The sequence below is a fragment of the Lathyrus oleraceus genome, chromosome 2, assembly GCF_024323335.1.
Source record: "Lathyrus oleraceus cultivar Zhongwan6 chromosome 2, CAAS_Psat_ZW6_1.0, whole genome shotgun sequence".
Taxonomy (NCBI): domain Eukaryota; kingdom Viridiplantae; phylum Streptophyta; class Magnoliopsida; order Fabales; family Fabaceae; genus Lathyrus; species Lathyrus oleraceus.
Window position 1 is genome coordinate 481,153,370 of NC_066580.1, and position 72,089 is coordinate 481,225,458.

At 37.6% G+C, this 72,089-nt stretch overlaps 2 protein-coding genes, 1 non-coding gene and 1 pseudogene across 3 annotated transcripts; 1 reads left to right on the forward strand and 3 right to left on the reverse strand.

Moving 5' to 3' along the window:
* The first annotated feature begins 3,103 nt into the window (after window positions 1-3,103).
* Window positions 3,104-4,070, forward strand: LOC127121568 (non-specific lipid transfer protein GPI-anchored 8). The gene is made up of 3 exons (XM_051052034.1): window positions 3,104-3,499; window positions 3,584-3,625; window positions 3,715-4,070. Exons 1-3 carry the CDS (start codon window positions 3,196-3,198, stop codon window positions 3,807-3,809), a joined length of 441 nt encoding a protein of 146 aa, XP_050907991.1. The 5' UTR covers window positions 3,104-3,195; the 3' UTR covers window positions 3,810-4,070.
* Window positions 4,071-4,350: 280 nt separating this feature from the next.
* LOC127123857 (uncharacterized) lies at window positions 4,351-47,540 on the reverse strand (annotated as a pseudogene).
* LOC127124984 (small nucleolar RNA R71) lies at window positions 7,637-7,743 on the reverse strand. The gene has a single exon (XR_007804453.1). It is a non-coding gene; the product is annotated as a small nucleolar RNA R71 (small nucleolar RNA).
* A 2,244-nt stretch (window positions 47,541-49,784) lies between the features above and the next one.
* LOC127123858 (non-specific lipid transfer protein GPI-anchored 8) lies at window positions 49,785-50,414 on the reverse strand. Its single transcript, XM_051054037.1, has 3 exons — window positions 50,081-50,414; window positions 49,958-49,999; window positions 49,785-49,879 (listed from the first exon to the last, which is right to left on the reverse strand). The coding sequence occupies exons 1-3, from the start codon at window positions 50,412-50,414 to the stop codon at window positions 49,785-49,787; spliced, it is 471 nt and encodes a 156-aa protein (XP_050909994.1).
* Between the last annotated feature and the right edge of the window lie 21,675 nt (window positions 50,415-72,089).

The window sequence follows — 72,089 nt, forward strand, 5'->3', positions numbered from 1 at the left end:
AACGTGTGAAAAAACGTTTCTTAGGCAGAGAAAAGTCAAGGTGATCATGTCTCCCTAAGAAATAGGAATTCAATGGTCCATCATTGACTGAGTGGGTGATAAATCTTTCCAAGAAAACCTTAGGTCCAAGGTCTCTATAAATACATCTTCCCTAACAGGAGAAGAGCAGATCATAAGTTGGATGAAACATATCAATGTAAGATATCATTTTGTATGAGATATCGTAGAAGAATGTTATCTTTCTTCTACAAAGGTATACTTTGATGATAATTCAACTAGTTTTTTCACAAAGGTTCCTACAAGTGATAAGTTCCAGAACTCTTTCAACTTGCTTAACACTATCACATCATGAGTCATGTAAAAGGAAAATCAAATTACGAATGACTTGATCCTAGTTAAGGGATACATAGGCAACCATGGTCATTAAGGTAGAATCGATTCAAAAGAAACAATTTTAGTATATGTAGATGAATATTTTGTTTAAAGAGTAGAGCATAGCCAAATTAGCATCTTGCAAAATATGATATGTTATTTAGTGAAATGTTTATAGTTGCTTATGATGAGCGAGTGATGTAACTCCATTCATATTTGATGGTTTGACTAAATGAATGTGAGTTGTTAGTATATGATTCAACCCCAAACAACATCATCTTATAAATCATATTTTATGATATTAACACATATTATATCAAAGTTTATATTATTTAATATTCATATCTTTTTATAGAATTTTTTCTGATTATATTATTTTCTATTCAATTTTAATGAAGGTAATATTTAATATTATTTTATTAGAAGTTAAAATTCTATTGTAGCTGCAACAAAATAAGTATTATTAAATAAAATATTTTATTTTTAACTTCTGCACAATAAATTTTTTCTCTTTCTAAATTTTCAACCCAAATCTATTGAAATTCATCTTCTTATTTTTAAATTCACAATTTGTAAATTTTCATTCCTTATAGTTAGTGATTAGACTTATGTGTGAATGGACCGCTAAACTTCATCAATGATCGATGATACTCAATCAGTCAAGACAAGTAGCCAACCATGTTTTTCTTACATTCACCATTTCTACCTCTTCCTACCTACTTTCAGCTTTACTCTTCTCTCATTAACAATCAATGTTTCATCGTACAATTGTTGGGCCAGCTAAGAATAAATTAGACACATATGCTCGTGTAGAAGTTAATAATTGTATTTGTATACCAATTCATTTGTTTTTTTGTATTTATAAAAATTGTATAATTCATTTGACCAATTATATATTTTTCTATATCCTCAATTTGATTCCACCAAACTTAGCCTATAGAAATTAATTTAGAATATCATCCATCTCTATGATTTGTCCATTTAACAACTAGCCAATAAAAGATGATAAGGTTCATTACTAATTAACAAGTTGACTAATCCATGTTGGAATATTAACAACATAATGCTCTTATACAACTTTAGATGTTTGGTACGCACGTCAAAACTAGTCTCTTTATCATTTGGTTTGAACCAATCAATGCTTCAATATATCCAACCATGTCTTGAGTGAATCAAATGTCAACATCCATTTTTGTATCAAACTTCCTCATTAGTACAGTTATCTCCTTTTTTTTTAATTATATTTTTAATTTATAAATTTATGCTAATGGACAATTTTAAGAATGTTTTCAACATGGTAGATTTATTGATTTTTTTTTGTCCGAGGTGAGTAAAATCATTGACATTTTTTGGGACACGAGTCTAAGATTATGTCTCAAAGATCTTTTGGCCTTCACGTGATGGTATGAATTTAGTGGAAGTTGTTTCCTTAAAATATTGAGAGGTTGATGTTGGGGATGAAGTTTTTTGGAGGGATTATTAGTCAAGATGGAAGTTCTATCCAGGAATGTCCATGAAGAGAGCTATTAAGGTTGTTGAGTTAATGCATCTGCATGAGTATCACCAAACTGTTTTGAGCCTAAGAACGTGTCAAGCTAATTATATGGAGGAATCAACTATTTGATTTGATAAAAAATTGCGAATATCAGTTAAAAATATCAGGTTGGTGGAGACTCTTTCTTCGGGGACCTTCAGTGGAAAGTGACTTCTTTAACCATTATAGTTGGGGGATTGAGTTTATGACTTCTAGGACTCAATCTTTAGTGTTATAAACTTTTAGGATCATATATTGAGAAACAATGAGATATAGGGTATGAAATCTGATTTCAACAAAGATTTGAATGGTCTTTTTGACCCTAATAATTTTACTAGCAAGAAAATCATACTCCTAAAACATAATATATTTTGGTGAAAACCCTTTTTTAGTATAATTGTTTAGGATATGGACGTAAAGTTGGATATGACCACAAGAGAAAAAACATTTTTTGATTGTTTACTAGCAACAAATGCTCGGAAATTTCTCTTGCCATTTTTATTGATAGGTTATGCCAACACATGTTACCGGTAGAGTACCGTATTATCCTTAAATATCGTCTTATAATTTTTTTATTTCTTATTGATGATGTTTGTCTTGTTTGTTGTAAGACGTATTATGATACATTAGAGGAATATAAACTCCATTGTAAGGACCTTTCAAACTTCAAATATCGACACATCCTTATTAGAGATGTCTTATTTAATGTAGTTCGGTAGACCATAATATGCCTATAAAATTCTTGACCGATTCATAAGAGGAGAGATCGACACTTAGACCAACATATGTTCTTGTATACGGTTGAATAGGACGGAAACATGCATGTACGGATTTGATTAAGGTTTCACCGGTTGGATTGATGACCGAAAATTATACTATATTCAAGGGTGTTACGATTTGCTAATCTATATTATATTTAAGAGGTTAAATCACTATAAAAGAATTTCGACTCAAAAGTCCATGATTTCTACTAGGACAATGTAATGTTTTTATGAAGACATATAGAGACAAAGTAAGAATATTTTTCTGATGGTAGAGAATCTCTCCAAATAGCTTCATATACATTAATTCCTTTGCGGTGCTAATCTTACTTGAAAGACTCATCCTATTTATTATAATATATTCAAGTATAAAATAAACGTTTCCAGTGAGGCAATGGGAACTATATATATATATAACAACCCACTCTTCAAACCCAAACAACATATAGACATACGTATCAACATTGGAAAAATTAGAGTGGGAAAGAAATAATTAAGGTGTAATCGTGTCATTAGTTTCTTAACTAAATGGATAATTACACAATTATGTGGATTATGGTAGTGATTAGCATGATGGTGATTAGTTTAGTAGATGCACAAACGGCTCCACCTTGTGCTGATCAGATATTACCATGCATGGATTACCTAAACTCCACCAACCCACCAGACATTTGTTGCAACCCAGTCCAAGATATGTATCACACATCGCATGAAACATGTTTCTGTCAACTTGCAACTCCTGGACTACTTGAAGGTTTTGGTGTTCAACTTGATCAGGCTATCCAAGTTGTTCATGCTTGCGGTGTCGAGTTCGATGTCGCGTCCTGCAAAGGTATGTTCATCGCATTCTTGTCTTGTTTATAGAAAACTTTATATCGAATGTATCTGATCTATAATAATATTTGGAAAATTGCAGCTTCTTCTCCGGCTTTTTCTCCTTCATTGGTGACACCTCCAGGTAAAATGTCTCATAAGTTTATACTAATTACAGTATAAAACACCATGGGAGTGTTTTACTAATAATACTGAGTTTTTACGAATTTGCAGCAACACGTGGAAGTGATGAAGGAGGAGCAGATAAGATTACTTTAACTGGACTCAGTTTCATAATGTTCATTTGGGCATGTGTGCTGTTTCATTAAGAAGAAAGTGCCATGAGACAAAAAATATATATCTAATCCAAAATTGTATTTTGATATTTGATTTTCATTATTATTGAGTGTGTATCCATGAACGTGGTCTTTCATTATACAGATGTATTATTTTTAATGATGTGTGTCTCGTTAATGTCTTAAAATTAAATTCATTAATTTTAAAACATGTACAGCTTAAGATATTGGGAATCAATAATGTAGCAAAGTTATGGTTGACCATATATTTAGCTTCCTCTATATGTCAAGATACTTTGTAAACGCTGGCACTTTCTATCCTACTCTCTTTTTACATCCACTTTCGTAATGTTTTTTCTTTCAAATTTTAAATTAGACTTAAATTTTTTATTTTTTTTTATTTTTTAAAAACTAAACATTAACCCGTGGCACGGATATTTTAGAACATTATATATAAATTAATATAATGAATGAAAAATTGCAAACAAACTTATAGTACAATATAATTTAATATAAAATTTAGATTCGTATAATATTTTAAGTCACATTTGTTGATAAATAAGTAAACAAATAATTATTGAATATTACAAAAGATCTCTTTGTAAGCAACATTTTTAGTTTTAGTTGTATCTTGATCTTCATCATGAGTTAGTAATATTTTTAATCCTTTCTTTGAAGTAACCATTGACAGTGCCACATATAGTTGTTTATGAAAAAAAAATTGACGGAGGTACTCCAATAGATTTAAGTGATTGATCTTGACTCTTGTTGATAGTCATTGCAAATGAAACCACTAATGTAAATTATCGACGTTGAAATTTGAAAGAAATTCTTTTATCAGAAGGAGTCAACGATAACCTTGGAATAAAAATCTTTTGACCAATATTGTTACCGGATATAACCATTCCTTCAAGTATGTATCTTCCCATTTTTGTAATTATCAACTGAGTGTCATTGCACAACCCTAAAGGCTGATCAATATTTCTCAATAGCATTACCGGTACTCCAACCTTTAATCCTAACTTATGATTTGGAAGTCCAAAAGAAACAATTGTATTTAGAAATTCAGGAGTGTGCACATCATCTGACATATTAAGGCCAGACTTGGCATTACATGATGAATCATAACTCAAATAATTTTTTTCTTCTCCAGGTATTAAATCCAACATATAATCATTAATGACATCAATAATTGTATTATTAGGAGCTAAAATAACTCTATTATGAAAAAATAATGGATCATGCATGTTTTGCAATAAATTCGGATATGTCCTCTCAACAATAGATGAAAGAGGGTCGCCAAAGCTAGGAATCAACATATCATGTGGTATTTGAACTATGATATCAACATCGTTCACATCTCCAATGCTACCATAACCAATTCCCAATATCCAACCGACCATGATTATTTTGAAACAACTCTCAACTTGAAATAAAATGCCAATCTCCTCGATGCTCTTTGATAACATGAAATTATATCACATTTTAGGACTTAATTCAATTAAATTATATTATTATTTACTTTAATTTATTTCATTTTATCAGATATTACGCGGTATTTCCTTTCTATTTATCTCAGGTATCTATTTGAAGCAAAAGTAAAAAAAGGAAGAAAAGGAGGTGCAAAAAGAAGTTTTTGGAAACAAATAGCAAAAGCCAAGCCCAGTCCAAAGAAGGCACAGGCGTTGTGCCTGTGACGAGCGTCACAGAGGCTGTGACGAGCGGCACGCTGTATACATGCCTGTGACGAGCGTCACACATGGTGTGACGGACGTCACACCATTCCTCTACATTTTTGCCTTCAGAGACGTTGAGTCCTATTTGCACGCTGAATCCTATTTCCACGCCTATACCTCCGTTACGTGAAGACCCTTTGACGCGGACTACTTCTGAAGACCGTTACGGAAAGTGCCAATATAAATACCAGCTTTGCAAACCCTTCCTCGGTTCCACGCTCCCAGACAGTTTTCCAGTTTTAGTTTTTCTTTGCATTTTTTCTTTTTCCAGCAGCTTAAGCATATTCCTTATAGTACCTCTTTTATAATTGTTATATTGTTTCTTTAGCAATTCTATTTTCTTTTCTAGCATTTAATTAATTTTTTGCACAATAGTTTCTACACCGGGAACTATTGTGTACCTTTTAACGGATCTAACCTTACGTTAGAATCTAGTTTTTTTTATTCCTTCGTTTTATTTTTCTGCCTGATTGAAGAATTCAAGAACAAATCCAACCGGTCTGTGGTGGAGTGTTCAAGACTGCTATTTAATTATTCAGGTTCTATATTTATTTGTTGAATTTATATATGCTTGTTTTTACTATTAATTTATACTGTTTGCCTGCGATGAGTCTGTTTATGCATGATATTTATTTAAGTCTGTTTAGCATGTCTGGCTAATTTATTTAGGTATCGGTACGTAAAGTAAGCGGAATGAAGGAATCAAAACTAAGTCGGTTTATTTAAGTTTAAAATTAAAATCACTCTTTTTACGGTCTCAATTTACAGGTTTAATAACAAAGTTTTTGTACGAAAGTAAAAGACATAAAGAAGTTAAAATCAATAGAGCGAGAGTTTGAGGTTTTGACTGGACAGTGTAAATTGGACATTAATTCTAGATCAGGGCGAGAGCAATTTTTAGAGTTAATTAAATTCTAACCTTTTTCAAAAAGTATTTTTAAAGATTGAACGTGAGGGCGAGAGTTAAGCATTTGAATTTAATTATATAACCTAAGTCAACAGAGCGAGAGTTTGAGATAAGGGTGTTTAAACGATTAGTGTTTTCTTAAAAAGAGTTTCTACGATTCTATTGTTTTCAAAAAGTGGTTTTTGACTTAACTATAAGTGACAGCTACGTTAATATAAAATCATAGTTTATTCAACAGAGCGAGAGTTTGAGATAAAATTTTTAACCAATAGCGTTAACTGAAAAGATTTATTTTTAAAACCAAGAAACCAATAAAGAATTGATTCCCTAATTACGACGAATTACGTACCGATATCCGCTTATTAGATATTAACTTTAGATCCTATTTTAGTTTTAGTTTTTTCCCCCAAAAATCAAAGTATTACCTGCCTTAGCTTTACGAAGTAACCTTAGATAACGGTATATCGATTCATAAGTCCCTGTGGGATCGATATCTTTTAAAACTATGCGATAGAACTGTGCACTTGCAGTTTGTACCCCAATTCGACTCATAAAGTCGAGCGATCAAGTTTTTGGCGCCGTTGCCAGGGACTTTTATTTAGTCGATATCGTAACTCTCCTGTTACGCTGTAGAGACTAAGGCTTTTCTTTCTCTTTTCTTTCTTTCGTTGATTTGTATGCCACGCACTCGCTCACAAGGTGAGTCGCTCTACTTACGAATCAACGATATTGAACTATATCTCCGAGTCTTACGACGAATTCGGGAATATCGTGCTGCAAACAATCTACCTCCTGTAGAACTTCCTGATTTCAAAAATATTTTCCCTTCGATACCCGAGATGGCAGAACCAGCTCGTGCTCTTAGAGATTACGCCGCTCCATCGCAAGATGAACCGCATTCAAGTATTGCTCCTCCCGCAATCGAAGCAAACAACTTTGAACTCAAACCTTCACTGTTGCAGGCAGTGCAAAAGAACCAATTCTCTGGAAATCCTACCGAGGATCCTAACCTTCATTTATCCGTATTTGTCCAATACGTTGATACTGTTAAAGCTAATGGTGTCACTTCAGAGGCAATTCGACTTCGTCTTTTCCCTTTCTCACTAAGAGATAGCGCTAGAAGGTGGCTTCAATCTCTTCCTTCCAACTCAGTCACCACATGGAACGAGTTGAAGAAAGTTTTTCTTGCTCGATATTTTCCGCCAAGCAAAACAGCTATGTTAAGAGCCCAAATAAATGGATTTAAACAGAAAGATAACGAGTCTCTTTTCGAAGCATGGGAAAGATACAAAGACATGATGAGACTTTGTCCACATCATGGTTTAGAAGACTGGTTAGTAATTCATACATTCTATAATGGTCTCCTGTACAACACGAGGTTAACAATAGATGCCGCCGCAGGTGGTGCACTAATGAACAAACCTTATGCTGACGCTTACCAACTTATCGAAAGCATGGCTCAAAACCACTATCAGTGGGGAACCGAACGAACAGTGGTGGAAAAACCTCAAACGAAAACTGGCATGTACGAGATAAGTAACCTTGATCATGTTAATGCAAAAGTGGATGCTCTGGTCCAGAAAATTAAAAGTTTAAATGTATCACCTCCAGCCACCGTAGTTGCCATAACTCAGAATTACGAAGTCTGTGGAATCCAAGGTCACACTCCTGCAGATTGTCAACTCCTAACAGGAATCCAAGCGGAGCAAGTAAACTATGCTCAAGGAAGCCCCTACTCGCACACCTATAACTCAAATTGGAAGAATCATCCCAATTTTTCATATAAGAGTAATAATGCTCTATATGCACCTGGATAATCTCCAAATCAAGCCCCAGCTATACCTCTGGGATATCAGAAGCCGACCCCATCTACATCTAACAACAACGCCCCTAGGAAATCCAACTTGGAAATCATGATGGAAAACTTTATAGCTTCTCAACAGCAAACCAATAAAGATTTCTTAAACCAGAATGTACACACTGGCGAACAAATTAAACAACTAGCAAGTAAAGTAGATGCCCTGGCTACTCATAACAAAATGCTGGAAACGCAAATATCACAAGTAGCTCAACAACAAGCGCCTACTGCTGCCCCAACTGGTACATTTCCTGGCCAACCCCAACCTAACCCAAGAAGCCACGCTCATGCAATTATACTGAGAAGTGGAACGGAAGTGGAAGGACCGTCTGACCCAAGGATAGAAAACCAAAACTCTAAAAGGTCAATTGAGGAAAGTGAACCTAAGGAAAAGGCAGAGAGTAATAAGGAAACCGTAGAAAAGAAGGAACCTTATGTACCTCCACCACCTTATAAACCACCTATCCCTTACTCTCAAAGGCTTATTAAAACCAAAGATGCGGGCCAATTTAAAAAATTTGTCGACCTACTAAAACAATTAAACGTCACAATTCCGTTTACAGAAGCTATTACGCATATGCCCTCATATGCCAAGTTTTTAAAAGAAATTTTTTCTAATAAAAGAAAACTTGAAGATAGCGAAACCGTTACACTTACTGCTGAATGTAGCGCTATAATACAGAATATGCCTCCTAAACTTAAAGACCCAGGTAGTTTCTCTATACCCTGTCACATAGGAAAATTTGTCATTGACAAAGCCTTATGCGATTTAGGAGCCGGTATTAGTGTTATGCCTTTATCCATATGCAAGAGACTTGAAATGGGAGAATTAAGACCAACTAAAATGTCTGTGCAACTAGCAGATCGTTCCGTAAAATATCCTGTAGGAATTCTTGAAAACGTTCCAGTGCGCATAGGTCAATTCTACATTCCAACGGATTTTATAATTATGGATATTAGAGAAGATGAAGTTACACCCATTATACTGGGAAGACCGTTCTTAGCAACTGCCGGTGCAATCATAGACGTAAAACGAGGACGACTCACTTTCGAAGTAGGAGAAGAGAAAATTGAGTTCATTCTTTCCCAATTTTTGAAAGCACCTGCAATAGAAGATACATGTTACTTCATGGATATCATCGATGAATGCATAAAAGAAACGGAGTTAGAAAAAGACAAATCATCTGACTATCTTGTAGAAGACAAACTTAACCAATGTTTAGCAATAACACTGGACCCTACGCAATGCCTTAAGAAACCAACCTTAGACCTGAAAACACTTCCCAAGAATCTGAGATATGAATTCCTAGACTTAGAGCTTGAACGACCAGTGATAGTTAATGCTGACCTAGGAAAGCTCGAAACAGAAAAACTCCTGCATATCTTAAGAAAATATCCAACCGCACTAGGTTACAACATCACCGATCTTAAAGGAATAAGTCCTTCTATTTGTATGCACCGCATCATGTTAGAAGAAGACTGTAAAACTTCTAGGGAACACCAGAGAAGACTAAACCCGATCCTGAGTGAGGTAGTGAAGAAGGAAATAACCAAGTTATTAGAGGCAGGCATCATATATCCTATATCTGATAGCAAATGGATTAGTCATGTACACGTAGTACCAAAAAAAGGAGGTATAACAGTCATTGAAAATGAAAAAGGAGAAACTATAACCAAACGAATCGAATCGGGATGGAGAATGTGCATTGACTATAGGAAACTAAACAAAGCAACCCGAAAAGATCATTTCCCTTTACCATTCATTGACCAGATGTTAGAACAATTAGCAAAACATTCACATTTCTGCTATCTAGACGGTTACTCAGGTTTCTTTCAAATACCAATTCACCCTGATGACCAAGAAAAGACAACGTTCACGTGCCCTTTTGGTACCTTCGCTTATAGACGAATGTCGTTTGGCTTGTGTAATGCTCCTGCAACTTTCCAAAGATGCATGATGGCAATATTCGTCGATTTTCTAGAAAACATCATGGAAGTATTTATGGATGACTTTTCCGTATGCGGACAAAGCTTTGAAGAATGTCTTGAAAACCTAGAGAAAGTTCTAGAGCGATGTGTAAAAGTAAACCTAGTACTTAATTGGGAAAAATGCCACTTTATGGTACAAGAAGGAATTGTTTTAGGACACATCATCTCAAATAGAGGAATTGAAGTAGACAAGGCCAAAATAGAGGTAATCGAAAACCTTCAACCTCCGAAGACTGTGAGAGAAGTACGAAGCTTCTTAGGACATGCCGGTTTTTACCGACGATTCATTAAAGACTTCTCTAAAATAACTAAACCGTTGACCGGATTATTGATGAAAGATGCTGAATTCATATTCGACAATAAATGTTTAGAAGCATTTCAAACGCTTAAACAAGCACTGATCTCCGCACCCATAATGCAGACACCAGATTGGAATGAACCATTCGAAATAATGTGTGATGCCAGCGATTACGCTGTAGGTGCTGTTTTAGGACAACGAAAGGATAAAAAGCTTCATGTTATATATTACGCAAGTAGAACTCTAGATGAAGCACAAATGAATTACGCCACAACCGAGAAAGAACTTCTAGCAGTAGTGTTTGCGCTAGATAAATTTCGTTCTTACTTAGTCAGAGCCAAAATAATCATCTACACTGATCACGCTGCTATCAAATACCTCTTAACTAAAAAGGATGCAAAACCTAGACTCCTAAGGTGGATCCTGTTACTACAAGAGTTCAATTTGGAAATCAAAGACAAGAAAGGAACTGAAAACGTAGTAGCAGATCACCTCTCTAGACTTGAGAACCTTGAACCGCAAAGAACAGCAATTAACGATGCTTTCTCGTACGATAAGCTTATAGCTACTTTAGAAGAAAATAACGCTGATAAACAGGTAGAAGCTACCTTAGCAATATCTGTTACACCGTGGTACGCTGACCTCGTCAATTATTTAGCTGCCGGAATAGTTCCATCTACCTTATCCTACCAACAGAAGAAACGATTCTTCTACGACATAAAACATTATTACTGGGATGACCCCTTACATTTTAAAAAAGGTCCCGATGGTATTTTCCGTCGGTGTATACCCGAAGAAGAGGCAGAAAGTATAATCCAACACTATCACTCCGCTCCTTATGGTGGACACGCAAGTACATCCAAGACCTGCTCTAAAATCCTACAAGTCGGTTTTTACTGGCCAAGTATATGGAAGGATGTGCATGCAGCTATTAAGAAATGTGACAGATGTCAACGCACAGGAAACATATATAGACGTGACGAGATGCCACAAAAGAGCATTTTGGAAGTAGAGATTTTCGACGTGTGGGGAATAGACTTCATGGGACCTTTTCCATCCTCTTTCGGCAACAAATACATACTCGTGGCAGTTGACTACGTATCAAAATGGATTGAAGCTATAGCTTCCCCAACTAACGACACACGAGTAGTAACTAGACTCTTTAAGAATATAATATTTCCAAGGTTTGGTGTCCCAAGAATAGTAATCAGTGATGGTGGATCGCATTTCATATCCAAAGTACTCGAAAAACTACTGCTTAAGTATGGCGTAAGACATAGAGTAGCGACACCTTACCACCCTCAAACCAGTGGGCAAGTGGAAGTATCTAACAGAGAAATCAAACAGATACTAGAAAAAACAGTCGCCACTTCAAGGAAAGACTGGTCATTGAAATTACCAGAAGCTTTATGGGCATACCGAACTGCTTACAAAACACCCATAGGGACAACCCCATTTAAGCTAATTTATGGAAAATCCTGTCACCTCCCGGTAGAATTAGAACATAAAGCCTATTGGGCTATTAAAAATCTAAATTTAAACTATAAAGCCGCCGGTGAAAAGAGAATCCTTGATATAAGCGAATTAGAGGAACTCAGAAGAGACGCTTACGAAAATGCCAGAATTTACAAAGAAAGAACAAAACAATGGCATGACAAGCGAATATCGAGGAAAATCTTCAAACAAGGCGATACAGTCCTTTTATTTAACTCCAGACTAAAGTTATTTCCGGGAAAACTACGATCTAGATGGTCAGGTCCTTTTCAAATCACCAATGTTTTTCCCAGTGGAGCAGTAGAAATTAAAGGCAAATCTATGGAACCATTTACCGTAAACGGGCAACGTCTAAAACATTATCACTATGCAGAAAACAATGAAGATTCGCAAGTCTTGCACTTAGACGAAATGCCTCCAGAAATTATAGATTATAATTGATTGTTTTTATGTCGAGCTTGCGACATTAAACAAAGCGCTTAGTGGGAGACAACCCACAATTATTTTATTATTTCCTTATTCTATTATTATTATTTTTCTATTTCTTCCTTAATTATTCTTTTAATTTCTGTTTAGTATTCATTCTTAATTTATCTTAATTTATTAAAAACTTTTCTCTTCTTTCGGCATTTGGCCAAATCCTGACTAAAACTCTTGTTTTTCTTTTCTCTAGCTAACACTAACCTGATGGGACATATTGATCGTATGGGTATCAAATTCAGAGGAACTGCTCAGAAACAAAAGTTTGAGGAACTAGCCACGAGAGAGATGCTACCTAGCCTGTATGCTGATGACTGGGCAATGACTGCCCTTGGACTAAGACAAAGTGTCCTGTATTTGCTGAATCAGATAGGGTGGGAAACCGCTCCTATCCGTAGACAATCTGTCACTTACCGGAGACTGACTCTAGAATTCCTTAGTTCTCTGATCTATCTACCCAGCCATGGAAAAGGAATAAGCAGAGGTTTTATACAGTTCAGAATGTTTAACATGGAGTACCAATTTAATATTCAAGATTTTACCAACCTTTTAGGTTTCCCTACATCCTTTGACACATTCACAGTGAGCCAAGAGGAACTTTTCGAATATAGAGAACTCGAACACTTTTGGGGTAACTTGACTGGGAATGACGATCCCGAGGAACATGAGTTTCTCTCTGGAAACATACATAATCCGGCCTTTCGTTATTTCCATAAGATCCTGACCCACACCTTATTTGGGAAGAAGCCAAACAGTACCACAGTTTCGTGATGAACTCTTCATCATATTTTGCGCTTCTCAGAACCGTCCAGTAAACGGTGCCACTTTTATGTTAGCAAATTTGGACCACCTTATCCAAGATGAGCGAGCACCAATTCGAATAGGCGGTTTGATAACTATGATAGGTAATGCTATTGGATTACGTCAGCCTATGCTTGACTTAAGCCCTTTTTGTGGCATTACTACTATGAGTATACCCTTCCTTTTCAACACTTTGTTTATAGCAAACCTAAGGTATGATGAGTTTGAGCTTATTATTGATAACCAAGTTCTTTGCCTATTCACCATGCCCGATCCTAGGACTAGTGTTCATAACCGCAACAACTGGCTCTACAACCTGAACGAAACCCCCTCTCCTGCTAGATCCACTGAATCCATCCAGGACTATGAGATTTGTGATGACTATGAGATTTATGATGACCAGATTCCTTATGCTGAATCAGATCCTCAGACACCATCTGGATATTATGATATTGATCCTCCTCCTCAACCTGCTCAGACCGAAGAATCGGCAATACCCGACCTTAGACATCATATGCCCGGAACTGATTATAACACTGCCATGGAAGCTTTGATGTCAGAACAAGATGCCCTCAGAGAAGAATTCACTAGCTTGAGGCACGAATTTCTGGGATACATGAACAGTATGACAAACCAGTTTCACGAGTTGCTATACCGTGTTAACTCCTTTGCTCCTCCGGCCAGAGATCGTGCAGATGGATAGAATTTATTTATTTTTCTTAGTTATTTAGTCTTAAGTTAGATTAATTATTTAATGTTATTTCAAATTATGTTCGTATTTGTTTCTCTTTCGCACTTTTTGTTTTTCTCCATTGTTACATTATGATTATTTTATTGAAGCTATTTATTCATTTTATTATGTAATATCTATTATGCTCTCTACTGTTGCTGCCTACATGACTTATTAAAGAACAATATATTTATGCATCATTGTGCAAAGTAGAATGACGTGCAAGAAAATTAAATAGCAAAATAAAATAATCTGGAGCAAAACAAAAAAAATAAATAATAATAATAAAAATAAATTACCAAGTTATTCTGAAGAACGCTAGCTGAAGCCATGCCAAAAAGACTGTGTGACGAGCGTCACACAATCTATGACGGACGGCATGCCAAGTACCTGTTACGACCGTCACGCCCCTGTGACGAGCGTAACACCTGTCTGACTAGGTGAACGTTACAGTGCCGTTGGAGACGAACGTTACACCCTTTCACTTTTTACCTTCCCCATTTATTCCCATTAACCCACACTTATTTACTTTTCAACCACCTCCTTTCCAACTTCCAAATTCTTTTCCTATAAATACCCATCAAAACCCCCCTCCATTCACCACAATCCACTCTCTAATATCAAATACATTTCTTTCCTTTATTACTCCTTTAAATTCATTCATCAGTATGGCGGGAAATCAGAATTTCGGAAATATCATCTTCCGATCCGGAGACGAAAACTATCAAAGGGAGCAATTCGAGCGCTTCCAACAGCGAGGCGTCATCTCTACCAGGTATCCTGATTAAACTTGTTTACAACAATTAGGATTACTTCAAGGTATCGAGTGGATGCTCCGCCTTGCCGATCTAACCTTTCTATGTACGCATAATCAACCCACCTACCCATCCCTAACCTTAGAATTCTTAAGTTCATACGCGTACAACACTCCAGCCGGTGAGGACGAATTCTTAACCGGTACCGCAACCTTCCGTATGTTCAACACCGAGTACTCCTTAACCCAAAACCAATTGAGTACCATGCTACAATTTCCCACAGAAGGTCAAGTCTACCCCAGAATCCCTCCTAACCTAAACTGGAGCACAGTTGCTGCTTTCGACCTCTTTAGGAAAATATCCGGAGTAGATGCCAACAACTGAGAAGAGCTCCTTGTTTCCCATATACATAACCCAACTATACGGTACTTTATCTGTATCCTACAAAACACCGTTTTTGGAAGACCGAACAACAGCAAGGTCAACGCAAAGGAACTCTTCTTCCTCGAATGCGTCTTCGAACCGCAGGCTAAGGTAAACGCCGCCTCCTTCCTATTTCATCATATCCGCACCTTATGCGCTAGAGGCCGTCAACCTTTTGTAATTGGTGGATTAATAACCACCATAGCACTTGGCTTAAACCTAGGGGACCGACTCCAAACTTTAGAATCTTTACCTCCCCTATTTATGGATATAAGCTACTGTCGATCCAACCGCCTAATAAAGAACCGAATAGGCGGAAAATATTACCTTATGGTGAATAACCAGGCCGTCCCAAGCGTTGTTCTCCCCAACACTTCCCTAACCGATGTCACCAATCCCAACCGCCACCTCTATGATCTGAATGCTCCCGAAGCTACCGAGCCTTCGCATACAAACCCGTCTGCAGACGAGTTCGAAGAAATGGAGCAAGGTGATAACGCTCCTGAACAACAATCAGTCCCGCTCAACCCTTCCGATACTACAGCTGGCCCATCCTCCCGACGTCGTCGACGAAGAAGGCCTGCAACCAACGACGACATCATGGATGCTATTGATGGTATGCAAGCACAGAATCTCGAAATGATGCAAATGATGCGCCAAATGCAACAACAGCAGGCAGAGAGGAATACCATAACCGATCAGCGGTTCACTGAGTTGTTTAGCAGGTTCGACAACTTAGACTTACGTCAGCGATCACCAGGCCCAAGAACAAGAGGCGGAAGACAACCTTAACTTTTCTTTTTTCCTTTCTTTTTTGTATTTCATTTCTTTTCCTTCAAACATTGAGGACTATGTTTTATTCAAGTATGGGGGGGAAAACCATGTTCTTTCTATCCTCCATTTTCCTTTTCAAGTATGTACCTTTCTTTTCATTGTTATTTCTTTTCATTGTTATTTCCCTTATATAAAAAAATAAATATATATATATATATATATATATATATATATATATATATATATATAAATATAAATATATATATATATATATATATATATATATATATAAATATAAATATATATATATATATATATATATATATATAAATATAAATATATATATATATATATATATATATATATATATATATAATATATATATATATATATATATATATATATATATATATTATATATATATATATATATAAAAAAGAATAATTTATTTTAAGTCAAGTCCCGAGTGTGAAAATTTCGTATTATCTATTCCCCTCAATTTTCTTTAGCCATAACAGAAATTTAACACACCCAGTAAGTATAAGAGTTGCTTATTTTATAAAACTTGAGTGAAATCAAGACAAAAATTATTACCATAACAACGCTCTAAGAACCTCAACATGTTAGATCAGGATAAGTACCTATTATACCAATCCCTTGAACTTTTAGTTTTATAGTAACCCCGAGTAGTTTATACGAGAAGTCAGCACCATCTTAATAGCAAACTACGTGGAGAGCCGATGAATATAAGTGAACGATTCCCAAAGTAACATAAATATATATATATATATATATATATATATATATATATATATATATATATATATATATATATATATATATATATATATATATATATATATATATATATATATATATATATATATATATATATATATATATATATATATATATATATATATATATATATATATATATATATATATATATATATATATATATATATATATATACATATCAGGAAATGCACTAATTAAGTTAGGTGATCCTTACCAGATCATTTAATCTAAAAGTTGCAGATCATACAAAAGCATAATACGAGAGATCCATTATGAGTTGGTTCAGTAGGTATCTGGTACTGAACTTGGTAGGGCGGACTACGGTCCGATCCCCCGCAATTTGCAATGGACTGAATAACGAAGTTATCCGACTTATGTACCAGAACTTCTAGCTGAAAGGGGATCAGAATCACTAACCGGTTACTCCACTATGTGCGCGAAAAGATAAAGGGCTTAATGTGATTTCGCTAGAATGAAAACGGGTGAAATAAGAGTAAAGGAACTAGGACAGCTATAATGGCATTACTTGAACTGGTTTGCATAAGTTGAGATTATCTGAGGTTGTGACGGTGGTTGTCGATGTCAAGATTAAACTCAAGTCACTTCTAAACAAGGTTTACATGCAACCTAGTACGAATTGATGTGTGTTTTGAAATTTCATCTGGCTAAAATTTTTAAAACAAGTTTTATACCGTATTTTGCTTGAGGACACGCAAAGATCTAAGTATGGGGGAGTTTGATAACATGAAATTATATCACATTTTAGGACTTAATTCAATTAAATTATATTATTATTTACTTTAATTTATTTCATTTTATCAGATATTACGCGGTATTTCCTTTCTATTTATCTCAGGTATCTATTTGAAGCAAAAGTAAAAAAAGGAAGAAAAGGAGGTGCAAAAAGAAGTTTTTGGAAACAAATAGCAAAAGCCAAGCCCAGTCCAAAGAAGGCACAGGCGTTGTGCCTGTGACGAGCGTCACAGAGGCTGTGACGAGCGGCACGCTGTATACATGCCTGTGACGAGCGTCACACATGGTGTGACGGACGTCACACCATTCCTCTACATTTTTGCCTTCAGAGACGTTGAGTCCTATTTGCACGTTGAATCCTATTTCCACGCCTATACCTCCGTTACGTGAAGACCCTTTGACGCAGACTACTTCTGAAGACCGTTACGGAAAGTGCCAATATAAATACCAGCTTTGCAAACCCTTCCTCGGTTCCACGCTCCGAGACAGTTTTCCAGTTTTAGTTTTTCTTTGCATTTTTTCTTTTTCCAGCAGCTTAAGCATATTCCTTATAGTACCTCTTTTATAATTGTTATATTGTTTCTTTAGCAATTCTATTTTCTTTTCTAGCACTTAATTAATTTTTCGCACAATAGTTTCTACACCGGGAACTATTGTGTACCTTTTAACGGATCTAACCTTACGTTAGAATCTAGTTTTTTTTATTCCTTCGTTTTATTTTTCTGCCTGATTGAAGAATTCAAGAACAAATCCAACCGGTCTGTGGTGGAGTGTTCAAGACTGCTATTTAATTATTCAGGTTCTATATTTATTTGTTGAATTTATATATGCTTGTTTTTACTATTAATTTATACTGTTTGCTTGCGATGAGTCTGTTTATGCATGATATTTATTTAAGTCTGTTTAGCATGTCTGGCTAATTTATTTAGGTATCTGTAGCGGTGTATTCGCCGCTATATGATTTATTGATTAAACCATAAGCAAAGTATACAATGAATCGAGTCGCCACCGCACTTTTATTTATCCTAAGGACTGGTTAAAAAGCGAACAAAAACCTAAGAAGTTTTACACGTAGAAAACTAATGAAAAAGATCAGAGAATCTGGGTAAGGGGTAAATTACGCAATGGGAAGGTGTTAGGCACCCATCACGTCCTAGGTACTCCTAGGGAGCCCTTTTCACACTTGTTGTATAAAAATGTTTATTTGTTTTGACATATTGTGCAAACATGAATGGGATGATGAGAAAAGAATGTACAAGTTAATTATTTTTGTGTTTGAACGGATGAACCCGTTGCCTACGTACCTTCCATCAAAGGTAAGGATCAAAATGCCGTAGTTCGGCTAAAAGATTTCCAAAAATTAGTGAGTTCATTTTAAAACACAAGCACTAAGGCTTTTCATTACCAATGGGAGAAAACTCAACCCGAATCAACAATCCACCATGCGAGGACGGCTTCAACATACTAGTGAGGGGTTAACCCTATAATAAGTATGGAAGACTTACAATCAACTCACTAAGGATAAGGCAAGATTTACATCAACCACTATGGTAATTAAAACCTACGGCTAATGTATGAAAACATATTAACAATGGACAAAGCCAAAACAATTGAATGAGTGAAGTTAATTGATTATGAATATTCACAAAATATGGTCAAGGTATGATTAAGATTGATTCAAAAAAGTGTTATGAAAAGTGAAGTTTGAAAAGTCAAGGACTTATGGTTCAGGTTTCTAATTTGAAAAGACATGAAGATGTTTGCACAACAAGTCAAAGTCTTTGAAAGCTAAGTGTGAAAAGGGTTAGGATAAAGAGGGTATGGATGATGGAATGTAAAACTTCTTAGAAAGGTTCACCTCTTGAGATCATATAGAAGATGATTCAAGTGTGTCCTTAGGAATAAGCAACAATGCAAGTAAGCAAATAAAAGCGAGGTGATACCGGATGCCATCAATGGTCTTATACCAATCTCACAAACAAAAGCGGATATCGGATACCAATAAATGGGTTTACACCAATCTCCTAAAACAAAACAATGATACCGGATGCCATCAATGGTCTTATACCAATCTCACAAAGCAAAAGCGGATATCGGATACCAATAAATGGGTTTACACCAATCTCCTAAGGTAAAATAAAACTTGGATGTCAGATGCCAATCTATCTGGACTTATACCAACCTCCAAAGGATGATCATGGGAATACAAACGCCAACAACATGGTCTTACAATTGCATCCTCACATACAACAAACAAACAAAATCATTTAAGCAATGGACATGAGTGACCAATGAAATGGTCTTACACTCTATCCCTTCCAAATCATAGGAACAATGGCCAAAGAACATGGTCTTACAATTGTCCTCAATGGGTAAACTCAAATAAACCACAAGATATGCAATGATGATCATGCAATAATGAACAATCAATGATGCTAAGTGCACAAAGGCAAGCAAGTATGTACAAATGCAACAAGCAATCAATCAAACAAAGTCATTTAGCACTCACTATAACCAAACAATTAGGCTCAATCAAAGGGTTAGACTTAAAAAGTCAACTGGAATAGGGTAAATGGTGCTCTTAACCTTGACATTGAGAGCCAAGGTGAAGCAGATGAAAGGATATGAGGGGTGTGCCTCATCACTCTTATCCCTGGTCAGGGAGAGCATTGAATATTAGAAGGTGTGGGAGTTCAGAAAGATGGAACTCTCTCCACAAGTTAGACTCGATAGATCTTGGGTTTTTACTCACTATGCGTCAACACATGTGGTGTGAGCAAGGTGAGTGACTCACAGAATAGTAGGAGATAGGCTACATATCTCTTTTGTCTACCAATTGCCTCACATGAGGTCTTTACCTGCTTGGGGACAAATTTAAACAATCACAAACATCGCCTCTTAAGGAGGACTTCAGACAGGTGCCTGGCTAAATAACAAGCCAGGTCTTCCAGACTACATGGAGACAAGAGAGTCTACCTCAATGCTTAAGCAAAGCAAAGCAATAGCAAGTTCTCAAAGGAACTAAAGCAACTATGGTACCTGAAATCAATCAAATATAATCAGTATCCCAATCACAAAGTCAGAACAGACAAGTTATGAACCAACAGTCAACACAATCAATCACATGTGCAAAGCACAAACTCAAAGCAAATGAGTTAGCATCCTACAAAACAAACCAAGTTAGTTCATCACAATCAATTAAACCAAACTCAATCAACTTGAATTAAACTCCTTAAAGCAATTGCTTCTTTAACCTGAAAAAACAACTCAAATGTGAGAAGTAGGACCACTAGGACAAGCCTAGGGTCAAAAGGAGGTGAAAAATTCAAAACAGCAAGTGAAAATTGATTAAAATCAAGATTTATCAAACGAGAGTAGAATCCAATTGGTCTAACATCAAAACTATGCACCAAATCTAATTCATACACAAAACATGTCAAACTATGCATTTTGAAATCACATTGGAGCAAACAGAATGATCACAATCAAACCAATACCAAAATAGCTCAATAAATCCCCAGAAAATTCAAGCTTAAACAGAACACATTCAATGAGCTACATATCAAATTTCATGCTATTTGGACCAGAGGAAGTATGGAAATTAAATTCAACAAGTCATAGTGTACAAGAACAAACTCAAATAAGGCCACAAATCATGTATCAACTTTAGGCAAGTGTAAAACAGAAATGGCATAAGATAAATGAACCACACCAAAGCCAAAATGAATTTAAACATGTTAAAAATCAATCCACAAAGTTTCAGCTTCATATGATAAGGCATGAGAATTTCACAAAGCATGGAAGTTCCACACTCAAAAAGAATTCACAAATGACCAAACAACAAAGCAAAATCCCAATCAAATAGGGAATGAATCTAAAAATCTACCAAAAAATCGTGCTCAAACTAGACATACATAAGTAATCACATGCAAAAATTCAGAGCAATTGGCATAGCATAAGCATGGAAACAAAATTCAAGAAGTTGGACAAAACCTAGTGTGACATACATTGTCACACTCATGAAGATCACATCATATCTCTCAATCCAGAAATGCAAAATTAGCAAACCATATACCAAAATCACCAGGAATGAGTCTAGATCATGCATGTAAAATTTCAAGCATTTTGGAGCAAGCATCAAGATTTCATGAATGAAATGGCAAAACATATGCAAGAAACATACATGAACAAAGATATTAGGCCAAAATAAAAACCATTCGTGCACAACTTGTGTTATCATGCTCATAAAAAACTAGATGAAAAATGGAGATAGATGCAAAAATCCCCACACAATTTGGATCATCCAAGAATTATTTATGAATTTTTGAAGTTTATGATGAAAAATGAAATAAACATTTAAGGAAATAAAATGAATTAATGCTGCGAATGGCAAACTTGTAATTACGCTGCGTTACAATGAAACGCAGCGTTTCATTTAATCCACATGGCGCCGCGTGATTCGCTGCCGGGCGCGAGAAACACAATTTGAACGCAAGGCACAGGAAATGCAGATCAAACGCGAAAACTGAAGTGAAAATTTGAACACAACATCGTGTTCTTCATGTTCATACTGGTCAACAGCAAATCATCACAAAAATCATCATGCCATATACCAATCGAATCATCACATCATGTAGATCACTAATCTAACAAGCAATTAACCTAATTCTAATCATGCTTCACGGATCGATCAAATTAAGTTTCACATTCAAATGTTCAGATCCACATAACTTCATAAATACCTAATGAAAATTCATGATCTAAGTTGCAGTGTAACCTATGTTCCACGATCTACCTAAGCCACATGTTAATTTCAAGAATCGAAGGTTTTGAAATCTCACCTTATGAATGTGCAGTTCTTGATTCTGGTGATTTCGAGGCTTGGAAGTTGAAAACAGAAGTCCAATGATGATTAGGAAGATGAATGGAGTGTGTTCTTTAGCTCAGAAATGCTTGATGATGAAGAACTTTCAAACTGCCATGGAAGCTCAAGATGTTAACAGTTGCGATTCAGCCAAGTTCCTCGTGGTTTCTCCTTCAACAGATGAGCAATAGTACCTACAAATAATGATTAACACAAGAGAAACCAAAAAGAATCATGAAATTCGAAGGAAAAAGTGAGAAAAAGTTTGAAGAATTTTGAGAGAATTTTGAGATTTGGATCTGAGAAAATGAATGTGGATGTGGATTTTCTGTTATGATTAGGCTCTTATACCTTCTGTTAATCCAGCTACTAAACATGATTAAGCCAAATTGGAAGTGATTAGCAAGAAGCTCATGTTATGTCAATTGGCAAAATTGCCCTTTCTCACCTTGAACCAATGGAACAGTAAACTTTTGCTTGCAGCAAGTCATAAATCATGTTTAGAAGCTATTCAAATTGGTTTGGCATGAAAATCCCATGTACTTTTGAAAATCACTATTTTTCCCACCAAAAATTAATTGGTTCACTTGAAAAATGACCTTTTTATGTGATGATTTTTGATGAAATGTAATGATGCATTATGATAATACATGTCAAATGGGATTTGCTCAAAAAAGAATCACTCAAATTGGCCAAATGGTTTGAAAGTTATGCCTCCTTGAAATTCCAAAATTCTTGAAAATGATTTGATCATAACTTGCCAACCACACATGAGAAATGAGTGTTCTTGGACTTTTTGGAAAGGCAAGAGCAAGATCTTCAACTTTCATGTTGGACAAATTTTTATTTGAAGCTTGTTTGGACATGTAAATTTGAGGAGAAGAACTTTCCATTTTTGGCAGTTGAAAATTACAGGTCATTGCTATTTTGGGAAACTTCTTGTATGACCTCAAATCCTTCACTGTGGATGTTTGAAATGTCAATTGAGGCTTGTATGGACATGAATGAGACCTTTCTAACCCTCTCACACCTTCCAATTCCAGATTAAATGCACAGTTGACCACAATTGACTTTGCTAGGGTTTTGGTTGACTGAGCCATGTTCTGATGACTTTCAAGCCTCTTTCTCTTGAGATCTTGATTCCAAATGATGTCACAACTCATATGAACTCTTGATGAATGATCATGGTGCCCAAATTCTTCAAGAATGGCCACCATCCATTGCTCAATGAATGATTTGACTGTTTTGACCTAGTTTGCTTCATCTGCAAGAAACAAGGTTAGATGACAATATTTTTGTACTTTTGGTTAGTAAACAAATGAAAAGCAATGATATACAAATGCAATACATGCTTGGTGATCAAGAATCACACTCACAAGATAGCCCACCCACTAGGAGGCCAGCAAAGGTGCACAATGATCCTTGAGGCAATGAATGATATGATATGATGCCTTGAGGGATCTTAGGGCCAAAATTGGGGTCTTACAGATGCCCCTATTTAAGTTCATTCTAGCCGGAGAAGTGAAGTTTAGAAATCTTCATATCGATGCGGTAGAATGGGCTTAAATATCAGTAATGAGACAAATTTTGGTCCCTAAGAGACCTCATGATGCAAATGTATGCGTGTAAAAGACACAAACTCTGTGGGGATATAGTTCGCACAGAAGAAAAGACGATCCATCGGAGTAATACACTCACCAGGCACAGAGACTCTAACAGGACTCTTATTGGGGATAATAAAAGAAAAAGAATGCGTGAGCAGGACACGACTCTGATTTAGGGAACACAGAAAACAGACTGGAGACCTTATTGGGGGAAGTAAAGGACTCACACTGGGGATCAGAGGATTTCCAAAGGAAACACATCCATTGGAAAGACTCAAGCTGACTCACACAATGCACGTACTGGGGATAACACCAATACAGCAACACAAATAGCAACACAAATCCGCTGGGGAAATCTAGAAAAGACTTTCCAGGGGAAGCCAAGGATGAGATGTTACCGGTATAAGGGCAACAAACTCAGGAAGAATGAATATCTAAGACCGGTATAAGGGTGAGAGATATCAATCAATCCAAACATCTGAGAAAGACCTGAAAAAGGTACATCAACTCAGGCAAATCTGACTCCACAGGGGACCAAGGTCATAATAGGGAGCAGAAAGGAAGGAACACCAGGGATACCGAGGTATATAATAGGTGACCGACCAAAGCGTGAATTGGTATATATGCCAAAACACTCATCATCCTGAAGAAAGCTAGAAAAGCAGACTTGTTCATAGGATGGATACTCAATTCCACAAGGAATATGAATCTTACTCTGCGGAGAAAACAATCAACAGATTGACCCAAGAGTGCATGAGACATATTATTCATTACCGGCAGACCGTGAATAATATACTCGAAAAGGAAGAGACACCAGAGATACCGAAGTATATAATAGGTGACCTACCGAAACGTGAATTGGTATATATGCCAAGACACTCATCATCCGAAAGGAGGGCTTGAAAGCAAATCGACTTACAGGATGGACATTCGAATCCACAACAGGAAAACGATTCTTACTCAACTGGGGACACAAACCCAAAGAGTGCATGAGATATAATATCCATTACCGTCAGAACGTGGATAGAATACTCGCATGAGATACATCATCTATTACCGACAGACCGTAGATAATACACTCGCATGGTAAGAAACACCAGGGATACCGGAGTATATAATAGGTGATCTACCGAAAACGTGGATTGGTATATATGCCAAAACACTCATCATCCAAAACACAAACTGGTTAAAGGATGGGTATTCGATTCTACGAAGAATACGAATCTTACTCTATTGGGGAAGATCAACAAAGGATTCCAACCAAAGAGTGAAAGAGATATATTATTCATTACCGGAAGACCGTGAATAATATACTCGAAAAGGAAAAGACACCAGAGATACTGAAGTATATAATAGGTGACTAACCAAAGGAGAGACAATCGGTACCAAGCATCCGGGTAAACGAAAGACAACTCAAAGGGGATAAATTGCAAGCATCCGGCAATTATCCAAACAACAAATATTCGACCCCGCAAAGGGAAACAACGAATCTTACTCGACTAGGGAAACACAAAAGGCTTCGACTGAAGAGTGCATGAGATATATTATCCATTACCGTCAGAACGTGGATAACACACTCGCATGGAAGATTATCCACAACCGGTTACTGGGTTAACAAAGGATAAATCAACCGGAAAGAAAGGCATCGGGATACCAAAACTAGGTATATAATGATGACAAATCACTAGCAAACGGTGAAAAGACCCACTGGCAACTTCCAAAGGGATAACACTGCGAGCATACGGCAATGATCCAGAAGACAACTTGCTGGGGATAGATTGCTAGCATCCGACAATTATCCACAAGCAAAGGGAGGAATATCAACATCAAATATTGAATGAAGATAACCACAAAGAGTAACCATCATCAGTTAGGATGAACAACAAGGTTAACTCTGCAAAAGGGGAGAAATTAGGGTTTACAACTACCGAATACGGGGTAGAATACCAAAATCTGGCTGAGGAAACAAGAGGTTAACACTACCGACTACTGGGTAGAAACCATAGACTCAGCTGGGATAAAATTGCAAGCATCCGGCAATTATCCACTCGTACCATAAGGCACAAACTCCGATGGGGAGAACAATCACAACATGGGATTTATAACTACCGAATACGGGGTAGAAGACCACAAACTCCACTGGGGATAGGGTGAATGAAGGCCAAATATCGAGCACTTATTCAACTTATTCCACAGGGAAACGCAAACTCTGTTGGAGATAAAAACCACAGCAACAGAAGATCCATCATCAACCAGCACGAACCACAAAGGTTACTTCTGCTAGGGGAAAAAAGATAGGACTTATAACTACCGAATACGGGGTAGTAGCCATACTCTGGTGGGAATAACCACAAATTAGGGTTTACATCTACCGAATACTGGGTAGAAGACCAACAACTCCGTGTGGGGATGGAATGAATCACAAATCCGCACGGGAAACAAAATAGGGTTTATAACAAACCACAAACTGCTGGAGAGCAGGCAAATAGGATTTACGACTACCGACTACCAGGTAGAAACCCAACAACTCTTGCTGAGGAATAAAAGGTATATAACCACAAATTCCATCAAGAAGCAAGAACATAGGACTTACAACTACCGGTTACTGGGTAGAGGCCCAAAAAACTCCGTTGGGGATAAATGAATTGATGCCGGTTACTGGGCAAACCATTCATTTCTTCCACAGGGCAGCACAAAAAAAACAGCTGACACGACGCCGATTCGGGATTGATCCGAAAAGACAGACTGAATCAAAACACATCCTATGAGGACATAGCTCAATAGGAAAATTCATCCCAATATATGTGTTGGGACGAAACGGAAGAAACCGTCATCCACGAGGAGATATCTCAGTGGGGAACTGCAGAAGGAAAATACAGACACTTTCTGCTTATGGGCTGACTCTATATGGAGAGATTTAACCACCCGACATATGCTTGGGAAGATCTATAGAGAGATCTATATCACCCAAAGCAGGAGATAACAAACAAAAGATATATGGCAAAAATGCAACATGAATATCTGAATGTTTTATGAATATGCATGAATATGCGTGATTTATGTTTGATGAATGCTGACAAAACAGACAATTCTAACACAACAGGCCCAGGAATCAAACGCCCGGTACTATACTTCCAGGGGAAAGACCAACTGGAAAGCCAATCTGCTAGAGATCCGCATGCTGTAAAGCAAAGATCTGCGGGTACTGCAGGGGATCAGGAGAATTCTGAGGATATCTGTAAGGGATCCCAGCATCAACTGAGAAACAAAAGTTCATGGCTCAACCAAGAACTGCTGCAAAAGCAACTCCAAACAACTCCGGGGAACAACCCACTGCAGGAGAATCATCCGAGTAGAATCTAACTGCACAAGCAACTCTACTGGGGAAAAGCTATCAGCTATCCTTTCAGAGCACAAACCACTGAAGGAGAAAGCACCACACAAGTAGATTCTGCAACAAGCCACTCTACTCGGGGAGAACATACATCCGACGGATCACACAAGTAGATTCTGCAACAAGCCACTCTACTGAGGATCAAAAGCAAATCAGGAAATCACTCCAATGCTAGAGCCACCAACCGACCCTACTGGGGATTGAGAGAGCTTTCAATAGGCAGAAACTGCCACAACAACCATTCTGCAGACTAAGCTGGGAATGATGGAAAGCGACCAGGCTGATGAGAGACACAACAACTCCGCTGGCGACTGCACTGGGGAGAGACTACTGCTGGAGAAGAATGCGAAGTCTTCAACAAAATCTCTGCTTGCGACTATACTGGGGAACAACCCCATCAACAGCTCTGCTTGCGACAAATGCTGGGGGAAAAGTGGTAAAGTACTGGGATATCAATCCATCAACCACTGAATCTACCACAAGGAGAACAACCATGTTGGAGAGATTACTGCTGGAGAAGCAACTGAGTCTTCCACAACCACCTCTGCTTGGGGAACAACCCCAACAACAACAGCGGGAGAAAGAGGATACAATCAAATGTCAGGAATATGAACAACTGTCTTACCTGTTGGGAATCATACCACCCTCGGGAGAGCACTGAGACATTCCTGAGTATCCTTTCATCATTGTGAATATTCACTTTGTTTAAAACAACCATTTGAAAAAATTTATTTGTTTAAAACAATGACATTTCATCAATTAAAACATGCAAAACATTTGTTGAATTGAAACAAATAAGAGTGCAAATAATTGGATAAAAAGCTCAAATTTATTTGATGGAATGGAATGGTAGCCTGCAAATGGCAAGACTCCATAGATCTGTACAAATTTGAAATCAGTGATATATATTGGAAGAGGGCTACATTGAACATAATGATCCTTTCTCTACCAATTTGAATCTCGATGTATTCGAAGCTTCAGTCGACGACGAATCGAGAACCCTCTGACGAAAAGACGGCTGTGGAACAGAAAGTCTTGTCAGGATGCAGTTACTTGCCGAATCCCTAATTTTGCCTAGATTGCCCCAGGGTGAGGTACTCAATCTAGCGGGATGCAAGATATACTTTTTTTTTTCAAGTCTCTAATTTTTGCCTGGATTACCCTTGCGGGTTCTCCACCGAGACGCTCCTTTTTGCCTAAGCCGCCCTTTCGGGTTTTCAACTTAGCGAGCTATTCTGTTTTTCATTTGCATATACTTTTTTTTAGGCAAAGTATTTCTTGACTGCATCTGAATTCATAGGACGAGTGAAATCCTCCCCATCCATTGTTGTAAGTATCAAAGCACCGCCTGAAAAGGCTCTCTTAACAACATATGGACCCTCATAGTTTGGAGTCCACTTGCCCCTGGAATCGGGCACAAAAGACAAGACTTTCTTGAGCACGAGGTCACCTTCTCGGAACACGCGAGGCTTGACCTTCTTATCGAATGCTTTCTTCATTCTCTGCTGATATAACTGACCATGGCACATGGCAGTCAATCGCTTCTCTTCAATCAGATTCAACTGGTCGTAACGACTCTGAATCCACTCAGCATCAGTCAACTTGGCTTCCATCAAGACTCTCATTGATGGGATCTCCACCTCTACTGGGAGAACAGCCTCCATCCCGTAAACAAGAGAAAAAGGGGTTGCCCCTGTTGAAGTGCGTACAGATGTACGATAACCATGCAAAGCAAATGGCAGCATCTCGTGCCAATCTTTATACGTAACTGTCATCTTCTGGATAATCTTCTTGATATTCTTATTAGCAGCCTCAACAGCCCCATTCATCTTAGGTCTGTAGGGAGAGGAATTATGGTGTGCAATCTTGAATTCAGCGCACAACTCATCCATCATCTTGTTATTCAGATTAGATCCATTATCAGTAATGATCTTATCTGGCACACCATAACGGCAAATCAGCTGGTTCTTGATAAACTTCACAACCACCTGTCTGGTCACATTCGCATACGAAGCGGCCTCAACCCATTTGGTGAAGTAGTCAATTGCTATGAGAATAAACCGGTGTCCGTTGGACGCTTTCGGTTCAATCATGCTGATCATGTCGATTCCCCACATAGAGAAAGGCCATGGTGATGAAATCACATTCAGGAGTGTCGGAGGAATATGAATCTTGTCCGCATAAATCTGACACTTGTGGCATTTCTTCACATATTTGCAGCAGTCAGACTCCATTGTCAGCCAATAGTAGCCTGCTCTCAGCATCTTTCTAGCCATGGCATATCCATTGGAATGAGTACCAAATGAACCCTCATGGACCTCAGTCATCAACTGGTTTGCTTCGTGTCTATCCACGCATCTGAGCAAAACCATGTCAAAATTTCTTTTATACAGCACTTCACCACTGAGGTAGAAACTGCCTGACAACCTTCTCAAAGTTTTCCTATCTTTCACAGATGCCCCAGGCGGGTAGACCTGGTTCTGGAGGAAATTCTTGATATCAAAATACCAAGGCTTGTCGTCATTTACTTCTTCGACTGCAAATACGTGAGCTGGTCTATCCAAGCGCATCATGGCAATATTAGGGACTTCATTCCAATATTTGACAACAATCATGGAAGCAAGCGTAGCAAGAGCATCTGCCATCCGATTATCCTCTCGAGGAATATGATGAAAGTCAACTTCTGTAAAGAAAGTTGAAATCCTTCTTGCATAATCTCTGTACGGAATGAGACTTGGCTGATTCGTTTCCCATTCACCCTTAATCTGATTGACAACTAGGGCCGAATCACCATACACATCAAGATGTTTGATTCTCAAATCAATACATTCTTCAAGTCCCATAATACAGGCCTCATACTCAGCCATATTATTCGTGCATTTGAAAGTTAGCCTTGTTGTAAGCGGAACATGTGTGCCATGAGGAGTAACGATTACTGCCCCAATTCCATTTCCATACTGATTTACAGCGCCATCAAACACCATCGTCCATCTGGAACCAGGTTCCGGACCTTCATCAAGTGTAGGCTCATCACAATCTTTCATTTTCAAATACAGAATCTCTTCATCTGGGAAGTCGTACTGAACAGACTGATGATCTTCAATTGGCTGGTGCGCCAGATAGTCAGCCAAGATACTACCTTTAATGGCTTTCTGAGCTCGATACTCGATATCATACTCAGACAACAACATCTGCCAACGGGCAATCCTCCCGGTTAAAGCAGGCTTCTCGAAAATATACTTGATTGGATCCATTCTGGATATCAACCAAGTTGTATGATTTATCATGTACTGGCGCAAACGCTTAGCAGCCCAAGCTAAAGCACAGCATGTCTTCTCAAGCATTGAGTACCGAGACTCACAATCAGTAAACTTCTTACTGAGGTAGTATATAGCAGATTCTTTCTTCCCTGATTCATCTTGTTGACCGAGTACACAACCCATCGGAGGTTCGGACAGATATTCCTTGATACTGTCGAAAGCTTTCTGGCAATCTTCGGTCCAATCATGAGACTGATCTTTCCGGAGGAGCTTGAATATCGGCGCACATGTGGCAGTCATGTGGGATATAAATCTGGAAATGTAATTCAAGCGGCCAAGAAAACCTCGGACTTGCTTCTCAGTTTTGGGTGCAGGCATCTCTTGTATGGCTTTGACCTTTGCAGGATCAACCTCAATACCTCTTTCGCTGACAACGAAACCCAACAACTTGCCGGAACGGACTCCAAATGTACATTTGTTCGGATTCAGGCGAAGTCTGAACTTCCTCAGACGCTGAAAAAGCTTCAACAAATGCTCAATATGCTCAACTTCCGTTCGGGACTTAGCAATCATATCATCAACATAGACCTCTATCTCCTTGTGCATCATATCATGAAACAAGGTAGTCATTGCTCGTTGATACGTGGCTCCGGCGTTCTTCAGACCGAAGGGCATCACTCGATAACAGAATGTTCCCCAAGGTGTGATGAATGTTGTCTTCTCCATATCTTCGGGTGCCATTTTGAATTGATTATATCCGGAAAATCCGTCCATAAAGGAAAAGACTTTGAGTTTAGCTGTATTATCTACCAACATATCGATGTGTGGTAGAGGGAAATCATCTTTAGGACTAGCTTTATTCAAATCTCTGTAATCAACGCACATACGGACTTTTCCGTCCTTCTTAGGAACAGGCACAATATTGGCCACCCATTGAGGGTAATGTAGAAGTCACCAGAAACCCCGCATCAATTTGCTTCTGAACTTCCTCTTTGATCTTCACTGCCATATCAGGATGAGTTCTTCTGAGCTTCTGCTTCACTGGCACGCACTTAGGCTTCAAAGGCAGGAAATGTTGCACAATATCTGTATCTAGACCTGGCATGTCTTCATATGACCAAGCAAAGATATCGGAATATTCTCGTAGCAACTCAATCAAATCCTTCTTGACAGACTCTTCAAGAAGTGCCCCAATCTTCACCATACGAACACAATCCTCAGACCCCAAGTTGACTGTTTCCAAATCTTCAAGGTGCGGCTGAATGATCTTCTTCTCGTGCTCAAGGAGACGGGAAATCTCATCAGGAATTCCTTCAACATCATCTTCCTCTGCCTCGAATACAGGGGATTCAAAATTGGGAGATGGCGTTAGATCATTATGTTCAATGGGTTTTAGGATCAACCTGCATAATGATTTTGGTTAATGAAAAACTTTAGAATTTAAACAAGCAAATCATTATGCAGATGAAAAATGTTTGCTTTTATTCTTGTTTTTATGGGTTTTTTGTGATCACTGATTTCATGCAAAAAGCAAAAAGTGAAAACAAACGGAAAAACAAATGTTTAACAATGCATTAATTGAATGAAAACATCATTGTATATATGCTGCCAACAATGTCATCACTTCTCGTTTTGGCATGGGAGAAGGGTTTTAAACAAAGTGAACAATTACTCTGATCTATGGATGGCTGTAGGAACATCTACAGCGACCCAATTGTGGCAGACACCACCAGGAATAACGAAGTTGTTCACATTCTCTGCATCCTCTTCCAAGATAGCAGCAGCTTCATCTTCAGGCTGATCATCATGGATGAATCCTCCACTTGTGAACAGACCTTGCTCATTATATGCCCCAGACGAATAGCCAATGCCAGCCCGGGATCTGTTGTCTTCAAGCTCAATCACCTTCCCTAAACCAGCTACTGCACCACATTCAATGGCCAGTTTTGCATCACGGTAGGAAGCGAATGATGGAGACTTCTTCTCAATTGGTTCATCAATAGATAAAGCTTGGAACGGAGTTCCAACTTCATCCTCTGCGTCAATATATGAGAAAGAAGACAGGTGGCTAACCAGGAGAGCCTTTTCTCCCCTACCACAATCAGTTTCTTGTTCTTGACAAACTTCAGCTTCTGGTGTAGGGTGGATGTCACGGCGCCAGCCTCGTGAATCCATGGTCTGCCTAAGAGACAACTATAAGATGGGTGGATATCCATTACCTGGAAGGTAACTTGGAAATCACTAGGTCCAATCTTGATTGGGAGATCAACTTCCCCAATCACAGTCTTGCGCGACCCATCGAATGCCTTCACAACAACACCACTCTGCCTCATAGGAGGACCCTGATATGACAATCTAGAGAGTGTGGATTTTGGCAATACATTTAAGGATGATCCAGTGTCCACCAGCACGTTGGACATAGCATCTGATTTGCAGTTTAGAGATATGTGTAAAGCCATGTTGTGGTCTCTTCCCTCCTCAGGGAGATCAGCGTCACTAAAACTCAAAGTGTTGCAAGCAGTGATGTTTGCAACTATACTGTCAAATTGCTCGATCGTGACGTCGTGATCAACGTACGCCAGATCCAAGACTTTTTGCAGAGCCTCCCTATGGGGTTCTGAATGCAACAGCAAGGATAGTATGGAGATTTTGGATGGCGTTTGTAGAAGCTGGTCTACAACATTGTACTCACTCTTCTTGATGAGCCTCAGCATCTCATCAGATTCTTCACTCATAATGCCGCTAGGGCCAACTGAAGAAGTAGGAGCCTTTTGTACAGAGGAGGAGGGTTTGGCAACATCAAGTGCCGGATTCTGAATATTAACAGCGGTCCTCACCGGGCGCTCAGCAGATTCAGAAGCAACAGGAGCCTTGGCAGGTGCAGAGAAAACACGACCACTCCGGGTCAGCCCGCTTACATCAGCGATGTTGGTTACAGCAGTTGAGGGCAAAGGCACTTCCTTCCCATCTTGCACAACCACTGGGTTATATCTGAACGGCACAGCTCGGTCAGAAGAATAAGGCACGGGGTCTGCAGGCTTAATCACCAAGGAGGGAGAAGCCTTCGGCTTGCTGCTATCATAGTGAATAACAACAGACTCGGGTAACTTGAACACGGGGGATATAACATTAACCTCCGGTTCGTCCTCATCGACATTGCGATTCTGCAGAATCTCAATGGTTCCTTCGTCTAATAACTCTTGCAATTCTCTGCGGACTTGGTTGCAACCCAGACGGTTCACCGAACAGATGCGGCATTTGTCGTGGTCATGCTCCATGTGGCTGTACTGACACAGCAAACGATGTAATTCCACCAACGACTGTCGAATATGACTTACATATTTGACCTTATATTTCCCAGGGCATCCCTGGACCATATTCACAGATTTCCCGTGCGAAGGCAATGGGTTCTTAGTGACATTTGGGCCTGAATCTTCGAAGCTCAAAATCCCACATCTCATAAAGTCTTGAACCTTAGTCTTGAGTGGATAGCAATTTTCGATATTATGGCCCGGAGCTCCGGAGTGATACACACAATGTTGATCTGGTTTATACCACCATTGTGGGTTTGCAGGAATAGCAGGAGGATCCCTGGGAGAAACCAATTTTCTTTCCAGTAAGGAAGGATAAAGCTCTGCGTATGACATCGGAATCGGATCGAAGCTGATCTTCTTCCTATCATAATTCAAGTTGGCCTGATTGGTTGTGCTTCCACGAGGCTGGTAAGCCTGTTGCTGTGGGCGTTGCTGTTGCTGATATTGAGGCTGTTGATATTGTTGCTGATGCTGAGCCTGCTGATTATCTCTGAATATAGGTGCTATATGAGCCACCTGGTGCTGATGACCGGCACGACGTGCGGGTTTCCTCTGAACAGGAGGTTTCCTTAATTTTCCATGGGATTGCACAGCATGTGCTTCCCCATCCTTCTTCTTAGCAAATGCTCCATACCGCTTGCTAGAAGAGCCTTCATCTTTCGCCAAACGTCCTCCACGGACACCTTCTTCCAACCTCATCCCCATATTCACCATCTCGGTGAAATCAGAGGGAGCACTAGCGACCATCCGCTCGTAATAAAAAGAACTAAGAGTCTTCAAGAAGATCTTAGTCATCTCTTTCTCTTCCAGCGGAGGAGTAATTTGAGCAGCCAGCTCTCGCCACCTCTGGGCGTACTCCTTGAAGGTTTCCTTGTCCTTCTGCGACATGGACCTGAGTTGATCACGGTCAGGCGCCATATCGACGTTATACTTATACTGCTTGACGAAGGCTTCGCCAAGGTCGTTGAAGGATCGGATATTAGCACTGTCCAAACTCATATACCATCTGAGCGCGGCGCCAGACAGGCTATCTTGAAAATAATGAATCAACAGCTGATCATTATCAGTTTGGGTTGACATCTTCCTGGTGTACATGACCAGGTGAGCAAGTGGACAGGTGTTCCCTTTGTACTTCTCAAAGTCAGGCACTTTGAATTTAATCGGTATTTTCACACCGGGAACTAAGCACAACTCGGCAGCAGACTTGCCGAACAGATCTTTACCTCGAAGAGTCTTCAATTCCTTCCTCAGCTCAAGGAATTGGTCATTCATGGCATCCATCTTTTCATTAACATCCGGGCCCTCAGACGGCTCGGAATGATAGATGGTGTCGTCTACCCTCGGCATGGTATGCACGACAGGAGGAGCAGCAACAGGGACCGGGCTAGATGCCGGCATATGAGCAAAGGTTGGAGTAGGAATATCCGGCATGAAACCCGGAGGCATACCCCAAGGGAACCCGGCTGGCATGGTGTGAGACCCAAAATAAGCACTGGCTGGCACAGTCGGAACCACGATCTCAGAAATAGCTGTCCTCTGGACAGGAGTTGCAGGCGGTTGAGCAGGTTGATTCTGAGCAGCAAGAAGTTGCTCCATCAAAGCGCCAAGTCTGGCGACCTCTTCTTTCAGTTCTCGGTTCTCTTGCTCTAGCTGATCCATAACTCTTGCAGAATTTGCTCTTGTATAGTACCGGTGAGTCAGCTTGTCTTCAAAATAAATGAAGAACACAGAGTCAGAACAAGAAGACCAGAAACAAGGTACCTGCTTATGCAAAATGATGCATGAAGTGCTTGTGCATATGCTTTGTTTATTTTCAAGGAACCCTTAGGGTATTTATTTGCAAATTTTGAATTTTTAAAGCATTTACATCATTATGAAAAATATCTCATTCAATATAATCGAGACAAAGAAGTACAACATTTCTGATCATATTACAAGGGGAAAAGGAAAATAACATCCTATGGATCCCTAGTAGCTCGGGATGCTGGAAGACGAGAAACACACAGCTTCTTGATCTCTCTCTCATAGGCAGCTTCCATATCTGCTTTCTCCTTAGCTAGATGATCATACTTCCTCTTCCAAAACTTGGAAGACTGAGGAAGCAGAGAAGTCCAAGTATCATTGGGATCGTCGATCACTCGATGCTCAAGAAACTCAATCATAGCATCCTTCTCCTTAAGCTGCTGAAGCAATTCCTCACTTTCACGGATCCAAGCACGTGAAAGGTCTTCTTCTCTCAACTCCTCTACACGTTGGGTAGGGAGGGTTGAAGGCCCAACCACATCCAACGGTGTAGGTCTCGGATGATCATATGGCATCAAGTACACAGCGGCTCTCTGTCTAACCCAAGAGGTATATGGCTCCAAAGCAATGCAATTCTTCGGACCCAACTCATTCCTACTCTTCTTGCAGATCTTGCGCCAAGCGCGGACAAATCTGGCTTTCAGGCCTTGGGGATCTTTACCCTCCTGAAAGAATACACCTTCTAACAGAATGTTATGAGGTTTATCCTTTAGGGGGAACCCAAGCTGACGTCGTGCGAGAATGGGATTGTAGCTGATCCCACCACATGTACCAAGAAGAGGCACATTAGGGAATTCACCACAATAGTCAATGATCTGAACGGTATCATACACGCGATCATACCAAGAGATATCGTCATTAGTGAGAGACATGAGTCTCTGAGACCACCGTAGACATTGTTTGTTCTCCTTGAAGGCAAGAGTCTGCGGCAAGTGCGAAATAAACCACTTGTACAGCAAAGGTAGACAGCAGACAATAACTCCTCCACCCTTTGCATTCCTCAGGTGCAAAGAGACATAAGCGTCACCCAACAAAGTCGGAACGGGATTAAGAACTGAGAAGATCCTAATGGCGTTCATGTCCACGAATTTGTCGAAGTTGGGAAATAAGACCAATCCATAGATGAGCAGCACAAACAAAGCCTCAAAGGCATCCTCACTCATGGCCTTCCCATAGATGGTAGCTTGAGCGACGAGGAACTCGGAAGGAAAACCCTGAATTCCACCTTTGGTAGTCAGATTAGCTTTAATCAAAGCTTCATCTATGTGCAACAAATCTGCAATCTCTCGAGCGGTCGGAATACTCTCTAGGCCACTGAACGGCACCTGATCCAGAATTGGGATCCCAATAAGGTGAGAATACTCCTCCAAAGTAGGCAGCAACTGGAAGTCCGGGAATGATAAGCAGTGATACAGAGGATCATAAAACTGAGCCAGAGTACTCATCAACCCTTCGTCAACCTGAGTAGTCAACAGAGGCAGAAGCTTCCCATAGCGAGCTTTGAAACCCAAGGGATCTAATACATAAGATGTCAGATTCCTTAACTCTTTCACATCGGGCTGCTTAAAGCTGTACTTCTTTGTATGCCTTTTTGGTCTTTCCATGTCTGAAAATTTTGCAAATAAACCCTTTTAAGTTCCTTGAAAATTTTCCTTTTTTTTTTTGATGACATGCGATGCAGATGAATGCATGAATGCATGAATGCAACAATCACACTCAAGGATCAAGCAAGTCACACCAAACAAAGGTCGTGGGAAAGCTCATTGTATCCCTAATATCAATCATCCATTTTGGTGGATTTAGGTTTTCACCTTATCGACACCCAAGTTCCATTGATATTAACGGTACATGAACCGGCTCAATCATCCTTAATATCAATCATCCATTTTGGTAGATTTAGGTTTTACACCTTATCAATACCCAAGTTCCATTGATATTAACGATATTTGAACGACTCAACCACGAATCACGGGTTTGCTGAGAGTCACGAGCATGGAGTCTCGGTTAAGAACCACCCAAAGGGAGTGTACTAGGGTTTAAACCTGCCAGACATGTTCTACCAGAGGTTCCCATAATCATCGTCCCCTCTTTCGGATATTATCGGAGGAACGAATACTCGTATTCCAAAAATATTCTCAAGAGAGACTCTTATGAGTGTAGTATCGCGTAACAATCGCATCAGATCTTACATCTGAACGACCTCCGCACTACGTCCTAAAAAATAGGCCAAGATGGGCTTGGTAAACTAAGGTCCTTGGCTTCTAAGGCACATGATTGTGTGACATTATTAATCCAACATGACCTCCACCAAGTGAATGGACTCGCAAGTCAACTGGCTAAGGAATACTCCACACCAGTCAACAAGACTACGCCATTCTCCTATCCTAGAGTGCACTCGAGTTCGGGTATAGAACTCATCTCACAGAGATCACCAAAGCAAACAGCAATTGTATATCAAGCAATTCAAACATTACAATCAATACAGTTATCCCAAATTGTACAAAAATATGTCAAAAAACACATAAACAAATATCATCCAACAAGGGTGAAAAGTAGGCAATACCACCAGGGAAGGTCTAATGTTCTCCCCAGCAGAGTCGCCACTTTTCTGTAGCGGTGTATTCGTCGCTATATGATTTATTGATTAAACCATAAGCAAAGTGTACAATGAATCGAGTCGCCACCGCACTTTTATTTATCCTAAGGACTGGTTAAAAAGCGAACAAAAACCTAAGAAGTTTTACACGTAGAAAACTAATGAAAAAGATCAGAGAATCTGGGTAAGGGGTAAATTACGCAATGGGAAGGTGTTAGGCACCCATCACGTCCTAGGTACTCCTAGGGAGCCCTTTTCACACTTGTTGTATAAAATGTTTATTTGTTTTGACATATTGTGCAAACATGAATGGGATGATGAGAAAAGAATGTACAAGTTAATTATTTTTGTGTTTGAACGGATGAACCCGTTGCCTACGTACCTTCCATCAAAGGTAAGGATCAAAACGCTGTAGTTCGGCTAAAAGATTTCCAAAAATTAGTGAGTTCATTTTAAAACACAAGCACTAAGGCTTTTCATTACCAATGGGAGAAAACTCAACCTGAATCAACAATCCACCATGCGAGGACGGCTTCAACATACTAGTGAGGGGTTAACCCTATAATAAGTATGGAAGACTTACAATCAACTCACTAAGGATAAGGCAAGATTTACATCAACCACTATGGTAATTAAAACCTACGGCTAATGTATGAAAACATATTAACAATGGACAAAGCCAAAACAATTGAATGAGTGAAGTTAATTGATTATGAATATTCACAAAATATTGTCAAGGTATGATTAAGATTGATTCAAAAAAGTGTTATGAAAAGTGAAGTTTGAAAAGTCAAGGACTTATGGTCCAGGTTTCTAATTTGAAAAGACATGAAGATGTTTGCACAACAAGTCAAAGTCTTTGAAAGCTAAGTGTGAAAAGGGTTAGGATAAAGAGGGTATGGATGATGGAATGTAAAACTTCTTAGAAAGGTTCACCTCTTGAGATCATATAAAAGATGATTCAAGTGTGTCCTTAGGAATAAGCAACAATGCAAGTAAGCAAATAAAAGCGAGGTGATACCGGATGCCATCAATGGTCTTATACCAATCTCACAAACAAAAGCGGATATCGGATACCAATAAATGGGTTTACACCAATCTCCTAAAACAAAACAATGATACCGGATGCCATCAATGGTCTTATACCAATCTCACAAAGCAAAAACGGATATCGGATACCAATAAATGGGTTTACACCAATCTCCTAAGGTAAAATAAAACTTGGATGTCAGATGCCAATCTATCTGGACTTATACCAACCTCCAAAGGATGATCATGGGAATACAAACGCCAACAACATGGTCTTACAATTGCATCCTCACATACAACAAACAAACAAAAGCATTTAAGCAATGGACATGAGTGACCAATGAAATGGTCTTACACTCTATCCCTTCCAAATCATAGGAACAATGGCCAAAGAACATGGTCTTACAATTGTCCTCAATGGGTAAACTCAAACAAACCACAAGATATGCAATGATGATCATGCAATAATGAACAATCAATGATGATAAGTGCACAAAGGCAAGCAAGTATGTACAAATGCAACAAGCAATCAATCAAACAAAGTCATTTAGCACTCACTATAACCAAACAATTAGGCTCAATCAAAGGGTTAGACTTAAAAAGTCAACTGGAATAGGGTAAATGGTGCTCTTAACCTTGACATTGAGAGCCAAGGTGAAGCAGATGAAAGGATATGAGGGGTGTGCCTCATCACTCTTATCCCTGGTCAGGGAGAGCATTGAATATCAGAAGGTGTGGGAGTTCAGAAAGATGGAACTCTCTCCACAAGTTAGACTCGATAGATCTTGGGTTTTTACTCACTATGCGTCAACACATGTGGTGTGAGCAAGGTGAGTGACTCACAAAATAGTAGGAGATAGGCTACATATCTCTTTTGTCTACCAATTGCCTCACATGAGGTCTTTACCAGCTTGGGGACAAATTTAAACAATCACAAACATCGCCTCTTAAGGAGGACTTCAGACAGGTGCCTGGCTAAATAACAAGCCAGGTCTTCCAGACTACATGGAGACAAGAGAGTCTACCTTAATGCTTAAGCAAAGCAAAACAATAGCAAGTTCTCAAAGGAACTAAAGCAACTATGGTACCTGAAATCAATCAAATATAATCAGTATCCCAATCACAAAGTCAGAACAGACAAGTTATGAACCAACAGTCAACACAATCAATCACATGTGCAAAGCACAAACTCAAAGCAAATGAGTTAGCATCCTACAAAACAAACCAAGTTAGTTCATCACAATCAATTAAACCAAACTCAATCAACTTGAATTAAACTCCTTAAAGCAATTGCTTCTTTAACCTGAAAAAACAACTCAAATGTGAGAAGTAGGACCACTAGGACAAGCCTAGGGTCAAAAGGAGGTGAAAAATTCAAAACAGCAAGTGAAAATTGATCAAAATCAAGATTTATCAAACAAGAGTAGAATCCAATTGGTCTCACATCAAAACTATGCACCAAATCCAATTCATACACAAAACATGTCAAACTATGCATTTTGAAATCACATTGGAGCAAACAGAATGATCACAATCAAACCAATACCAAAATAGCTCAATAAATCCCCAGAAAATTCAAGCTTAAACAGAACACATTCAATGAGCTACATATAAAATTTCATGCTATTTGGACCAGAGGAAGTATGGAAATTAAATTCAACAAGTCATAGTGTACAAGAACAAACTCAAACAAGGCCACAAATCATGTATCAACTTTAGGCAAGTGTAAAACAGAAATGGCATAAGATAAATGAACCACACCAAATCCAAAATGAAGTTAAACATGTTAAAAATCAATCCACAAAGTTTCAGCTTCATATGATAAGGCATGAGAATTTCACAAAGCATGGAAGTTCCACACTCAAAAAGAATTCACAAATGACCAAACAGCAAAGCAAAATCCCAATCAAATAGGGAATGAATATAAAAATCTACCAAAAAATCATGCTCAAACTAGACATACAGAAGTAATCACATGCAAAAATTCAGAGCAATTGGCATAGCATAAGCATGGAAACAAAATTCAAGAAGTTGGACAAAACCTAGTGTGACATACATTGTCACACTCATGAAGATCACATCATATCTCTCAATCCAGAAATGCAAAATTAGCAAACCATATACCAAAATCACCAGGAATGAGTCTAGATCATGCATGTAAAATTTCAAGCATTTTGGAGCAAGCATCAAGATTTCATGAATGAAATGGCAAAACATATGCAAGAAACATACATGAACAAAGATATTAGGCCAAAATAAAAACCATCCGTGCACAACTTGTGTTATCATGCTCATAAAAAACTAGATGAAAAATAAAGATGGATGAAAAAATCCCCACACAATTTGGATCATCCAAGAATTATTTATGAATTTTTGAAGTTTATGATGAAAAATGAAATAAACATTTAAGGAAATAAAATGAATTAATGCTGCGAATGGCAAACTTGTAATTACGCTGCGTTACAATGAAACGCATCGTTTCATTTAATCCACATGGCGCCGCGTGATTCGCTGCCGGGCGCGGGAAACACAATTTGAACGCAAGGCACAGGAAATGCAGATCAAACGCGAAAACTGAAGTGAAAATTTGAACACAACATCGTGTTCTTCATGTTCATACTGGTCAACAGCAAATCATCACAAAAATCATCATGCCATATACCAATCGAATCATCACATCATGTAGATCACTAATCTAACAAGCAATTAACCTAATTCTAATCATGCTTCACGGGTCGATCAAATTAAGTTTCACATTCAAATGTTCAGATCCACATAACTTCATAAATACCTAATGAAAATTCATGATCTAAGTTGCAGTGTAACCTATGTTCCACGATCTACCTAAGCCACATGTTAATTTCAAGAATCGAAGGTTTTGAAATCTCACCTTATGAATGTGCAGTTCTTGATTCTGGTGATTTCGAGGCTTGGAAGTTGAAAACAGAAGTCCAATGATGATTAGGAAGATGAATGGAGTGTGTTCTTTAGCTCAGAAATGCTTGATGATGAAGAACTTTCAAACTGCCATGGAAGCTCAAGATGTTAACAGTTGCGATTCAGCCAAGTTCCTCGTGGTTTCTCCTTCAACAGATGAGCAATAGTACCTATAAATGATGATTAACACAAGAGAAACCAAAAAGAATCATGAAATTCGAAGGAAAAAGTGAGAAAAAGTTTGAAGAATTTTGAGAGAATTTTGAGATTTTTGGATTTGGATCTGAGAAAATGAATGTGGATGTGGATTTTCTGTTATGATTAGGCTCTTATACCTTCTGTTAATCCAGCTACTAAACATGATTAAGCCAAATTGGAAGTGATTAGCAAGAAGCTCATGTTATGTCAATTGGCAAAATTGCCCTTTCTCACCTTGAACCAATGGAACAGTAAACTTTTGCTTGCAGCAAGTCATAAATCATGTTTAGAAGCTATTCAAATTGGTTTGGCATGAAAATCCCATGTACTTTTGAAAATCACTATTTTTCCCACCAAAAATTAATTGGTTCACTTGAAAAATGACCTTTTTATGTGATGATTTTTGATGAAATGTAATGATGCATTATGATAATACATGTCAAATGGGATTTGCTCAAAAAAGAATCACTCAAATTGGCCAAATGGTTTGAAAGTTATGCCTCCTTGAAATTCCAAAATTCATGAAAATGATTTGATCATAACTTGCCAACCACACATGAGAAATGAGTGTTCTTGGACTTTTTGGAAAGGCAAGAGCAAGATCTTAAACTTTCATGTTGGACAAATTTTGATTTGAAGCTTGCTTGGACATGTAAATTTGAGGAGAAGAACTTTCCATTTTTGGTAGTTGAAAATTACAGGTCATTGCTATTTTGGGAAACTTCTTGTATGACCTCAAATCCTTCACTGTGGATGTTTGAAATGTCAATTGAGGCTTGTATGGACATGAATGAGACCTTTCCAACCCTCTCACACCTTCCAATTCCTGATTAAATGCACAGTTGACCACAGTTGACTTTGCTAGGGTTTTGGTTGACTGAGCCATGTTCTGATGACTTTCAAGCCTCTTTCTCTTGAGATCTTGATTCCAAATGATGTCACAACTCATATGAACTCTTGATGAATGATCATGGTGCCCAAATTCTTCAAGAATGGCCACCATCCATTGCTCAATGAATGATTTGACTGTTTTGACCTAGTTTGCTTCATCTGCAAGAAACAAGGTTAGATGACAATATTTTTGTACTTTTGGTTAGTAAACAAATGAAAAGCAATGATATACAAATGCAATACATGCTTGGTGATCAAGAATCACACTCACAAGATAGCCCACCCACTAGGAGGCCAGCAAAGGTGCACAATGATCCTTGAGGCAATGAATGATATGATATGATGCCTTGAGGGATCTTAGGGCCAAAATTGGGGTCTTACAGTATCGGTACGTAAAGTAAGCGGAATGAATTAAAATCACTCTTTTTACGGTCTCAATTTACAGGTTTAATAACAAAGTTTTTGTACGAAAGTAAAAGACATAAAGAAGTTAAAATCAATAGAGCGAGAGTTTGAAGTTTTGACTGGACAGTGTAAATTGGACATTAATTCTAGATCAGGGCGAGAGCAATTTTTAGAGTTAATTAAATTCTAACCTTTTTCAAAAAGTATTTTTAAAGATTGAATGTGAGGGCGAGAGTTAAGCATTTGAATTTAATTATATAACCTAAGTCAACAGAGCGAGAGTTTGAGATAAGGGTGTTTAAACGATTAGTGTTTTCTTAAAAAGAGTTTCTACGGATTCTATTGTTTTCAAAAAGTGGTTTTTGACTTAACTATAAGTGACAGCTACGTTAATATAAAATCATAGTTTATTCAACAGAGCGAGAGTTTGAGATAAAACTTTTAACCAATAGCGTTAACTGAAAAGATTTATTTTTAAAACCAAGAAACCAATAAAGAATTGATTCCCTAATTACGACGAATTACGTACCGATATCCGCTTATTAGATATTAACTTTAGATCCTATTTTAGTTTTAGTTTTTTCCCCCAAAAATCAAAGTGTTACTTGCCTTAGCTTTACGAAGTAACCTTAGATAACGGTATATCGATTCATAAGTCCCTGTGGGATCGATATCTTTTAAAACTACGCGATAGAACTGTGCACTTGCAGTTTGTACCCCAATTCGACTCATAAAGTCGAGCGATCACTCTTACTAGTGCAGATAAATATATGACTTAAGGACAAAATATTGATTTTGTGAGATGATATCTCAAGTTACTTATAAACATTGATTTTGTGTTAGGGATACAAGCTAATGGAAATTCATACAGCTTGAGCAATATCCAAGAAGCTATAGAAAAGGGAGTTGGGTTGACTCGATTCATTGAACGCAATATGGATTCATCTGGTAACAGTCAGCTATAAGTTTATTTGTGTGTGGATACTTCTGGATCTAACTTCATTCAATGTCCTGTTTTCCCCCATGGAAAATGTGGATCTAAGATTGAGTTCTCAACTTTTTAAATATCACTTTTTACGACAATAATATATCTTTCCTTTGCATTTTGTGTTGACGTTCAATTATGTGTTTTGATCTTTTTGTTTTCTCTGAATTTGCAGAGCAGATCCCTTTGCTAAATAGGATTGGTATGATATCAAAGCTTCTTCAGTTTTCCACGTTAAGAATGTTAGCAAAACCCTTGTTTCTCGTACTCATGGAACTAAGGTATTATCCTTATAATATTTTTTTTATTTGGTTTGATATGTACATTGTTATGTAATTAGCTAATTGTTGAATCTGATTTATTTTGTGATTGCAACTTAATAAGTGTGTTAATCATGTAAATGCTTGTGTACTAGTGAAGTGAGGGAAATGTTAATTCTTATTGAATGTTTATTTACTCTAATATAAATTGTAAGAAATGATAAAATTAAGTAGTTAAGGTATCATGTAAAATTATAAATATATAACAATATATAGCAGCGTAAACTGTAGAAAGAAATTAAAGAGGTATGTATACGTGTATAAAGTTTAATGAAATAATATTGTAGTACTCCTTATGAATCTCTTTTGTTCTGATCTACTTGATCAGTGACGAAACTGTGAACCTCCTTTTGTTCTGTTGTCCTTTACAGTGTTTAGTAGTTTTCTAGTAAAAAATTCACTATATTATCGTATACCATAGTTGAATATTGAATCATTGTGGGACACATTTTCTTCATAGCACATGTTTGATAGATGTAAAGTGTAAACATATACAACATGGTTCTAAGCTGCCATGGTTCTATTTTATCTTTAATGCTTTCTTTTTGCGGGATGGAGAGGCTTATGCTTACTTGATTCAAGTATTGTAGCAGAAAACAACATCAAAGCTAACTCTTTTTTTCATTATCACAAGTTTATGCAAAGCCATTAATACTGATGTAACTTGTTTTTACAAAATTGTGTATATGGAAATGATCTGCCAGAAGCGTGAGTACTCCAACCTGAGGCATTTTGGTGGGGAGTATCTGCAGTTGAGTTTGGCTTCATGAGAAAGTATTTGTTGTTGCGGTTTTGAGCACTATATATTTGAAAAATGGATCTCCCATTCAAAACTAAGTCCCCAACAAGTTTGTGTTAATGTGTAGGAGTTTGAAGGTTAATTTACTTTGAAGTTGAAGTCACATTGTTGTTAACTTTTCGTGATTGACTTTGACTTTAGAGTCGGCTTGATGGATGCTAAAAGGTTTCATTTACTTTCCTCGGTTGACTTTAGATTCGGTTGGACGATACTATTTAGTTCCATTAATTTTCCTTGGTTGACTACAGAGTCGACCAAGCCGACGCTACTAGAAAATGTTGACTTTTTGTGTGTAGACTATAGAGTCGTCGAGCCTATTCTAAACATATTTATTGAATTTCTTTATTGACTTTAGAGTCGGTCTATGCAACGATAAATATAATTGGTGACTTTTCTATGTTGACTTTAGGGTTGGAGAAGTCGATGCTATCGTTTTTTTTTTACTTTTGTAAGTTGACTTTAATGTTGGTTGGCTGACGCTATTAGAAAATGTTGACTTTTGTTTGTTGACTTTAGAGTAGGCTTGGGCAACGCTAAGCATAACTGTTGACTTTTTTTATGTTTTTGAAATAATGTAGCGTCAGTGCATTTAGTGTCCTCTTAGCCTCGGTTTAGCCGACGCTGGTTAGCCTCGACTTATCTCTAGCCGACGCTACCCAGTAGCTTCGTAACTTTTATCCAAACCCGACACTGATGCTACACCGACACTAAACATAGATTAATGTCCCTTTTTTCACCTTTAGCGTTTTCAAACGGCCGACGCTAATAACTGTTTTTCTAGTAGTATGTCTTTCTCTATTCAATTTCAGTGTCTAAACTTCCAGTTAGAAGTCTCATGTTTGTGGTTAAAGTAAGTACTTAATAATAACTCCAAATATGCGAAGAGTTTATAGTAGAATTTACAACTTCTTGTCTTGTTCTCTTTGGCATGAATAGAAGAATTTGACAAAAATATCTGCCTAACACTACAACTTTTCCTCCAAATGGGATATCCTTTTTTTATGCATTATATCTTGCAAAGTACGATCAACAACTTCAAAGCAGTGCTTGTGCATCATAGGCGCTTAATCCCATATAATTAGCTTTGCACGCCGTATTAAATCGGTATAGCAAACATTTATAGGTATAGCAAACCTTAAGTGTGCAGTCTTCCACCAGGAATTAGTAATGCAGTTATGCCACTTGATGCGACAATTAGAACAATTTCACCCCTTGACCTTAATGATTCAGAAATTTCCCTCCATATGTACGTCTTGTCGGTTCCTCCATAACCATAAAAAAAGACCCTGTCTATTTTCTTCAATCCGATTCATGATACGATCATATATCCTCCTTTGTTGAGTGGTCATTATTGACATCAATCTACGATGCTCTTCAGCTAATGAGCATCTATCATAGTTCAACTCATCATAAATCAATTTATTTTGCCTATCAGGTAACAACGCTCTATCAGGCTGAGGCATTCAGGATACTTTTCTAAACTTCTATTGTTACTTTGCAATAGACTCTCAATCTCAGCCAAAGTATAACTCTTCAATTGATCGGTAGTCAAAACCAAATATGCAATTTATAAATATTTTATAATATATATAATTATTTAAATTAAAAAAATTATAAAAAATCAATCATAAATATTAAAATAAGTAAACTCTCTCTCTCCCTCCCTCCCTCCTGCATTAAAATTATTCTATATGTCTTTTCATTTAATTTATTTTTTCATTATAAATATATGTTACTTTAGTCACATAACACATCAATCATATCCGATCCTAACTAACTCAAAGTCTGTCTCACACACAAACCAATTTTTTTTTCCAATACTTCAAATTCCTCATTCTTTGTCTTTTCAAACTAACTCTAAAATTGTTTATTTTGTCAACACACACCTACCATTTCAAGAAATAGTTGAAATTGATGTACCTTAACAAATCATCAATATCATTTCAAATTGGAAAAACTCTAAGGTTGTTCCAATTCCTCCACCACCTCCACCCTCACCCGAACACATAAACCTTATTAGAGTAAGGAGACGACTTTAACTTTACCACATGTTAAATATGAAGAAACTTTTTATCTTCATCTTATATTGGCTCAGACTCTACGAAATTTGATTCACTATTTTTAGAAGAAATCACTTCTACAAATGATAGTTAATACAGATGAAACATGAGTTTCTATCTATTTGAGTCAAACAATGTGGATTTTGAGTTCTAGCTAAATCTCATTCTAACATCATTTTAAATATGACTAAACCTAGTTGTATCGTATATTTGTAATTTGTCTGTATTTTGTTTGTAATTTGTTTTCAAACTATGTTTTTTTATTTATCTCTTTTGTTTATTCCTTTTACCCGTAATTGATACTCTAATGTTCTTGTTTTTATGTGTAGACAATTTAAAATAATTTATAGAAAATACAAGTGTGATCATTTATGTTAGAGTCAATGAGTTTTACCTCATGATCATTTGGACCCAAATGGAAGAAATGATAATTTTTCCTAAAAGAAAGGAAATGGTCATATATTCATATATAGAGGAATTTATCAGTTATCCTCGAAATTAAAGGATCATCTATACTAAAATCAATAAGGTTGGCCTTCTATATCCAAAGGCAAAAATGATCATGTGTACCATACAAACATAATCATGTCATGTATACACAACACAAGCGACCACATGTGCTCAAATGAAAAAATGAAAAATTGATTACCTGTCCACATATGATAAAACAGATTATTTTATATCAGTGCATATAATTTTCTCTCAATGGTCACGTCACGATAGATATACCAGTACAAGAAATAAAATGATAAGGATTTTATATAGATAAAATGATGATTTCATATAGACAGTACAAATCCAATGTCTATATTCTCAACAAACAAAGGATTGGCCAGGACAAATGATTAGAAAGTTAAATATCCAAGGCTATAAAGGAATCAATTTCGAACATCGGAGGATACGAATTCACTATACTATTGTTGAATCATAGTAACTTTATGATTATTTGTGAGTTTTGCAAAATATTGTAATATTAGTAAAGAACAAACATCTAGACACAAGTGATCTTTATTCATTATTCTTTCTTAGAAAAGTTAAATCAATGTAGTCAAGTTTAATTGAGTTTACCATTCCAAGTGAGTTATTATAAACAAACACCTTTCAAATTTCTCAAATCCTCTAGAATGGGGTAAAAAAGTCTTTAGATTTAAGACAAATAAATAATCTAATGTAAGGCAAAGAAGTTCCTACAAATTCCTACAATCGTAAGATAATGAAGTCATCAGGTGTATGACAATGAAGTCTTTATAGTTGATACGTAAGGAGTTCCTCTAATATGAAATAAGGAAATTTAAGACTGATTTGTCTCGGTAATTGTTTGTAATTAGTTATAATTAGAATTAAAATATTTCAAGTGCGAGGAAACTAGACTAGCCACTAATTAACGAGGTGAATAATATAAATTTTTTGTTTGTGTATTGGATATCATCCCTATTCTTTTTACACTCCCTTTTCTTTCTTGCGTTTTCCTCACCTTTAATAAAATATACACAGTTATAGTTGTATTTGTAAGACATGTAAAACTAACATATTTGATAGCAGGAAAAAAAAGCAAACCATGTTTTAAAAAATAGAAAATTATGCATCAATCCATTTGCAATTTATAGAAATTTAGGTATTAAGTATTTTAATCATTTTGTCATATGTGAACATAAAAAGCTATATAATAATTTCTTGTGTGAAAATATAATGACTACTTTCTTGCTTGCCTCCCATCCAATAATCTTGTTGGATCTTTCACTGCCTTCTTCTTACTTAAACAACAAAGGTGCCCAAATAAACACTATAAACCAGAATCCAATCAAAGAAATCTTGCTCGCTCCTCCTTCATCACTTTTAGGTGTTGCTGCAAATTGGTAAAACAGTAATTATCACTTACACGTTATTTAATAATTTTAAAAATACAATTAGATAAAGTTTTTACCAGAGGGTTGCACTAACGACAGAGGAAGAATCGGAGAAGGCGCTGAAAAATTCCAATATAGTAAAATAAAATAAACATAGATTGGTGATTAAAATCTAAAACAAAACAAAACTAATAACATACTGTTTAAATTTGACATACCATTGCAGATACTAGGATCCATTTTGACTCCACATGAGTGTAGAATTTTGAAAGCTTGAACTAACTTAAGTCCATAAGCTTCAAGTAAACCTGGAGTTAAAGCAATTTGACAGAAACATGTTTCGTAGGTTGTGTTTACATCTTTAATTGGATTGCAGCATATGTTGTCTGGTGGAGTATTGGAGTTAGCGTAGTGAATGCATGGTAATAGTGGATTAGCACAAGGTGGAAGCACTTGAGCATCTACTAAGCTAGTTACACTCATGCTAATTATCATTAACAATGTAATAATATCCATCATTTTGCAACTATTCATTTTGTTATAATTGATGAGACGAAATGTGTGAGTGTATATATAAATATAGATAATATATACGTTGTTTTGGCTTACTGAAAAGGTTTATTTTTGTTGAATTAGAATTTATTAATTAGTGCCGGTGTATATCTTTCAGGAATGGATTTAATTTATTTTCCTTGACTTGGCACCCGTGGATCTATTTTTGGGGAGATTCTTTACTTATATTTCGTCAAAAATATGCTTACTTTGTCTTTATCTATAGTCAATTGTTTCACTCTCAAATACATATTGATTCTAGATGTATAGTCTGATACACCGGATAGGGCTTTACAAAAGAGTATAATACTCCTAATTTAAAGTATATCTCAGGAATCGGGCGATATAAGGGCAACATCTCGGATATAACTAAAAATAAGAGTATTTGGCCCTTAACTGATGCGCTTTCAAAATTGATCTTGAAGTGAGAAATCGTGACATTCGAATATGCCTTTATGAGCAATGTGACGTCAATGTGTTCCCAAATCGCACGATCTAGAAACATCCACATTGATAATCATTAATGAATATTAAAAATGCTTTAAACTTCTTCACCAAGGATATGGATTATATAAGAAAATGAATCTCCGGTAGGAAAAACAACTCAAATCATATATAGACAAATCATCGGTCGTGACTCTCTTGTGGCCCTGTTTGCCAGCTTCAGAAGGGTTGTCCAATTAGTGTTCTTTACATGAACATTTGGCGCCCACTGTGGGACTTCGTAAAACTTTCTCAGACCGCACAAAACTGTAAATCGACGCACTTGTCACCCCTGCGGGACCAGGGTCAGCAGTAGCGACCAAGAATCACTAAATATCAAGGAAGAACTAATCGTTGTTGTACAGAACTTGCGTTAGCATAACGAACTATTGTAAAAGACCGTTCACATCCTGCAATAAAACCAACAACATATCCACCCGGTCACATGATGATTTGGAAGACCCAATCGACACTCAACCATTATCAGATGAGATCTGGAATGATCAAGTTCCACAGAACTTCAAGCCATACATATATTAGGAGTCTATATATAGGTTGTACTCTAGTGTGTTAGAGTGAGGTGGTTAAGTTGTTATTCACTTGTAATCTGTAAACCTTAATTTAGAGAAAGTGAATAGAAAAGTTGTTATAACCAATTTTGTCCTCTCTCTCTCTCTCTCTCCCTCCGTAACTAAATATTTTTTCTTATGTTTGTTTAAGAAAACCTCTCTTTATCACATGATTACTTAGTTTCTGGTGCGGCGTTTGTCACAACAAACGGGTGTGGTGAGTGTGGATCAAGATGTCGTCAACGAAGTATGAGATTGAGAAATTCTCCAAAGTGAATGATTTAGGTTTATGACGCTTGAAGATGCAGGATGTTTTGGTTTAGCAGGATTTGTTAAAAGCATTGAAAGGATCAGAGAAGATAAATGTTGCCGTAACGAAAAAGGAGAAGAGGACGATGGTGGAGAAAACCCACAATGCAGTCATCTTGAGCCTTGGTGATAAGGTTCTGAGGCAAGTTTCAAAGGAGAAAAATGTAGTTGGTGTATGAAGAAAACTTGAACGTTTGTATATGACCAAATCTTTGGTCAATTGTCTCTACCTGAAGAAAGCTATGTCTTTGTTCAAGATGATTGAAGACAAAATCTTGGTTGAGCAGTTGGATATGTTCAACAAGTTAATTTTTGATCTTGAGAAATGTCGAGGTCAATATTGATGATGAAGATCAAGTGTTGATGTTGTTGTGTGCTTTACCAAGATCTCATGCTCACTTCAAAGAAACTCTCTTGTATGGAAGAGAGTCCTTGACCTTTGAATAAGTTCAATGAGTCTTGTACTCAAAGGACTTGAAAAAAAGAAAATAGCAAAAATAATCATCTGTTGGAGAAGGCTTGTCTGTGAAGGTAAAATTCTCATAGAAAGATGGTAGATTTGAGAAGAAGAAAGGTAAAGTTATACATAATTATTAGGGTAGTAATGCACTTGTTATTAGGTGTTACCACTGTAAGAAGGAGGGCAACACAAGAAAGGTTCACCCTGAATATCTGAATAATCATGGAGGTAAGGATAATGGTAATGCAACCATTGTGCAATAAGATTATGAATCATCTGATGTCATGGTAATTTCAAGCAGCAACTTTAGCAAGGAGTGGATTATCGATTCAGGTTGTACTTGGCACATGACTCCAGACAAAGAGGTGTTTAAGGAATTATGTGATCAAGATGGTGGATCAGTGTTGATGGGATACAATAAAGCCTGCAAGATTGCAAGAATTAGATTTCTCAGATTCAAGCTCCATGATGAGTCAATAAGCCTATTGACCGATGTCAGGTATGTACCTGGTATTAAGAGAAATTTGATTTCTCTTGGTGAATTCAACAAGAAAGGATATGATTTCAATGTAGAACATGGTATCCTAAAAGTCATGAAGGGGTCGAAGGAAGTATTGAGAGGAAGAAGGAAACAAGGCTTGTATACCCTTGAGGATGATGTTGTAAGTGGGTCAACTAGTATTGCATCAATGAAACCTATGTCAAAGACTGGCTTGTGGCACATGAGACTGGGTCATGTCAGTGAAAGTGGCCTGGTAAAACTGGGGAAACAAAAGCTGCTAGGTGGTGACAAGGTTGAACAACTGAAGTTTTGTGAACCTTGTGTGTTTGGTAAAGCCCGTGGATTGAAGTTTTACAAAGGCAAACAAATAACACATGGATCTCTTGATTACATTCATTCTGATCTTTGGGGGGCCTACAAGAAATACTTCACACTCAGAGGAAAGGTATTTTTTATCCCTAGTTGATGACTATACCATAAAGTTATGGATATTCACTCAGAAAACTAAGGACGAAACTTCGAGAATTTCAAAAGTTGGAAGCGCCGGTTGAAAATCATATTGGCATAAAGGTCAAGAGGTTGAGAACTGATAATGGCCTTGAGTTCTACAATGAAGCTTTTGACAAGTATTGTGTTATGTGTGGTATAGCAAGGCACAAGATTATAGAAGGTACTCCTTAGGTGAATGGCTTGGCTGAAAGATTCAATCGAACTATTCTATAAAGGGTCATATAGATGTTGGTTAGTGTATGATTAAAGAAGGTGTTTTGGGATGAGGCTGTAGTGACTGTAAAATACCTGATAAATAGGTGTCCCTCAAATTCCTTTAGGATGAAAATACATGAAGAAGTATGGTCGAGACATCTACCTAATCTCAATAGACTTAGAGTATTTGGCTTTGTATCCTATGATCACATTAGGCAAGACAAATTCGAACCTAGAGCTCCGAGATGCATGTTCCTTGGGTATCTTGAGGGAGTCAAAGCCTATAGGTTGTGGTGCCTAGAACTAGGTCATAGAAGGTATATCACAAGTCATGATGTATTTTTCAATGACGTAGAAATGGCATTCAAGAAAACTGATGAACCTGGTAGAAATGCAAAGATCTCTGAAAGAGAGTTGGAACATGAAGCGATTCAGGTTGAGATGGACCATTGTGATGCCGAATTGCATAACCCAGATGAAGTCGAAGAAGAAGAAAAATTCGCTAATGAATATGAGGAGGATGATACTGACTACCTACTGGAAAGAGATAGGTCGAGAATAGTCATCAAGGCACCTCAGAGACTTGGTTATGCAGATCTCATGGCTTTTGGCTTCATCTCTGAAAGTGAGGTTCTTTAGGAAGAACCTAGAGACTATAAGGAAGATGTGAGGAGTCAAAATAAGACTGAATGGTTGAAAGCCATGGATGATGAGATGAAATCTACAGGAGCCAGGTTAGTCAAAAGTAAGAGGATTTTCAAGGTTAAGGAAGGAATCGAAAGAATAATGTTGAAGCGAATTAAGGAAAGGTTGGTTGCTAGAGGATTCAATCAGAAAGAAGGAGTTGACTTCAATGATGCGTTATCACCTGTTGTAAAACATAGATCCATTAGAATATTGTTAGTCATGGTGGCAAAGTTTGACCTAGAACTTGAACAGATGGATGTGAAGACAACCTTCCTATATGGTCATCTAGATGAAACAATCCTGATGAGGCAACCTGAAGGGTATGTAGAAAGAGAAAAGGAAGATTATGTGTGCAAACTAAATAGGTCATTATATGGCCTAAAACAATCTCCTCAACAATGGAATAGGAAATTCGACAAGTTCATGACACACATAGGTTTCACTAGGAGCCAGTCCAACCACTGTGTTTACTTAAAATTTCGAGTCTAAAATTCACTTGTTATCTTGTTGCTTTATGTGGATGACATCCTCATAGTAAGCAACAATGTTGAGGATGCAGTGAAGGTGAAGGATGAACTTGATAAGGAGTTCGACATGAAGGATTTGGGAGCTTCCACCAGGATTCTTTGGATTGACATCTAGAGAGATAGAAAGTAGTCGAGATCATACTTATCTCAAGAGACATAGTTGTAAAATATTGTCGACAAATTGGGTATGTCGATTTCAAAGCCTGTTGTAACACCAATAAATCCTCAATTCAAGCTAAGTACCACTCAAAGTCTGAGTACTAAAGTCAAAAAAGACTATATGAATAACATTCAATCTTCTAGTATAGTATGTTCTTTTATGTATGTTATGGTATGTACAAGGCCAGACATAGCGTATAGAGTGAGCCTTATAAACAGGTATATGGCCAATCCTGGAAGGCACACTAGCAAGCTCTAAAGTGGATTCTGAGATACATAAAAGGATCCTTGAGTAGGGTCCTAGTTTATGGTGGATCCATAAATGATGGCGAAGCTGAAATGAAACCAAGTCATTTCCTAATAACAACGTTTTTCACTGTATGCAACTGATAAAGTTGCATGATGATAGTTAGCTTGTTCCCTTCATGTTGTAGAGTTTATTCCAAGGTGGAGATTTATGGTATTTTTGATCAAACTCTAGTCTAAAAAAGGGAAGCTTCATGGTTCGACTAGGATGTGTATGTTGTAGTTGAAGTCAGTTCAAGCATGTAGTAGTCGAAGATGTGCATGTTGTAGTAGAAGTCAGTTTGAGCATGAAAGTGACTTAAGTTAGTTATGTACTTTGTTATGTAATAGTTATATATGTCATGTATGAGTGTTATTATCATACATGACATATATATAGTAGGAGCCTATATATAGGTTGTACTCTAATATGTTAGAGTGAGGTGGTTAAATTGTTATTCACTTGTAATTTGTAAATCCTAATTTAGAGAAAGTGAATAGAAAAACTGTTATAACCAACTTTGTCTTCTCTCTCTCTCTCTCTCTCTCTCTCTCTCTCTCTCTCTCTCTCTCTCTCTCTCTCTCTCTCTCTCTGTTGTGTGTGTGTGTGTGTGTGTGTGTGTGTGTGTGTGTGTGCGTGTGTGTGTGTGTAACTGAATCGTTTTTCTTATGTTTGTTTAAGAAAACCTCTCTTCCTGATGTGATGTTTGTCACAACATTTTATATACGCTCTTACTACAACTTAAGATCCCACTACTTACAAATAGACCATTACATAACGTCACTGGAATAAGGCAATGAACACTAAAATTAAAGCTCTTACATTCAACAATAGTTGGATTTTCACAACACTTCCACCCGGTAAAAAGGCTATTGGTTGTAAATGGATTTACAAAACAAAATTTCATGCTTATGGCACCATTAAAAGCCATAAAGCAAGGTTAGTGTCCAAGGGGTTCTCTCAAATTGAAGTTATTGACTTCTTTAATACTTTCTCTTGTTGCTAAACTTACCACGGTAAGATGACTACTTGCCCTTGCTTCTTCTTTGAATCTTTATCTTCACTAACTTGATGCTCGTAATTCTTTTCTTCATGGTGAGTTGGATGAGGAGATATACATGTCCTTACCCAAATGCATTACACATTTTCACCAAAACCAAGTGTGTAAACTTTTAAAATCTCTTTATATACTTAATTAATATATTAGTCAGTGGTTTGCAAAATTATCAACTGTTTTGTTGTCTAACAATTTCAAACAATGTTCTGGAAACCATTCACTATTTGTCCATCAATCTCATACTTCATTTATTGTTTTAATTATTTATGTTGATGATCTTATTATTGTAGGTAACAACTTAAAGTTTATCCAGAACATTAAGACAACATTGCAACATCACTTTCACGTCAATGATCTTGGAACTCTTAAATACTTCATGGGGTTGGAAGTAGCAAGGTAAAGCACAAACATCAACATCTGACAGAGAAAATATGTGTTGGACATTCTCTCAAATGTTGGTCACCTAGGATGCAAACCTGTCAACACCACAAGGTCTAGATACACTCATTTAAGGCTCAATAAAGGAACTCCTCTTTCAGATCCAACACCTTATAGAAGACTAGTTCGCCAACTTATCTACCTCTTAAATAACCAACTATATGTTTCCTTTGTTGTTCAACAACCCAGTCAACATATGAGCAACACAACTAATGTTCTTCATACATCTACAATTCGAGTCTTACAGTTCCTTAAACAATCTCCAGCTCAAGGTTTTTTCTTTCCATCCTCTTCCGCATTTATCTACGCAGTTCCTTGGTTTCATGGAAATCAAAGAAACAACTTACCATTTCTTGTAGTTTAACTAAAGCAAAGTATCAACCAATGGCTTCACTTGTTTGTAAAATACAATGACTTACAAACATTCTCAAGGAATTACACATACCTATCTCGTCCATTCTCTACTGTGACAACGCTTCTGCACTTGATCCGTTGTTGCACACAGGTCAAAAACGAGTTTAAAAGTGTAGTAAAATGGAAGTGACACCCGAATGTCGTATCACAAGGACTCTTGAATGTTGTAACCAAACGAATGAATAGAACGGGGTTTTTAAGGTTCAGAACTTAAATCAAAGATAATTAAAGGTAAAAGTAAAATTGATAAATAAGTTAATCTACTGTATCAATTTTTGACTTATCATCAATTCTTATAATCCCAATTTCCTAGCGGATTCAATCCCATTCGATTACAATACCCACTGACAAGCGCAATTGGTATTGTATGACGTATGATCCTAATTTCCGAATTAAGAAAACGGATTTAAGCGTACGCGAATTAAGCAAGCGCGACTTAATCAAACACGATAACGAAAAAGCTACGCTAACGTGATTATAGTTAAGGATCATACAAACAATCAAATTTAATCAACTTTATTCTATAATAAACAATCAAATTAAGCAAACGAAAGTAATCGAATTAAGAAAATGAGTTTATCGGAAGAATTGAAAAGAAATCGAAATTAAATTGGAATTAATAAAAACCTCAAAGTGGAATTCGAATACAGCAGATCAACTCTTTGAGAATTAGCTCTCCATGATATTCGTATGTCTTATTCTCTATTTCATGAATGTTGAATATTTCAATCCTAAAACTATTAAGTTGTTTAAATAGAGCAAGGGAATTCGGGCCTAATAGCAACTGGCCCGAAAAAATACAAAATCGGCCAAAAAACTAAGTATTTTCTTAAGTCTAGATCTAAAATGAATTATTTGACCCTTCTTCACTCCGAATCAGCTTATGACTTTAACATGAAACTTTTATCTTAACCTCTCATCTTTCCAATGCCTATTAGAACGCGTCAATCCAATTCTCGTAGCTCAAGTTATGATCTGCATAGTGATAAAATATCAAATAACTATTTATGCAGAAAATAAAGTACGAAAATAAAATAAAGTCAAAAATAAACTTAAATATTAAAACACACTAAAAGAGTAAAAATAATATAATAAACGATAGATTTGCCTAAGTATAATAGTAGAAGAAGGTGCATCAAAATGCACTGATCAATTCCCCCACACTTGAACTTTTGCACTCCGAGCAAAATTATAAATTCAAAACTCAAAACAGAAAAAACAAGAACAAACAAAACATGCAATTTCAAAGTTTATCAAGATACAATGTGCAAGCAAAATTCTATGTATAAGCTTAAATAAAATAACATTAGTAAGTAACTCTTTTGTGACATTCAAAGTAAATATCAAAAACAGCAAGATCCTCACAAGATAAAATTCACTCAACTCTCAAGTATTTAGGTAGACTGTTTATACTCAAAGTACATCATAAAAGAAAGTACTACCATAAACTTGAAAAGACTCTAACATCCACAATTGAATTACATGCACACAAAGATCAAAAGGACTTTTATTCGGTTGTAACTTGATCAGGGTATGGGTGAGATAAATCTTAAGGGGAACTAGACTAAGATTCAAAGGGAGAAAAGAGACATGAAAGAACTTGAAGAACTTGAATTTACAAAAGATTTCATTCACTTCAACAACTCTATAACAACTGTTTTCTATTCTCCTTTCTATTTTTATTCCTTTTTTTCTTTTTTCGAAGGAGTGTGTATTGATTCACATCCTTCTATTTTATTTCATTCGTTTTTTTCTTTTCTATTTTTCTTTTTTTTTTCTGCCAACTTCTGAAATATTACAAACATAATTATTCAACCCCACACAACTCCAAACAAGACTCTTCCAACCCTTTGAATAGGGTGATAACTTTGTTTTTCACTTCTTGATTTGTAATGAGTTTTAAACAAAAAAGGGATAACAGGATCAGGGGGGTTTCAAACAAGGGATGATATTATTTCATGGTTGGTTTTTTGGCTAATTGGCTAAAAGGGATAACAACATCAACAAGAGTCAATTCAAGTTCTAGAGACTAACAGACCTGAGTGAATCACACAAGAAAGAAAGAGATGGATTTTTTAATGTTATCCATTAACAGGCTCAAAATCTCACAAGATTAATTAATATACCACAAATGATGTATAATTTAGAGTTTAGTCATACATATCATACTAAGAATGCATAAAAAGAATTAATTACATTACACCTTAATTCTTTAATCAAGAGAACAAATAAAATACTCACAATTGTAACTAAAAACCCACAGGAAAAAAACATGCATTTTTTTCATGTAAGAAAACAAACAAAAACAAAGAAACTGAATGAAATAAAACAAAGTAAACGGTTCCCTCTCCCACACTTGAAACATACATTATCCTCAACGAAAGAACATAAATATAAAATAAGAGTGAGAGAAAGGAAAGAACACACCCGAGGAGTCATGATGGATAGATGATCACATAAGCAGTATTTCCCAAAGAGAACTCTTCTACAATGTCTTCTTCCAAAGTCAGACTCTCATTGAGTAGCTTTGGATAGTGTCCATTGACCTTGAAATTTTTATTAGTGTCTTCTCCTTATATTCCAAGATCAAATAAGAATCTTCGTTAAGTAAAAGTGTTGAATGAGCACGTGAAAGTGATCTCCTTTTTCACATCATCAAGAATCAAAGGATTACGGAGCTGCCTCACTACTTTTGTTTCATCTTTAAGTGAGATCCTATACATACATATGGATGAGCTAATATCACGAGTGTCAGTCAAGGTCCATCCAATTCCCTTCTTAGGTTTCTGTTTAAGTTGAAGCTTTGATGAATAATATGAATCTTCGGGAAGTGGTTTAGGCTCTAAAGAAGGTGGTTGTTCAATGGATGGTATGTTTGGGGTAGCCGGGATGTCAAGAGCTTCAGCTACATAAAAAAATTCATTCACACTATCACCCTACAAGGCAACACCAATCTCAGCAAAACAACACAAAGGTTAGTGTTAGTACAATCATCACATGAGTAAATATCATCAAAACCATATAAAGTTGGAAAATCAGCTGAAAATAAATCAGAATAAGCTTCATCAACAATTTCAGAAAGCAACTCTATTTGAAAAACAGAATGCTCTTCCTTGTCAATCTTCTTATTTTTCAATATTCTTTTAGGGAAAGTGATTGATGATACATACTCTTTCTCAGCCTCAACAAAAATAGAAGGTTCAGGTTTATTTTCAAGTGTTGCACTAACAAATTTTTTTTTTTTTGGGGATGGTTCTACAACTCTTTCGGTCCTCAAGGAAATTGGATTCACATTAACGCATTTTGGATTAACTAATGTTTGGGTAGGTAGTTGGTTCGATCCTTAAGCTTTTTGCATGGCATTCATTGAAGTGGTAAGTTTTCCAATTTGTGTTTGCAAAGTTTGAATACTAGAATTTGTTCGTTGTTGAAACTGAAGATTATTTACAGTCATTTGCTTGACAAGTTCCTCTAGTGAAGGTTCGGAAGGTGAATAGGTGGTTACTTGTGGAGGGTTATATGGTGGTGGTGGTGGTGGTAGGGGTAGCATCAATTGTTTCACTAAAGAGTTAAGTTCATCAATTCTAGTTTCTAGAGCTTTGTTGGAAGAAGAAACCTGAATCTCATTCACACATTTTGCTTGGACCACATAATTATCCCTTGTTGTGAACTGTTGGGAGTTAAGTGACATGTTCTCAATCAGGGATTTGGCAGCAACTGGAGTCTTATCAATAAGTGCTCCACCATTAGCAGCATCTAAAATGTTTCTTTCCATTGGTAGCAATCTCTCATAAAAATATTGCATTAGCAATTGTTCAGAAATCTGGTGGTGAGGACAACTCGACACTAACTGCTTGAATCTCTCCCAATATTCGGCCAATGATTTCATGTCAACGTGACTAATACCACATATTTCTTTTCTGATTGAAGAGGCTCTTGAACCAAGGAAAAATATTTCTAAGAAGATTTTCTTCATATTATTCCAACTTGTAATGGAATTTGACTCAAGATAATATAATTAACATCAGGGGCAACAAGTTCTCTTAATGAGAAAACACATAACTAATTCAACAATGCAGTAACAAATAGGAAAATACCGACAATGTCCCTATTAAAAAAAACAATTGAAATACAGAAGAAAAAAAACTATTAAAATTAAAGGAAAAAAATACAAAACCACTAAAATTAATCTAATAACGTCAATTAAAAATTTTAAGAATTTTTTCGGAATTTTCTGAAACTATCAAAACAGAAAAAAAAATCATAAAAAATAGAAAAATAAGGAATTTCGGATTTTTAGGACGGCTTCCAATATTTAGTTCCTAGATTTTTTCCTAGTGAATCGACAAAGAATCGAACTAATTTGAGATAATTTTCTTTAAAAATAGATTTTTTTTATCCTAAAACGCGAAAAGACAAGAATGCAAGAAAGTTAGGGTAAAAAATGCTAAAACACAACACATATGACTATAATAATAGTTAGACTATAATAATAGTTAAAATCTACAAGAGTCCTCGGCAACGGCGCCAATTTGACCCGATGTCGCACACGGGTCAAAAACGAGTTTAAAAGTGTAGTAAAACGGAAGCGACACCTGAATGTCTTATCACAAGGACTCTTGAATGTTTTAACCAAACGAATAAAAAGAATGTGGTTTTTAAGATTCATAACTTAAATCAAAGATAATTAAAGGTAAAAGCAAAATTGATAAATAAGTTAATCTACTGTATCGATTTCCGACTTATCATCGATTCTTATAATCTCAATTTCCTAGCGGATTAAATCCCATTCGATTATAATACCCACTGGCAAGCGCAATTGGTATTATATGATGTATGATCCTAATTTCTTAATTAAGCAAACGGATTTAAGCAGACACGAATTAAGCAAACACGACTTAATCAAACATGATAACGAAAAAGCTACGTTAACGTGATTATAGTTAAGGATCATACAAACAATCAAATTTAATCAACTCTGTCCTATAAGAAATAATCGAATTAAGCAAACGAAAGTAATCGAATTAAGCAAACGAGTTTATAGGAAGAATTGAAAAGAAATCAAAATTAAACTGAAATTAATAAAAACCTCAAAGTGGAATTTGAATACAGCAGATTAACTCTTTGAGAATTAGCTCTCCATGGTATTTGTATGCCCTATTCTCTATTTCATGAATGCTGAATATTTCAATCCTAAAACTACTAAGTTGTTTAAGTAGAGCAAGGGAATTCGGGCCTAATAGCAACCGACTCGAAAAAATACAAAACCGACACAAAAACTAAGTATTTTCTTAATTATAGAACTAAAACGATATATTTGACCCTTCTTCACTCTGAATCAGCTTCTGACTTTAACATGAAACTTTTAGTTTAGCCTCTCAGATTTTCAACGCCTATTAGAAAGCGTCAATCCGATTCTCGTAGCTCAAGTTATGATATGCATAGTAATAAGGTATCAAATAACTATTTATGCTGGAAATAAAATACGAAAATAAAGTAAAGGCAAAAATAAACTTAAATATTAAAACACACTAAAAGAGTAAAAATAATATAATAAACTATAGATTTGCCTAAGTATAATAGTAGAAGAAGGTGCATCAAAATGCACTGATCAATTCCCCCACACTTGAACTTTTGCACTCCGAGCAAAATTATAAATTCAAAACTCAAAACAGAAAAAACAAGAACAAACAAAACATGTAATTTCAAAGTTTATCAAGATACAATGTGCAAGCAAAATTCTATGTCTAAGCTTAAATAAAATAACATTAGTAAGTAAGTCTTTTGTGACATTCAAAGTAAATATCAAAAACAGCAAGATCCTCACAAGATAAAATTCACTCAACTCTCAAGTATTTAGGTAGACTGTTTATACTCAAAGTACATCATAAAAGAAAGTACTACCATAAACTTGAAAAGACTCTAACATCCACAATTGAATTACATGCACACAAAGATCAAAAGGACTTTTATTCGGTTGTGTCGCATCCGCGAAAAAACAACCGGCGGGCTAAAACAAAAACACAAACAGAGCCGCCACTGCGCGTTATTTATCCCAAAATAGGGAAAGGAAACGCTCAGAGAAACCTGGAAAAAGCATGGTCTCGCGACCAAAGAGAAAGGGTAAGGGAGTCGGTTACGCAAGGGGAAGGTATTAGCACCCCTCACGTCCGTCGTAGTCGACGGGATCCACGTCCTAAAAGAAAGAAAAGGTTGCTAAAACATCACACACACACACAAGGAACACAGGTGGGGTTAAGAGGAAGGGGGCTCGCTAGGACATCGCGTCCTATGCCTACATATCTCGTCGGGAACGAGAATCAGAGCTGCTGTAGTTCGGCTCACGCACGACAAACAACACACGCACCCAAACAGGCAAACATGGAGCCTGAATGCCAATCACTGGGCTTACATCAGCATCCGAACCAAAACAGACACACACTGGAACCCAGATGCCACTTGATGGACTTACACCGGCTTCCAAGCACACAACAAATACAAACAAACACAATCAGGATACGGACAGCCAATCGCTGGGCTTACATCCATATCCTGACACACAAGCTTAACAAGCAAACACACACAAAAAGGAAAAAAAGCGCCCGGAGAGACCTCGCACGGTCTCCTGCCTACATACCTCGTCTGGAACAAGGATCAGGGCGATGTAGTTCCCCCCAAAGGGGGAGAATGAACATGCAAACTAGTAGGGAGTCGGGAACTCGAGCCTACAAGTCATCAAGCAAGCCAGAAGAGACGCTGAGACGTCAGAAGAAACTGCACACACAGACTAACAGGGAGTCGGGAACTCGAGCCTGATAGCTGCCAAACAGAACACACGCAAAAAAGAAAAGGGTGCCCGGAGAGACCTCGCACGGTCTCCTGCCTACGTACCTCATCTGGTATGAGGATCAGGGCGACGTAGTTCCCCCCAACGGGGGAGAAAGACTAGCCAGAAACAAAGGGAAGACACACTACCAGGGAGCTGTACTCGAGCCTAGTGTTATCATGCATCATTGCCCTATGTTATGGTTTCTACCTACTTGCATCACAGCAAGCTAATCCTATCCAGGAAGAAAGCAAGCATGCAAGCATCAACAAAACAAAACAAGCATTTCAAGCAAGTATTCACAAAGCACACACTATATCCAGTCAAGTGGGCTCAAACAAAAGGTTCGACTGCCGAGGCAAGTCATCTGTACAAAGGTAATGTTAGCTCTTAACCTTGCCATCGAGGGGCTAAGGTGAAGCCAGATGAAAGGTGAGTGAAGATTAGACTTCACAGCTCTTATCCCTGTCCAGGGAGAGCTTCTGACAAAGGAGTGTGGGTTCAGAAAGGAGGAACCCTTCTACACTCAAAGACTCTGACACAACTGTACAAAGTACAAGATCTTGGGTTTGTGTCCCAATGCATCAACACACAGCCGTGTGAGCAGAGGGACGACTCAACAGAATAGCGGGGGATAGATTGCATATCCCTTGGCTTCCGCCAATTGCCTTAATCAAGGACTTTACCTGCTTGGGCACAAATGTAAACAATCACAAACATCGCCTCTTAAGAAGGACTTCAGACAGTTGCCTGGCCAAGTAACAGGCCAGGTCTTCCAGACTACATGGAGAATAGAAGTCCTACCTCAATTGGTTTATACAACCAAGCAGCAGCAAGCAAGTTCTTAAAGAACTGTAAGCAACTAAATGTACCTGAAATCAATCAAGTATCATCAGTACTCAGACAAACCAACAATAAACAGCAAATGTTAATCTATACAGACAACACAAGTTAATGCACATAAGTGCAAGCTATAAGCTCAAGCTCAAGCATCCAATCCTACAACACAAAGTCAAGTTAGTTTATAAACATCAACCAAACTCAATTCAAATTTCCTTGAAGCAATCTCCTTAAGCATTGTGCATTTCATCCTGAAAATCCAAACCAAATGTGAGAAACAAGACCACTAGGCCAAGCCTAGGGTCCAAAAGGGATAAAAAATTCTAAACAGCAAGTGTAAACCAACCAAAATCAAACTAAAACAATTCAAAAGCAAATGCAATTGGTCCCATGCTTATATCAATCATCATTATTATTTCATGCCCAAAACACCACAAACTAGGTCAAATACAACACCAAATGACCAAACAGAACTATCTCACTCAAAAGCATATCAAAACAATTCAATTAATTCCACAAAAATTCACACCTAAACAGGACACATTCAAGGTATAGCCTGTCAATTTTCAGATCAATTGGACAAAAGAAAGTAGGTCAATGAAAATCAAGAAGTACAGACACACTTATACAAGCCAATTCAAGGCATCCAAACAAGCATCCACTTCAATAATTCATAAAACAGTGACAACAATTAAGAAATGAATGGGATCAAAACCATGATGTCCTACAATGTGTCTAGAATGCTCATGTCAAATTTCATCTTCATCCAATACCATATGAGAATTTCACAAAAGCAATACAAACATGTGTCACACAATGTTGCAAAATGAACCAACAGTGAAGAAAATTATCAATCAATTTTAAAATGCAACCAATAATTCCAGAAAAAATCACATGTTATCTTAACATATCAATGATCATTCATGCAAAAAATTGGAGCAATCAATCATTTCTAGGCCATGCAAATAAAATCAGAAATTGACCTAGCTAGGTGTGACACAAATTGTCACACCTAGATTCAAAAAATCATATCTCCATCACCAAATATCCAAAAATCACAAACTCTACATGGAAATCACTATCAATGAGTCCAGAATAAGCACAAAAATTTCATTCATTTCTTTGGAAGTATGAGCATTTCATGATAAAAATGGCAAAACATATACAAATGTGACCTATTCCACAAACCCTAGGCATGTTAATTTTCCACACGTGCAAAAATTCCACAAAAATCACCATAAAATTCTACACATTCTCATGAGCATGGCACAAAAAATTTCACAAAAATTGGATGAATTTTGAGTGAGTTATCAATTTTCTAAGTTCACCTAACAAAAATTGAAATTAAAATGAAAAACAAAATAGAAATAATAATGATTAAATGGCGTAATGGCATTTTTGCAATTCTGAACACATCGTCCAAAACTACGCCGTTTTGATTAGTGGCAACGGAATGTTTCTATTGGCCAGCGGGGGCGGGAAACAAGATTCAAATGATGCGAATGGAAAATGAAGATCTACAGCACATATTTCGTCGTTCTTGAGCGACAATTTTCCAGAAAACGCAGCAATATCATGAAGAACAAACTTTAATGAAAATCAACAAATGGATAACCAAACGAACCGTCCTTCCATGTGGATTAAGGATATGCAACTTATTCAACCTAATTCCAATCACAACTCACGGATCGATCAATTTAAGTTATGAACACAAACATTCAAATCAACATTTCTCATTCATCAATTCACCAATCAAAAAACTAATCATATCACGATGATCTACAATGAATGAACTTCAAAAAGCATATCTCAATTCAAAGAATAGTGAGATTCGAAAATTAACCTTAAGGTGATGGCAGCCATGGATCTTGAAGCTTTTGCACACAATTTTCCAAAACAGATGGAGCACGAGGTATAGGAAAGTGAATGCCACGCTTAGCTTGATCCAAAACAGCTCCACGTGTGAGAAATCTCAATTTGCCATAGTTGAGCTCATGATGAACAGTCGAGGTTCTTGAAGATTCTTGCAACAAATCACCAAAACAGTTGGAGAAGAAGATATGTGGAGCACGAATCAATAAGAATCAAGCAATTTGGTTGAGAAACGATGGAGAAATCTTGAAAAATGTTGATGAAGATTCTTGAAGAATTGAGAGAAAATGGAGGGAAAGTTGGTTAGGTTCTTGTGAATTGTGATTGTGGTTAACAAATTCTGTTACACTTAAGGCTTTATACCAATCTTAATCCATCTTGCTAATCACAATTAGCAAAAAATGCATTTGATTAGCATAATGCCATTTTTCAATGCAAGGGCAAAAATGACTTTTCACATTAGGGCACATGACAGCAATGTGACAGCTCAGACACCTTCTAATTATCATTTGGAATGTGTTGGCTTTGGTCTCATGTTGATTGGCCTTGTACAATTCATTTTCACTATGCTATGCCAAAATTGCATCTTAAGTGCAAGTTCAAAAATAGCCTAGCCAAATATTGATCCTTGAAAACTCATGACAGTTCAAACCACTTCTAATTTGCATTTGTGATGTGTTGCAAAAACTCCCATTCCAAAATTCCAAGTATTTCTCAACTTGGACCATTTTGCCCTTGGATTTTAATAGTGCACTTGAAAATTGACCTTTTGCATTGACCATTTTTGATGAGTTTTGATTATGCACCATGAAAGTACATGTGAAATGGAGTTTGCTCATAAAAAGATCACTCATTTTGGACACTCCATGTGAAAGTTATGCCACTTTGATTATAGGTCTTTTTTGAAATTGAATGGACCATAACTTGTCAACCATACATGGGAATTTCAAGTTCTTGGACTTTTTGGAAAGGTGAGACCAAGATCTACAACTTTCATGTTGAACAAATTTTCATTTGAAGCTTTTTTGGACATGTAATTTTGTGGTCAAAAACTTTCCATTTTTGGAAACTTCCATTACAAGTCACTTTCTATTTTTGGCAATTTTTGTCCTGACTTTATTTTCTTCATTCTTGAGCTTTGACATGTCAAATAACACTTGTTTCAACATGAATGAAGTGTATCCAAATCTCTCCCACCTCCAAATCCATAAAATCAAGCACAGTTGACCACAGTTGACTTTTTCAACTGATAGATGAATTTGGCAATGCACTGATCAATCTGAGCCCCAATTCTCTGATGAAATGGCTCAAGGATGAAACCCTAGCCTCCATAATCTCAATACAATCATGAAATGATCCCCATATCTATTGTAGACCCCATCTCCTTGCCATGCCCTGATTGGCCCAATGCAACTGATTAGGGTTGACCAGTGGTCAAAACCCTAATCTCAAGGAATCTTGATCAATCACTTGAACTTCTTGGATGATATCAAGACCATGATGATGATGATGTATCATTGCAACCAAGACCAAGCTCCATCTCCTTGAGAATCACAAAACCCTAATTTGGCCCTTCACATCCTCAGATGATTGATGACCAGTCCAATGAAACCCTAGCTTGCACATGACCTCCTATCTTCTGATCAAGACTTGGGAAGATGACTTGCACAATGTAACCACATGATATGCAATATGCAATGCTTAATGACCTAAAAAATGATATGCAATATGTTAGCTAGTCCCAAGAGAGGAGGGCAAATTTTGAGGTGTTACAGCTGCCCCTATTCAATCCACTGTGAACCTGTCGATATGAATAGCCTCGGCTTTCAGATGATCAGGATGAAGAGTGATTGAATACCAAGAACAGACGAACAATTTGCACTCTGATGAGAAAATAATTAACAACGCCTGTCAGAATTGGCGAAGAACACAATCTCTGAAGGAATCCGTCTGGAACGGAGAAAGTCGGCCTGATCACCGAAACAACAACGTCGACATGGATACCAAAATAAATGGTAACGCAGGGATAACCACGGCCTGAACACCACATATCCGCTGGGGATTGTTATTTCTTTCTCTTTTCTTGAACCCCGAAAAATTTTCTTCTCTTTTTCATTTTCTTGAACCCCGAATTTTTTCTGATAATCTCTTTTTATTTTCTTGAACCCCGAAATTTTCTTTCGCGCAAATGATCCCTGATCACTGCATTTGAACCCCGCTCTCCTATTTGCCAAATAATGAACCCCGTTCTCCAGAAAACACCTCGTGTCTCCTTTTCTCCATTTGAACCCCAGTCGCCTGACGATAACTTGCGATCGCCATTGTGAACCCCGCTCTCCAGAAAATGCCGCAACATCTCCCTTTCTCCATTTGAACCCCGTCTCCAGAAAATGTCTCCACATTTCCCTTTCTCCATTTGAACCCCGTCTCCAGAAAATGTCTCCACATTTCCCTTTCTCCATTTGAACCCCGATCTCCAATTTCTTGTGATAATTCCGCTAGCAATGTCGGAAATAACACCAAACACCACTCTGAGGGCGACATATCAGAGGGTATACCTTCACAAAAGGAAGGTAACATGTGCATCTCTTCATCTGAAGACACCTATAACGACCTCCATTGGACTCCGCCAAAGTCTAAGGTGACCCATGAACAGAAGACAATCCTGAGGACCTCATCCCGGATGTAATCTTCAACTCCAATCTCCATTTGAACCCCGCTCTCCAGAAAATGTCTCCACATTTCCTTTTCTCCATTTGAACCCCGATCTCCAGAAAATGTCGCAACATCTCCCTTTCTCCATTTGAACCCCGGAATTGCGATGACCGCGTAACGTCTTCTGATTTTATCTCCGTCTCTGTCCGACGGAAAAGCTTCCTCCAATATCGCACTACTGGGGAACATTGCTGATCTGACGTCCTGATGCTAAACTCCTCAGAGTAACATCTTCACCATCTGGTGAAACCAAACCTTCAAGCGGTAACCACGGCTTGAATCGCGCTGAACGCGTCACGATGTTGAACTTATCCAAGTAACATCTTCACCATCCGGTGAAACCAAATATCAAGCGGTATCCACGGCTTGAATCGCACTGATCGCATCATGATGTTGAACTCCTCAGAATAACCCCTTCAACCAGACACTGACTGATGACTGGGAAAAAAAACTCGACATTTACTGGACATCGAACAATGATGTTTACCTGACACCAAAGAAAACTCGACCAGACACTTACTGATGACTGGGAGAAAACTCGACGTTTACTGGACATCGAACGATGATGTTTACAGGACATCGAACAATGATGTTGACAGGACATCAAACAATGATGTTGACAGGACATCGAACAAAGATGTTTACAGGCATCAAACAATGATGTTGACAGGACATCAAACAATGATGTTGACAGGACATCGAACAATGATGTTTACCTGACACCAAACAATGATGTTGACAGGACATCACACAATGATGTTGACAGGCATCAAACAATGACGTTGACAGGACATCGAACAAAGATGTTTACAGGCATCAAACAATGATGTTGACAGGACATCGAACAAAGATGTTTACAGGCATCAAACAAACTCGACCAGACAGGGATCGACACGACACTTACTGGCGACTGGGAGGAAACGGTTGCTCCAAAACCCCAATGCTGAACTCCTCAGAGTAACATCTTCCAACTTCTGTCAAAACCCAATCTCAAGCGGTAACCACGGCTTGAGTCGCGCTGATCGCGTACCATTCTCCGATCTTCATTTCCATCTCTGTCCGACGAAAAAGCTTCCTCCAGTATCGCACTACTGGGGTACAACAAATCTCAAGCGGTAACCACGGCCCGAGTAACTGATGCTTGCAATGCTGATGTTGATCTTCCAACCAGTGGAACCACTCCTCAAACGGTAACCACGGCTCGAGTAGCGTCTTCACCCACTGGCAGAACCATATCTCAAACGGTAACCACGGCTTGAGACTAGCCTATGCTTGCAATGATGCATGATTGATTTTTCTGCGTAATGCTCCATAATCATGGAAATGCTACGCGATTTATTTTTCTATGCAGTATGCTATGCTTACGCTACATGATGAATGCATAAAAGCGTCCCCTCAAGGGATTCTACTGGGGAGTACGAGACACTCTGCTAAGGAACTCGTCAACACTCCGATTCCACCCTGATGGGGAATAACACTGCTGCTGGGAAAAGGCAACCCTTGCTGGGGAAGAACCTCCTTTGCACCCAATCCGCTCGGGAAACTGCAGGGGATAAGAACCACCAACACTCTGTGGGGATACCTCGATCTTTAACTTGCTGGGGATATCAACCCCGACTCTGCTTCGGGAAACCCTCACAGATACCTGGCAACTTCACTGGGGAAATGCTCCCTGATAGCTATGCTGGGGAGACAGCAACCTCCAGGCCTGAGACTGGGGAAACATCAATCTGATACCTGCTGGGGATAACCATCCTGACCCTGCTAGGGAAACGAATGCCACTCCGCTGGGGACTACCCATGCAATCCACAGGTAGAATCAACTCAGCTAGGGATGCAGATATCAGTCTGCTACGGAAACTCATTCCAATCCACTAGTAGGATGAACACTGCTGGAGATATATTTCATTGAAACCCGCTCCACTCGGGGAATAGCAACCTTCAGGCCTGGCTGCTGAGGAAACACCGTTTTAAACCTGCCGAGGATAACCATCCTGACTCAGCTAGGGAATCCACAGACCTTGGATCTGCTGGGGATTTAGTCCTCCCAACTCTGCTTCGGGACTTAGCTGAGAAATGAGAGAAGTTGGTACAAAACACCCATCGACTCGTCGAACCATGGTATCCACCTCCCAATCTCGCATCAGCTTTCCACTTTTGAGAATTCCCAGACTCGTCTGGACCTTTTCTGCTCCATCATCTTGTATTCCACGTCGCGTCGCGCTCGACGAAGAGCGAACTCCTGGGGACTATACATACTTTTCAATCTTCCGACTTTGAAGAGTCTTCTTGATTAATTCCAAAGGTCATCGAACGTCTCAACGCCTCTTCACCCATTCATTCGTCCCTGATTGGACCCTGCGGGGAATTTCTACAGACTTTCCAATCTTCCGATTTTGAAGAGTCTTCTTGATTATCATTCAAGGATTGTCGTACGTCTCAACGTCTCTTCGTCATCCCTTCATATTCATTCGTCCTTGATTGGACTCCCTGGGGATTTGTTTTTGTCAACAGCTTCCACATCACAACCTGCAAGTGAGTGAAAATATCTAACAGTTCCTGCAAAACAGACCATCAGATAAAACCGTGCCCCAGGCGTGTCAAGATTTCAACACTTGGGTCACTCAACCTTCCGAATAAGATTTCAAGCTTCAATCTTATAAACATGCATTGGAAGGGACCTGTATGTCTTAAAATGCAAGATTCTTTATCAAAAATAATTGGATGTTTTTGCAATCAAAGCGGTAATGAAAAACAAAAACAAAATTATTTGACTGAACATGCATTTTATTGACTGAAAAAGTGTGG

Bases quoted from the DNA above. Each gene is read 5' to 3' on its own strand.
- LOC127121568 (XM_051052034.1), top strand. From the start codon at position 3,196: ATGGATAATTACACAATTATGTGGATTATGGTAGTGATTAGCATGATG. The intron at 3,500-3,583 runs GTATGTTCATCG...GGAAAATTGCAG, and splicing joins CGATGTCGCGTCCTGCAAAG to CTTCTTCTCCGGCTTTTTCT. The intron at 3,626-3,714 runs GTAAAATGTCTC...ACGAATTTGCAG, and splicing joins TTCATTGGTGACACCTCCAG to CAACACGTGGAAGTGATGAA.
- LOC127123858 (XM_051054037.1), bottom strand. From the start codon at position 50,414: ATGAATAGTTGCAAAATGATGGATATTATTACATTGTTAATGATAATT. The intron at 50,000-50,080 runs GTATGTTATTAG...GGAATTTTTCAG, and splicing joins TGGTATGTCAAATTTAAACA to CGCCTTCTCCGATTCTTCCT. The intron at 49,880-49,957 runs GTAAAAACTTTA...ACCAATTTGCAG, and splicing joins GTCGTTAGTGCAACCCTCTG to CAACACCTAAAAGTGATGAA.